The sequence below is a fragment of the Hesperophylax consimilis genome, chromosome 29 (assembly GCF_061612785.1).
Source record: "Hesperophylax consimilis isolate HC1 chromosome 29, BYU_Hcon_1.0, whole genome shotgun sequence".
In the NCBI taxonomy this organism is placed as follows: domain Eukaryota; kingdom Metazoa; phylum Arthropoda; class Insecta; order Trichoptera; family Limnephilidae; genus Hesperophylax; species Hesperophylax consimilis.
In genome coordinates, this window is record NC_142864.1 from 19,624,174 (window position 1) to 19,696,262 (window position 72,089).

Below are 72,089 nucleotides of genomic sequence, written 5' to 3' on the forward strand. Positions count from 1 at the left end.
GAAAGGAATATGAAATCAAAAATTTATACAAAACAAGATTACATAAAACGAAAAAATTAGAAAACAAAACATTTATAGCCATGGAGAGATGTTGTTGATATAAATCAAATCATTATAGAAATATAAACGATAAGAGACTTAACATTATTCACAAACCATCAGAGAAATATTCTTTTATGGACCTCTTGTATTCGGTAAGTTCGCAACTGAAAATATCCACCTTGGATAATACGCTATTGTAATTATTGCATAGTCTGTTCAGGCAAGAATTCTACTTAGAGTTCGTTTTGCACTGATCCACCCTGAAGAGGACAGAAGAGCGTGTTGAACGCGCAGGTACATTGAATTGTATCTTATTTAGCAACTCTGGGCATTAAATATTATCGTTAATTACTTTATACAGGAATAGTGCATCCTTATGAAGCCTCCGTACACTCAGTGAATCAATTTTAAAGTATGAAGCTGCCTCTGCATAATTATCAAATCTTGCAAATGACTTAATGATAATAAGTTACAAATGGTAAAACGGACGTTTATTTATGGTTTATTTGTGAAAAACAGTGATTCCAATAACATTTCACAAAATTCACAACTACAATTAATCATATAGTTATGAGTACATTAATCTATTATAAACATTTATTAAATCCTCACCAGAGGCACGATCATTGATAGGTTGGTCCTCCCTCTTGGATAAATAAAAAGCCTGTGCTGCCTAGCTCTGGTGAAGTTATCGGGGACATAAAACGTAATACGCACCAGAAAATCAGGATTTCAAATGTGTTCGTTGAGCAGCTTATGTGCTACTGCTGCACTGTACAATTTTTCTCATAACGTCTAGTCGATATAGTCCTAGCATTCTAGCGAAGTCAGAGGCATATAACAAGGGTGGTACCCAAACTTTCTGGGCCCGCATAGAATGACAAGAGGTATGGTGCTGCTCAGAGATGTGCTTTATTTCAAATAAATCCATTTCAAATGGAAATGCAAAATGCAAAATGGGTATTTTCCATTTTGCATTTTAAATGCTTTTTTAAAAACCATTTTGCATTTTAAATGCTTTTCTCAATGAATTTTCCATTTTAAATGCTTTTTGCAACATTCTTCCTACTATCTCCACTCATCTGTTTTTCATAAGCCCCAAATATCAGTCGGTCCTCAACCTCGCTATGAGAGATAATTTACATTTGTAAAGTGGCAATTGAGTGATACCATTACAAAAAATACTGATTCAAATACTAAACATGGGGCCATGACGCTATAATATTAAATGTTAGATAGCAGTTTCTATGTTTTTACGTTGGCAACATTAGTCTAGCGCAAATTTTTTGTGGTTTCATAATCTAGTCGTGGTGTTTTTGGATTTACCATCATGTAATATGTTTGTTCTACATTGATGTCCATTATTAAATTACAAAATTGTTTAAAAATTCTATAATTATTTTGATTGTTTGACCTGAGAAACCATTTTGCATTTTCAATGCATTTTGAAAATAAGTATTTTGCATTTTGCATTTGAAATGCTTTTCTAAAAACCATTTTGCATTTTCAAATGGAAAAGTTTTGACCCATTTCCATTTTGCATTTCAAATGGTTTTGGGTACCCATTTTGCACATCTCTGGTGCTGCTAAATGAAGTCTCTAGGTCTCTTGATATTTTCAGCATTAGCCTTGAAGGTTTCAAGAGTCATTTTAGGCAAGGACTCTAAAATTTAAAGTTACGTAAAATGTGTCATGTGAATTGTAATAGGATTATATAAATCTGTCATACACATTATTTTAAAATCTTGGAATAAAACTGTATATTTGTAAAAGCAAAGCCAAACCGCCAAAGACACTTCTCTTTATGTAATACACATAAGTTTTTCGATTATATAATCTTACTAAAATCGTGTTTTTAATGTAATTTATGATTACTAAATTATAAAAATTCATGTTCCTACCATTATACCAAGGTATTATTTACCACGTTTTCAGACTATAATTCTGTTGTAAATAAATTACAGACCATTGGTAACTCTTACGCTATATTGATTGATGTTAATGGCGTGATCGGTGATGATCTCCCCAGGCCGAAGATCGACACACCGTCACACTATGGTCCCCTTTGAAGAAACTAGCTAGACAAAAAGATTTCAACGATGTTTTTATTTATGTACAAAAATATTCTCACAATATTGAAAAATGTTCATAGTATTATGTTCACATCAATAAAAAATTTAAAACAATACGAGCGATACGTAGCAACGTTGTAAACACGACACTTTGGATGTGCCAATCGTTCGCCTAGCGGTCAGTCGCTTTCGGGTGTGCACGCTGTTTGATCGTTGGTGTTGTTATTTGAAATCGGAGAGAAATTATGAAAAATTAGAAATTAAAGTGTTATTATTATGTTCTTTCAAATTGATTTAATTATTTTATAATTTGCCTATTCAACATTACTTTCATTATTAATTAAAACTCGTGAAAAAAGTATCAATATTTACAATTATTTTCCAAAGTTTGATTAAGCTTTCAAAATCGTGTACCGATTTGTACCACCAAAAGAAACTAGTTTCATATAAAACCATTCTTTATGTATAATACCTTATAAAATTTGTTTGCTCAAATTTGCTCTTTTGTCTTTTACAGAGCCTGTCCCTACAATCTATCGTTTGAATATTTTGGAGATTCTAGAAGTAAAGGGCACGTCAAAGTTGAATTGTACTACAATACGGCAGTGTGTTTATGAACATATAAAACATTTATTGAATTTACGTAAGAAAAACATCGCTTCGTTTCTATTAATATTTCATAGAAAATTGTTTGAAGTCAGAAGAAGTACTTTAAAATTGAAGTTTAAACACGCAAAATGGCTTAACGCAGTTTTTATTCTTTCTGTAGTGACGCGTGGTGAGGTAAACAACAAGGTATAGTACAACGTGGTAGACCTGAAAAAGAATTTGGTTTATGCTCGTCAAAAAGCAAAACAAGAAAAATGAAATGTCTTCTAAACTCTCGAAGTCCACAAGAACTATCTCATGCTACTCAAATCAGCTTGAGGTCACATGGAAAACGGGATGCTGCCAAAATATCAACAAAATATTCCGATGTCTTACCTAGTGGTGTCTAAAAATTATTATCGATTCCAGAAGTTCCAGCGAAAAAAATACAGAAGTCTGTTAATAAAGCCACTGTTGGAACATTAGCATTTAATAATAGTGACGATAGCGACTCGGCCAGTAGTTCATAAACAAAAAATATCATTCGGTTTTGTTCTTATATTATGTTAAAAAAATATTTTTAACTAAAAACTTAAAATAAGTACTTCGTTATGACTTAACCGAACCATTATGCTATACGCATTTCATTAGTTATTAATTTTGTTTTGAAAATTATGTAACAATCGCTAAAATAAATGAATATTTTTTTAAGTATTTTTTTATTGCATTGTAATCCTTTTGCATCAAATGCCATGAAAAAATATTTTTGTCTAGCTAGATCGGGATTTGGGACCACTGTGCGTCAGTGGAATAGTCGATGGCAAATCCTCCAGGTTGTTGGTCAACACCATATAAAGTGGAGATGAACAGTGATGGAGTGTTCTTAGCAATAAAGTCAATGACTCTAGATCATTGCTGGCGGAGACCGGACTTACAGGTGATGTTCAGCACTGGTGAAGATCATGGGTCCACCTGAAGCTCCAGCGAGAAGTGAGAAGTAAGTAGTGAACCTGGTCGGCTGATGATCTGAGCATGATGGTCCCGCGGGACGGGCATGTAGATGCATAGATAATGCCAATTATACGTTCCACGCCGATCTAGACAGCCCAGATCGGCACAGCGATGGAAGCGTGGGTTTTCACTGCGTATGACAAGTGTGTTTCTAAACAATCTATTTCCGTAGAAAATGTATAGATTTTAATTAGTCCAGATATCTCAATGCGTTGCTTACGTAGCGTACATCGACCCTGTGTATTTCTACCTTAAAGCTGTACTAATTAAACATTTTAGCAGTGCATATTTTAACGAGGTCACTGCATAACAGGCTTTTTGAAGCTTCTTCATTTATTATTCTTTTGTCTTGTTTCCTTATTTAATTTAATTAACTTTCTTTCCAAATTTATTTATTTCTTTATTCATTCATAAAATGATACATCACAATATAATCTTCAACCGCTCATCTCTCTAAGGAATTTTTGTGTCGAGATATACAGCAACGCAATTATATTTAATCAAATAAGTAAAGAACATAGTAGTAACTAGATTTGAAAAACATCGAATATGGGGTTTCCACGCTTATTTATGACATAGATAACACCATGGGTAATTCTAAATATATAAATAATGTTATCTCAAAGGTCAAATCAAAAATAAACCTTTCAAATACTCCACTGCCCAACATAAATACACAACTAGGGCAAAAAGCGAAAATATCCTGATTACTCCCAGTTTGAACACATCCTTTGGACAGAGAAATAATAAATTCCATGCTATAAAATTGTTCAATGCTCTACCAAATGAAACCAAAAAAATAAACGAAATGAGTATATTTAAAACAAAAGTCAAAACATGGCTTAGAGATCAAAGTAATAATCAACTTACAAACATTATGAAGACAATGTAAAGACAATTCAAAACTAAATACAAAAATTTAAGAAAAACTACAGGCCGCCTCAGAACAGGAAACCCTAGTGAGGAGGACTGTGAAAAAAATACAAAAAATATACTTATATTATACTTTAAACCTACATAATGTACAAATTTTGCTATTGATATTAATAAAAAAAAATAATAAAAAAAATATATAAAGAAAATGTGCGAGGGTAAATAGAATCATATAAATAGTCGTCTAAACGTGGTTAACCATAGTTTGAAAATGATCTTGAACGCCGATAAAGCTGTCGCAATAATGAAATTTAAAAAAACTTGCAGAACTTATTCATCACATTACTTAATTTGGTTCCCATAAAATTTAAAAAAACTAAAAGGAGTTCTACGAATTAAACATAAAAACTATTAATAAATAAATAAAAAGTTTATTTATTCCGTTGTGTTTATGATGTAGATGGAGATCGCCACGTTTGATTTGTAGCGTAACAAATAGTCGATTAAAATTGCTTTTTAATTTAACATTAGCAGGGGGTTAAAATAAACTTATAAAAATACAATCCGGGTCGAAGCATAAAAGTTTGTCCGTATCTGATTCTCCGTGCCCCGAGAAAGTAATAAAAAGTCCGCGCTCTCTCAACAGGATTAGCCCGGTGTTCCGGGTCGCCCGGACGGGACACTAATCCCGGATAAACCTGGATTACGGGATATAATGGGCGGCCCTGTCCCGTTACGAGATCTGGTGAAGTGGAACGTCTTGGAGGAATTATAAGAAGCCATGAAAAATTATAAGAAAACTTGGCGATGCTTTAATAAAGAAAAGAAAAATGTTTCCGCAGAAACGTTGGGAGAAACTCATCTCGGAAAATGTTCATAATAATATACCTTTTTATTAATCTATCTCTGTTTTATTTAAGTCGCCTTAAAATAAATCTCACTTAAAACACCCTTAAAATGGGGCTAAACTTCACTACGTTAGTTATTAATAAATGCAACGCGGATAAAAATGAATATTGCTCATAATTAAATTATTTATTAAGAATCACTTCAAGTTATTCACAATCTAGTTAAAAACGGGATATCAGGCCCCTAACGAATGAATTGCTAGTCTTTTGATAAACTCTTAGTAACATACAAATATATTATTACGATGGCGGAACATGTGTTTCTTAAAATTCCTAATATTTTCACATTTCGTCACTATACATTATCAAATCAAATGCAAGTATACCATTAAACCGTGTTCCGATGTGTCAGGAATTTACTAAAACCTTACCAGGAGACGTCCTGCAATCCCATTTTTAATGGGATTGCCAATAATTTTCAAAGATTTTTTTATTAATTTGCAATACTCATTTATCTTCGGGTAGGTACCTACTTTGGAAAATGTTCAAGGTTTCGAGTGAATTCTTTAACCATAATATTTTAAATATTCAAGTTTCCAGTGGATTCTTAAGCCATAATCTTTTAAATATTCAAGGTTTCCAGTGGATTCTTAAACCGTAATCATTTAAATATTCAAGGTTTTCGGTGGATTTTTAAACCGTAATATTTTAAATATTCAAGGTTTTCAGTGGATTCTTAAACCGTAATATTTTAAATATTCAAGGTTTCCAGTAGATTCTTAAACCGTAATCTTTTAAATATTCAAGGTTTTCAGTGGATTCTTAAACCGTAATATTTTAAATATTCAAGTTTTCCAGTAGATTCTTAAACCGTAATCTTTTAAATATTCAAGGTTTTCAGTGGATTCTTAAACCGTAATATTTTAAATATTCAAGTTTTCCAGTAGATTCTTAAACCGTAATCTTTTAAATATTCAAGGTTTTCAGAGGATTCTTAAACCGTAATATTTTTAATATTCAAGGTTTCCAGTGGATTCTTAAACCGTAATCTTTTAAATATTCAAGGTTTTCAGTGGATTTTTAAACCGTAATATTTTTAATATTAAAGGTTTCCAGTGGATTCTTAAACCGTAATCTTTTAAGTGTTCAAGGTTTCCAGTGGATTCTTAAACCGTAATCTTTGAAATATTCAAGGTTTTCAGTAGATTCTTAAACCGTAATCTTTTAAATAATCAAGGTTTCTTCTAATGAATTCGTAAACAGTGATCTATTAAATTGTATTTTTTTTATTGAAGTGTATATAAATATATATTGTAGGTGTTATATAAAACCAATGAATGAATTAATATAAATTGTGCATTATTTTAATAAAGAAGATTGTCAGTGAGTTTGTTTTTTATACAAATCCGCAGTTATGGTGAGAGATTAACGAAATTATGCATACTTGATCTTCAAAACAAAAGAAAGGTCACTTTTTACATTTAAATTTCGAAAAACCACCCCCACCTCATTTTCCCATACATAAAAGCAGAATAAAGCCCTGGCAGCGCTGGGTACTTCAGATAGTTTCAAATAGAATTTAAAGGTTTTTAAAATTTTCAATACCATACAGTACGGAGTCCTAACTGCTGCCAATAGGCTATAGCATCCCCTATCTGGGTGTTTTATTGATATGGGAAAGATCTATTTCATTATTGAGCTGCGAATTGAAACTTTGTTTGATCTGGCTTTGGCCGTGTTTGGTGGCCAAATCTGAATAGCTAGGTACTTCTCCACCTTTTTATTCCTTTCCTTCCCTACTACCCTCAACATACTCCAATTGGGGATGTTATAGTTTCACTGGCCCCAGACGTTTGTGAGCAGCTGCAATTTTTGTACGGTTTCACATATAAAAAAATACACCATAAGTGTATTTGTTTCCGGTCCACGTTGTATTTCAGACGTAATATCATTTATATTAAAAGAAAGGCGTTTTCAGAGGACGAGATGAGGTTTCAGGATCAATTCAAGAGGCTTACAGGGATAAAGGGGAGAGGGAGGAGGAAGGGCGGATGGATGATGTATTAGTCAGCCTATCGCGATTCTTTCTTTAATTATTATTTCTTGTGCCGTATTGTTGGCGGAATATAAAGCATGGGAAATTATAGGAACTTTTATTGTTCGTAGATCAATGGATACGCCCGCGCAACGCGTCAAGCCGCTACTAGCTTGCAAATAGAAAAAATAGATTAAGCCCCCGCATTCTGACTTTCGATTTATAACATTATTTCTCTTGAACACTTAAGTTTTAAGTTCTTAAAAAAAATGTATGTTGTTTTTGAAAATAATATCTACACATTTGTAAAGCCGAAACCATAATTATATGAAATTTCCACGATAGAAAAAAATCGCAAAGTAAGCTCGAAAATTATTAGAAACACATCTCATTATTTTATTTAACATTTAACAGGTATCAAAAAATCAGTATATCTTTAAATAAAACATAAGAATTTTTCGAGAGATTTTTTCTCTATTTTATCTACTTATTATCTTTTTTTAATATCAGTAGGTACGTTTACATCTCACATTTAAATTTACATATCTCCCGTATGATTTGAGATTTTCACGGCCGAAAGTATTAAAGTGATTTATTTTTGGGGTATTATGCCGTGTTGCGCTACCTCCTTCTTTAGACAACGTTTTGGACAGCATTGCAGTGTCCATCATCAGGGCAGATGTCAGATGTCATCTGATTATGCACAATGCTGTCCGAAACGTTGGCTAAAGAAAAAAGTAGCGCAACACTGCATAATACCCCAAAAACAAATCACTATAATTACATATCTCCCTTTAAAACCATCTTAGCAATTCCATAAGCAATTCTGTGCAAAGGAGGTCGACAATCGACAATCCGTTGAATCTCCATAATTGCCATCTCTAGTGCATAGATGTAATGTAAGCATGCTGAGTCTGTTCTACTAGTATTTCAATGGATTCTGCTCTAAAGAGCTGACAGTATAGATCTCCGGTGCACCGGTGTACGTACGCGAAACTCAACAGACACGAGCTGGACACCCGTTTAAAGTTGATGCTGGCTTCATGAGAATAGGTCGTTTTTTCGGCTCGTTTTTAGTGTAGTCGGCTCGTATGTGAAATCTGATTTTCATCCATCATAAATTGAGGTCCCTTCAAGATCCGCATGAATAAATCACTTTCTGCAGCCCCTACCTTAATCCGCCTCTACATCACCCTCTGGTGAAAGAACATAATTCAGAATCGAAACGGTCGCGGTGCTTTAAATGACCCGCACCTTCTCAGTGATCTCAGAGCACCTGACCGGACATCATAAGGTGCGGGTTCAATTCCCGTCGGCGGCATTTATTTTTACTCGGGAGATATTTTCAATTTGTATGGACATTTCAGGCGACTAATTAATGCTTATAATAATTTGGTTATCCTTTTTTCTATGCATAAAAAACATTGTCTTATAAATATCAGTTTATAATTAAAAAAAAAAGTCAAAACATTTCACCAACAAATGTAGATATAATATGTCTCGACGCCATCTAGCGGGAAATTTAGCACTAACAAAGCCTTTCCTACAAAATAATGTTGGTTGTTTACAGGTGAAAAAATATAATAAGCAGTAATTATTGTTGATTGAAGTACTAGTACATGTTGAATTATTTGGCGGGTTGGAAATAAGCCGACGTAGCTCAGTGATCTCAGAGCACCTGACCTGACATCAGAAGGTGATGGTTCAATTCCCGTTGGCGGCATTTATTTTTACTCGGGAGATATTTTCCATTTGTATGGATATTTCAGGCGAATAATAATTTGTTATCCTTTGTTCTATGCATAAAAAACCTTGTCTTATATTAGTTTATCATTAAAAAATAATAATAATAATGCCACAGCTTTGTTCGGAGACTCCCTTTTATAAATTTTGGGCGCGCGTTTGGCGTGTATCCCGAATTTTTAATTTTATTTAGTTGACCGGATAAATCATCAAAATGATAATTCATCACATTTTTAAAAAGTTTTATAGTCATGGAAAGTGATAAAACAAAAACTTTTTTAACTGGGATAAGTAGGTTAGGTTAAAAAAATAAATTTTTAATCTTTTTTAATGACTTTATATCACTTTTTAAATGTGTATTGAATGATCACTGTGTTGAGTTATCATGGAACCTTTATTTATTTACTACAAAATAATACAAGATTTCAAATTATAACAGTACGCACGGTAAATATTTTTTTCTTATTTTTCTACTACTCCATAAGGTAAGATGTGTTTATGGGAGGATTAAGTATATACAAAAAGAAAAAAATGCGAACAGTATTTAAAGTATTGTTAAAAAAACTATAAACGTACTTCAACATACAAATTAACATAATTCAATCTTTAAATTAGCTACAAACATAATTAAATATTCAAATTAACTACAAACTTCAACTTCAACTTCAATATATACAATGTTAGAGAATTAGTATTATAACAATAGCCAAAGTTTTTTTAAATGCTCGATAGTATAGATTGTTTTAAGGGTACAATACTCGTATATCACTATCCAATTTCAGGGAGTTAATTTTCTTTTGGAATTGTTCACATTTCAAAGTTTCTGCTACCTTAATTTTGTTTTTGGACAATAATGTATTGTACCTACCATTTCACACCTAACGGTCTTAGCATTGGGATGGCTACTAGGCACTTTGTTTTGAATCTATTGCTTATACATTCTAAGGGTTAATTTTATTGATTAAATATTCTTTATAAATTTTATGTAAGGCGTTTCTTTTATACAATTCTGAATTCGAAAAATTTTCTTAAGTTGTGAAGTCGTATGGTTTCCTAAAGATAATTTTAATAATTATTTTTTGTATTGTTATTATGGGCTGTAAGGTAGCTTTAAAGTCCCCGTACCCAATAATGTAAGTTTTCGTATGCTTTCCACTGTGAGGATGATGCACTATGGTGCCGAAAGGATCAATGATCTTCGGAGCATCTTACATTGAAATATCGGTAGAATGAGTACAGCATTCCCACCTGACGCCTGTGGGTTAAAGATTGCAGTCTGTTTGTTGAGACAGGGAAATCTAACAAACAAACCGGCCTTTTCATGGATTTTTTCAAGTACCTTGGGGCTCCAGACCAGAGGTGGCTGCCAAACTCAACAGCGGGATGCTACGTGTTGAGGCAATGCACCACGTCATGTAACATTCGCAATTGGGTCACTAACAATGACTCCTTATGTAGATGGCGATAAGGTTTAATTTCCAGCTTAATCCCCCACATACTTAATTTCTAGCAATTTATGACAAGTTTCTCTTCAAGTCTCAAAGTTTTTAAGTTCCAAAAAAATATATGTTATTTTTTAAGATAATATCTATACATTTGTTTTGCCGAAACGTTAATTATATGAAATTCCCTCGATAGAAAAAATCGCGAAATAAGTTTCGAAAATTATTAAAAACACGTTTTGTTCTGTTATTTAATATGTTATAGGAATGAAAAAAATTACAGTGTATCTTTAAATGTAACTAAAGCATTTATTGAGAGATTTTTGCTCAATTTCAAACGAGTCATGTTTTATTAAATATTTTGCCCATTTTCGATTAATTATTTAATTTTTTTAATATCAGCGCGCTCCCTCTAACATTCGTATTTATATATCTCCGTTTCAAACCATATTTGAACGCTTACTACGGGGCCTTAACACCAGCCGTCAGTTTTGATTATTGCAAAAAAAAATCGCAAAAAGTTTGTTTTATTTTATTTTGCGAAGTTTTGAATACAAAGATGATTTTGAATTACTTCGCCTTAATAATAAATGATTCGCGATTTCTCTCAAAATATTAATAGTAAATTGCTCCACAGGTTGAGAAACACTGCATTCGAGCACTTCAAAATAATTGAATACTTCACAATAACATTCTCTTAAATCGTAAGTCGTTTCAAAATCTGCAACATATATTTAGACTTTGTAAAGCATTACAAAAACCATTTATTTGTAAAGTAGTTAGCTCGCAGTTTAGACGTGATTCTCGAACCAAAGTTTCTCCAGTAATGCTTCGAGCAAGTTTCTCTGATACGAGGTATCAAATTATTACAAAAGTTCCTCAGAAAACTCTCAGGCTGAAGGATGGCGCTAAGTTTTTACGGATGTGGGAAAGTGGATGGCATCACCCATCAGTAAAAATTGAAAAAAAAACCTTGGATGATGGTGACCTTCGAACTGTCGCGGGCTCTAGTCCCGGTTTGCGCAAAGAAGATTAATGAGATAATGTAGGTACTTATATAGCTAAGCTCAATAGTTCTTGGTATCCGGCAATTGACGGCAACAACAAAGCTAAACGCAGAAAAACATTTTAAATTTTACTGTAAAACCAGCTCGTAGAGTTGTGGAGCTGGCGACACGGTATCGCACAGACGTACTTAAGCACACATTTCATCACTATCAATTAATAAGGAGATAGGGAGATAGATAGAGATAGGATAGATATTGATAGATCGTTTTTGTGGTTTGTGACACAACCACACAAGCGTTTTTGTCTGGCTTGTGTACTTAGCCAGGCCCCGCTACTTTTGCCGGCCGGAGGAATCCCGCCGGCCCACTGAGCAGGCGCTCGCGCCCCCCAACTGCCTTTCTCAAGGCAACACTTCTTCACGCAAAGTATTACTCAACATAAAAATCCACGCTGGCCCCTACAAACCGCCCGCAAGTCCCCGAGACGTGCTCTCTTTTTAAGAGGAGTCACCGCTCACAACTAGTGAAGATGTTCCCGACCCGGATGCTCCCCGCTGACCACGAGGACTCCCCGGTCGTGGTACCGCCCGGCGCTCACCAAATTACGCATCGCACCAAGACCGGGACCGTGCGCCTTACGGTCCCCGCACCACAGCCCCGCCCCGAGGACCCAAGGACCCGGAGACCATCCACCACCACGGCTTCCACGACGCCCGACGCCACCGAGATGACGGAGCCCGCAGCAGGCCCCTCTTGGGCAGCAGGACCCAGTTCTGCCCCCACGCGCCCCCCGATAGGCCCAGCGTCGGCCTACGTGGCGCCCCCGAGACCGCAGCAGCCGATGGAGACGGCTGCCCCCCAGGATGGAGGCTGGACGAGGCCGTCCAACCCCGTGAAGAGGCCCATGTCCCCACGGGGACCACAACCGCTCCAGTGTGGCAACCGTTTTGAAGAGTTGCCCGAGGTAAGCGAAGGCGCTGGCGCGCCGCGTATAAAGCGTGCCAACACTAATACATCTTTCTCTCCCGCAGGTACCGGCAGGAGAGACCGCGTTCCCCCGGTTGTGATGACCCTGGGGAACATGACGCACGCGCAGATCACAGCTGCGGTGCAAGGACATCTGGGAGCTGGTAAGCTCTTCACTTTCAGATACAACAGGGGCGGCACGGCTAACATCTTCGTGCGCACGATGGAGGACCACCGCGCCCTTACCAACGGGCTGCGAGCGGAGGCTCGCGGCTTCCACACGTTCACGGCCGAAGCGGAAAAGATGAAAAAGGCAGTCATCAAGGGCCTGCCGCTCGTCGAAGTGGAAGACATCGCGGCGGATCTGGAATCGCAGGGATTCCCAGCAGTGAAGGTGGTCAAGATGACCGCCTCAATTGAATATCCTATATACTTAGCGCACTTCAATAAGGAAGTCAACATGGGACAGCTGCGCGCGGCCGTCAAATACCTGTGCCACTGCCGAATTCGACTCCAGAAGCACAGGAGCAACCATTTACAGCACGGCACCCAGTGCTACAGGTGCCAAGACTTCGGGCATGGGTCCCGAAACTGCTCGCACACAGCAAGGTGCGTAAAATGCTTACTGGAGCATGCTTCGGCAGAATGCCCCAAGAAGACAAGAGATGAGCCCGCCGCATGCTGCAACTGCTCAGGCCCGCATCCCGCCAACTACAGAGGCTGCCCCAAGCGGGTAGCGTACGTCGCCTCAATACAGCAGCGACCTGCCAGAAGGGCCCAACGACCACCGGCAGAACAGAACCCGAGCAGGCCACCTCCTCAGCCGAGGACGGATGGACGCACATGGGCCAACGTAGCCGGAGGCACCGCCCCCGCCCAACAGCAGCGCGAGCCCGTGCCGCCCCCACAGCCCCGACCTCAGCCCCGCCCACAGCAGGAGCACGTGCGCGCGCCCGACTCCTCAGAGGACAACCTGGATTTGATGGCCCTGCTCCAAGGACTCCTGAGGATGCGATCACAGCTCGCCCGCTGCACAACAACAGCAGACAAGCTCGTCATACTGATAGAGCTCCTAGACACCCTCGATGCCTAATACCGAGACGGTGAAAGTCCTCGTATGGAACGCATTTAGCGTGCGCAACAAGATAGACGAACTGCTCGCTTTGGCAAACGAATTACACACCGACATTATTCTCCTATCAGAATCTCACTTGAATCCAAGCGTACCGCTGAGAGTGCAAGGTTTCGAGATTTATCGTGACGATCGACAAGGAAGATCAGGCGGAGGAACCGCAATATTCGTTCGGCAATCTATGACGTCCACAAGAATACCTACTCCGAAGTTGAAGCACGCTGAAGCCACGATTATCGAAGTCACCATAGAGGGTAGAGCGCATACCATCATCTCCGTATACTGCACCCAAAGTAACCTAGTGAGAGAAGATCTCAATAAATTGCTCAATCTGGGACCGATTGTTGTGATGGGAGGCGACTTGAACGCCAAACACAACTATTGGAATAACTACAGAGGAAATGCGAACGGAAATACGCTCTTTACACACATGCAGACAAATACCTATTCGATAATGGCGCCCGACAGACCTACGTACTACTCGCAACGATCTAGATATCCGAGTACACTGGACATAGTACTCGAGAAAAATGTCAAGACAATATCTCCACTGCGCACACTAGACGAACTGTCTTCGGACCACCTGCCCGTGAGCTTTACTATAGGCGGCACAACTTCAAGGACCCCCAGAAAACAGCGCAATTACAAGGATGCGAACTGGGAAGGATTCAAAAAAGAAGTCAACGAACGAATTCATCTCACTTCGGGAACTCTGCGCACGCCACAAGAAATCGACGCAGCTACAAGCACTCTCACAGAGATTCTTCAAACAGCACAAGATACACACATTCCTCTCAAAGAAATACACCCATACACGATCAAGCTTCCCGAGTACGTTCTATCGCTCATCAAGGAGAAAAATCGCCTGCGACGCATGTTTCACCGCACACGCGACGAATATTTCAAGACAGCGTATAACTGCCTGCAGAGGGAAATCAAGACCGAAATCGCAGAACTCAAGCGCGAACTTTGGGACAAAAAAGTCGCATCACTCACGCCGAAGGATAATTCCCTATGGAAAATGGCAAGCGCGCTGCGACATAAAGACTTCACAATCCCCCCGCTACAGAAATTGAACGGCCCCGGGACGGCGCTTTCGCTACAAGAAAAAGCTGAAACACTCGCCGACGGGTTCGAGAGAGCCTACGCCGCTATAGACGGCCTTTCCGACCCGGCTACAGACCGGATCGTAGAAGACTCTCTACGAGACTTGAGGGAAGCAGAGCAAACAAACGCTGAAGATATTCACTTTGCTACGCCAAGCGAGATTGCAGTCACAATCAGGCGATTGAGAACAAACAAGGCGCCGGGAAGCGATCAAATTCATAACATTTTACTCAAACATCTCCCTCAAAAAGCCATCATCTACACAACAAAATTGTTCAATGCCTGCCTCATGACCGGGCATTTCCCCCAGATTTGGAAATCGGCGACCGTGCTGCCTTTCGCAAAGCCGAATAAAGATAGAACGCAGCCGACAAGTTACCGGCCGATTAGCCTATTATCTACGCTGAGCAAGGTATTTGAACAAATTATACTCAACAGGCTTGTACCACACCACGACGACAACAAAACGTTGCCAGACGAGCAGTTCGGCTTCAGAAAGAGGCACTCCACGACCCATCAACTCACCAGAGTAGCGGAATTTATCGCAAGAAAATTTAACGAACATCGCTTCACCGCCGCTGCGCTCATCGACCTAGAGAAGGCATTCGACACAGTATGGATTGACGGGCTCGTGCATAAACTGCACCGCACTAACACGCCCATATACCTAACGAGACTGATACAGGAATACCTAAAGAATAGATCGTTCAGAGTGTTCATAAGGAACGTGCTATCTTCAATGCGTGAGATTCCAAAAGGCGTGCCGCAAGGAAGTTTACTTGGACCATTTCTCTTCATTCTGTTTACCTTCGACATCCCCCGAGACGAGAGATGCAATCTGTCTATCTACGCTGATGACGTCAAACTATACGTTTCCTCGCTGAAAGCGAATATGGCCGCTATTTACCTACAGAGGGCGCTCGACGCGCTCGTAGAATACTACAAAAAATGGCGCCTGAAACTGAACGAGGCGAAAACTGAAGCCATCATGTTCACGAGAAAACGTGTAAACAGAACACCTGACTTTAACATCGAAATGGGAGGACACAGCATAGAATGGAAAGATGAAGTGACATATCTGGGCCTGACCATGGACTCCCGCCTCAACTGGAAATCTCACCAAGCGAAGATACACACGCGCACGCGACAAGCGATCGGCATGATGAAGCCAATTTTCAATAGACGGAGTCCGCTACTTCCCAAAACCAAACTCCTCGTCTACTACTCGCTCATTCGTCCAGTACTCTCGTATGCGATTCCCGTATGGAGCAGCATCTCACACTCAGACCACAAGAATCTACAGACACTTCAAAATCTCTGCATTAAAATCACATACAACACGAGACTCAGAACAAACTTGAAGAGATTACACGAACGAGAACAAATTCCAACTCTATACGAATTCACACACAGACTGACTGAACGCTTTTACAAATCACTCACACTTAGTAAAAATCAACTAATACGAGACATAGGACAATACAATGCTCCGAGCGACCTGACATTCAGATACACACATAGACTACCAAAACACATCCTCATGGACCATGACCACATATGGCACATACCAGAACTAGACGCGGACGAATAGCGAGCAGTAGGTATTTCCTAAACTCCCGACCTTCTTCCCAAATATATAATGTTTATATATCTACTTATATATTTATATAATATTTTATAATTTGTATGTATATGTATGTTTATTTTCTATCTTCCCATAAGTATATATTAACATAAAAACAGACACACACACACACATCTCAAAAATGCAGGACATCATATACCGATGTTACTGAAGGCCGCAAACGTTTCAAGTTGACGTTCGGCCGCTCCTTCCTGGGTAAGGTTTTCTGCGATTTTCCTTACTCCCAACGGCAAATGCGGAAGGACTCCAACAAAAGGGCGCAGCCAAAATTTCCTCCCCATTCCCAACACAACACAAACAGACACGTATGTAGTATATGGCCGCTGTAGGTCGCCGCTGGTGCTGATGCTGGATGATGATACATGCAATTTTAGTAGGGTTTTTAGGTAACAAATTTTTTCCCTACCGAGAAAATACAAGGCCTCTAAGTCTATAAAAGCCAGGTAATATTTGAATAAACCCATATGAGGTAAAAATTGTGAGGCGCATATGACGCCGTTCTATTTGTATAAAGAACATTAACTTTAAATTCAGTAAATTTAAATGATTCACCACTTCATGGAATATAAGAATCTAGAAAATGAAAAAAAAAAAAAATATATCAATTAATCAGTCAATTAAATAAAACCATCAGATGGTAATAGTAATAAGGCCAAATGAGCCGCAGTACTAGTCAGCTAGAAACATCAAAGCTTATTGCTATAAGCCCTTGCTAGTTAGAGGATTACGAAAGAATCCAAATAATCAAAAAAAATCTATCTAATTACACATCTGCCCTCATGATGTACATTGTAACGCTGTCCGAAACGTTGGCTAAAGAAGGAGTTAGCGCAACACGGCATAACACCCCAAAAAAAAAAAAAAATTCAATGATAACACGAATTAAAGATATCAAAGAAAATATTGTTGTTTTTTTTAATGGCTAAGAACCAGTGGCGGTCTGTATCTTTTGTGGAAGGGTTGTTGAACAATTCATATCTATAATTTGTATATGTTTGTCTATTCTAAAACTTCTATAAAAATATTCCATTATCCACGTACTAATATTTGGACTTCACAACATTAAGACATAACCCACGAAAGACTGCAAGACTTTTGGCTTCCTTTACATCTAAGGGGAGTTCATTGATCATTTTGAAACCTTGATCATAAATATTGTTTTGTGTTGCCGATAATTTGTCTTAGGAAGTCTAAAATCGTTGAAGCTTCTCGTAGGATACCCATGGACTGTACTATTAATACTAACACATTTTAACATATAATCTGGTAACACTTTATTTTTTAACTTGTATATATGTGAATACTAGGGTATTATAGAACAAATGTTGCAACACACTTAGAATATTGTTTTTTTTACCTAGCTAACTAACTACTATTATAAACAAATCTATAGGCTAGCAAACAAGATGCAATAACTGACAAAATATTTTCTCTACACGTACTTGTTTGTCTGTTTTTAAATGTGTTTATTTTATTTATTTTTCGGAATAACTTTATTGAGTAAAACCTCAAATTGTAATATTTAATTATTGAAGACAATATTAGCGAGATCTAAACGAAAATCTGAAACAGAAAAATCAGAAAAGGATACGGTCACATCTTGGACTCGAACCCAGGACCCTTGTCTTTCCGGGACGACAAGGTCCCATGTCATGTCTGTCCCGGAAAGAAAAGGGTCCTGGGTTCGGGTCCTAGATGTGACCGTATCCTTTTCTGATTTTTCTGTTTCAGATTTTCGTTTAGATCTCGCTAATATTGTCTTCTATTAAAGTGTTTATTTTAATTACACGTTTATCATGACGAAGAAACCATTGGTTTTGAAATCCATTTTTATTTAATGTTGCGTAAATTATATAGTGGTTCGCAACGTTTGGTGATTTAGTAGGGGTGTCCGGGTTCATCGGGGGAAGTTATCCTCATAAAATATGGGGTATATTGCTCATTGTGGTTGCCGTAGTCTCACTGGCTCCAGGCGATTGGGAACTATATGACCGTTACTTACTTAACTAAAAAAATGCGGATTTATTTCAAGATATTTTTAAGAAGAACAATAGTTCGATAGATTACTTTTTATTTAAAACACACAATATATAATATTACCAGAAGGGGAACACGAGAAAGAACTATGTAAGACACATGACAACTCAACGGCTGCTCAAGTTGGAATGTTTCATCGGTTCGCCGCGCCAGCTGATGGGGGCTACGTGTCGTTTCGGTGTTGCAAGCTGGTAGACCTTGCCAGTAATTAAAAATTAAATACGCGACAGCAGTTCCTACGATTTGTATTTAACTCAAAGTTTATTAAGAAACCTTTCTATTCCAACTAGCAATACTGCGGCTTATCAAAAAGTTTTCTCATACCTGGGACCAAAAATATACAACAAAATCCCCTCTCAATTTAAACTATGTGAATTATCAGCCTTCGGTACTAAAATTAATAAATGGTTATTAGACTTAGGTAGGACAGATTCCGAAAAATTATTAAAAAACGTAGTCTGAGTTGATTTCCTCGATTTTGTATTTTGTATTTACCTAAAAAATATTTTTTTTATTTTTCTTTCTTACATTGATATATTATATTTTTATTTTATATTTTACATGTACCTATCTGGATTTTATTGTTCATTACTGCTAAATTGTATTTTCCTAAAAAAATATTTTCTTTCTATTTTTCTTTCTTACATTTATATGTTATATTTTAATTTTATTTTATATTTTACATGTACCTACCTGGAATTATGTACACGCAACCTGCCAATTTGACTGTCCTAAAACGGGAAACTTCCTAGTTGGACAGTCAAAGCTTCCTTTTATATTTGTATATCTTGTATGTAATAAATGTAATAATAATAAATAAATAAATAAATAAATAAATAAACCTATCCATTTAACCGTTAAGGGCCTGCTATTTTTTTTTCACCTGATTTGAACAATTTGTAATGAAGGAATTCTAAAAAATGCAATATTCAATATTAGGATATTTTCTCAGTGCGATATGTTTATTGGATTATAGTAACCTTAATTTTTTCTCAACTTTCTGTACACGCGATCTCTAAGAAGTAATATCGCAAACTTCGCAAGAAAAACATCATTAATAAAATGGCGTACGTAACAGTTATTATGAAAAAGGTTTGTGAGAGAAAATTCGCTGGTGGATTTGTGAAATAAGGGAAGATTATTTGCGACAGGATTTACAGAGCCATGAAGACTGCTATCTCTCTCTTATTCTTCAGTATAATTGAATATTGTTTTTCGACCTTGGGAATTCAGTAGAGGATGGCTAGAAATGTGACAGTCCCTGTGACAGGTTATATGTAGTACTTTGGCGCAGAGGTCAATGGTTCAAAACCAATCCAAGCAAAATCACATCTTATACAGGGTGTATCGGCACGTACCCGACAAACTTTAATCAGTTATTCCTTAGCACATTTGGAGTAAAAAATGTTATGGGCACTTTGCTGTCCGGTAACATTATTTTTAATAAAAAAAATACTATTCATATTTTCACAACATGTCACCAATGTTTTATCCTTTGTCAAAGTTTGAAAACCCGTCTGGCAATATTTTGTTCGAGTTTCGTTGAATAATGTACGTACGTACCTACGTCGGCGCGCTTTTACAATCACAACGAAATGGCACGGCACCATTCGTCTCATTTTTAACTATTATTATTTAGTGTGTACGAAAGAGCGAGGACACTTTTTGACATACTTGCTAATAACAGCTGTTGAACACGAGAAACAATGCAAATGACAGTGACGGAGTGTGGATTTTTTTTATTTATTTTTTGTTTTTAATGGAAAAAAATGTTACCGGACAGCAAAGCGCCCACTATATTTTTTACTCCAAATGTGCTAAGGAATAGCTGGTTAAAGTATGTCGGGTACTTGCCGATACACCCTGTATAATTGAAGACGTAGTATTATAGTGAAGGTTATTTCATTATATCAGTATGAAAGATTTGGTGTCTGGACGAAATCACACAGGCGTGAATTTCAAATACCACTGCCAGATCTTCACAAGGACAAAATGACACATCGACGAAATTATACCTACTTAGGGAGAATTACATTCTTTAAAATTAGACAAGTGTTTCGCTACGTTTGTTGATTTATCAGGGGTGCCCGGGTTCATCGGGTGTGGTGTGTTTAGGGTACGCCTGCCCACCGACTTCGTGACGGGTCAGATCGGGAGTGACTGGTTTGAGGAGACCATTTCACCTCTCCAACTGTTTTCTCGACCCATCGCCTTGCGCCACGGTGGGAGGGATATGTTCATATGTTCGTCACTCTTAGACACACTAATCTCTAGATTCATACCCAACCCTCATACCTTTTTCCTTCCCAGAACTTCATCTCCATCCTCTCTTAAAAAAATATCACACAGCATCCCAAAATTATTTTCATTAATTCTCAGGGAAATTATTTTCATCAATGTGTGTGATTTATGTAAAAAAAAGTCAAGTCAAAAAATATGTTTTTTTTAATGTTGAAACTTTAGTGCGTGCTAAATAAATTTCATATTAGAAAAAACAATTGAAATTATGTTTGAACAACAATTGAAATTATGTTTGAACAATTTGAAAGTATGTTGCCTGTTGTATGCTGATGATGCGGTGCTGATTGCTAATAGTACAGATGATCTACAGTCTCTCGTGTCTAGGATGAACGAAGTATGTATGAAGAATAAGTTAATGATGAATGTAAGTAAGTCTAAAGTAATGGTGTTTGAAAGAGAGAGTACGAAAACAGTGTGCAATATAACTGTGAATGAGGAATACTTGGAGCAGGTGGATGAGTTTGTGTATTTAGGAAGTCTGTTCTAGAGAGATGGGAAGGCTGACAGAGATATTGAAAGAAGTGTAAATGCAGGTAATTCCGTTAATGGAGGACTGAACGCCGATGGCGCTAACAAAAAAAAGGCAAAAGAAGCGAAGTTAGCAGTCCACAACGGAGTGCTGGTACCTACCTTGATGTATGGAAGTGAGGCATGGAACTGGCAAAGAAAGGATGAAAGTAGATTAAATGCTGTTGAAATGAGATCCCTGAGGCGTATGTGTGGTAAAACCATGTTTGATCGTGTGAGGAATGTGGAGATCCGCAAAGAGTGAAAGGCTAATGTAAGCGTAATGAGTAAGATTGAGAAAGGGACGCTTAGATGGTTTGGGCATGTAGAGCGAATGAGCGAAGATAGGAGTGTAAGGAGGATATATGATGCAAATGCGAATGGTAGCAGAAGTCGGGGACGCCCGAGGAAGACATGGCGCGATCAAGTGAATCAGATACTCGAGTCGGGCTATGTCAAGAGTCAGAATAATATAAGAGTATGTATGAGACGATGTATGAATGTGAATGAGGCAAGAAGTGTGTGCCAAGACCGAGTTGTTTGGTGGTCCGTCCTCTCTGCCTACCCCTGCGGGGAAACGGCGTGATGGTTAGTTATTTAGTTAGGTTTTTTGTGTGTAATTCTAGTAGTCGTGGCATGGATTTGATTTGTGTACAAATCTACAGTTTTATTCCGAGACTTATAAACTTTTGTACACTTGATCTTCAAAAAAATAGGAAGGTCATTGTCTACATTAGATATCAAAAAGCTCTGTGTAAAACCCGGGTGACGCCGGGGACTTCAAGAAAAAGCTAGTCATTTATCCAATAACCTTCCCTAAGTAACTGTGTAGTAAGTACTTAAGGTGACTTTAATTGAATAAGGAACATGAGTGAAAAATATTATTACTTAAAAAGCATATATTCGTATAAATAAACAAACGCAGATTTTGAATAAATGTATTGTTATATATATAATTACATGTAGAATTAATAAAAATACTCAAACGCCCTGTGATTGGTCGGCGGGGTCAGCATTTAAACTTCTACCTCACGTGTACCAAGTTGTGATGCGTATACTAATTATACTCAAATATTTATTTAAAAGATAAATATCAATTTTTAAATGAAAACAGAACGCGACTTAGACATGTTTTTCTATGCCCAAAACTAAATACGTCTTTTGCACAACATCATTATACTTACCAGGGAAGAACTTTTTTCAATCGTCTACCAGAAGAAATCAGAAGCATTAATGATAAAACCCGAATACTGCTCTCTGTCAAGAGACACTTTAAAAATATTCTGAAAAAAAAACTAATTAATCTCACAAATATCCTTAGTTTTCCATAACTTCCTTTCTTTTTAAAATTTATTATATTAATATATTATCCTTCACTACTATCAAAAAAAATACTACAGCAAACATACATTATTTATATACAATGAATTATTTAAGTACTAACTAACAACAACATTTATGTACACTCCCCTTCCATACACAAGCAAATGCTTTCAATGGAAGAGTAGTAAAAAAACCCAAGATGTAAAATGAATTATGTACCATGTAAACATATTATTAAAAAAAAATAATAATTACAAAAAAAAAAAAAAAATTCATTTGTGTTTTTTCTTTTCATACCGACCCGAGGGGGATTGACATTGTTGTTAACCGTCACAATCAAGGCACGTATGACGTCACTTGTACTCCGTCAAAAAAATACTAGTATTTATGTTTAAGGTGAATATTCATATTTAAAAAAAAATACTGGTGTTCCTTAGGTTAATTCAAATAGTTGGTACTCTAATGTAGTGTTTACACAAAAAAAAACCTTTTAGTTTTCACCTCCGGGGTAGTGAAGGCGTACTGAGTGGCAAACGTCAAGTCTTGTTATTTCTTGTAAGGAAGTAAGTAGGTGGTATTTAATTATTCAACGGTCGGGCCGCCCCTAAAGGTTGGACTAGGGCCGGTCATTATTGTATAGTTCTGCATTGTTTCTATAGGGTTAACTAAGGAACTACGCAGAAGGTGGTCAATCAATCCAATTCTGGCTACAGCTCAGAAATTAGGTACTAACATCTTATTAATGATTTTAGCGGATGTAATGACACTCCGAAAATAAGTGCCAAAATAGTTGGTTCTAGTTATATTCCAACATAATATAATTTTCGGGTGAATTGTGAAGCTGTTTCTAGACACAAAATAATATAAATACATTTAATAATTACGATTATAAGGGCTTCTGCCTCTTCTTAGATCAGCAAGTTCATTATCCCAGCTGTGTCTGTGGCTTCCAGGAAGCTTCAACTATCATGCACTCAGAGGGGAGCCGAAATCTCACCCATCAGGAGATCGTGGGAGTTGTCCCAAAGTCCGATTTGGAGGAGATTGGAGACGGTATTGTCTGAAGTATATCCAGGCTGATGAGATGGTGGAGTTCTCATCCATTCTCAAGGAAGTGGTCTTGAATTTGGAGCCTGACAACATGGGAGTGGAAGTGTTTGATAACGATAAGCTGATCAAGGAGGAAGACATCGTACAGTGTACCGGTGCAGTCGTGGATATGCCAGTTGGCGAGGAGCTGCTGGAACACGTGCCAGAAATGCCATCGACGGTAAGGGGGCATCCAGTTCAATCTCATCGTCTCGAATGTTTCTGTCAGTTACCAAACTCTGAAGAAAGACACTGTTTTCATTTACCACGGCAGTCTTAATAATTAGATTTTTAACGTTGGTGTGGTAAAGCCGGCCTTGAGCCAGGTTTAGGATCGTTTTAACCAAACAACCAATGTCTTTATCTAGTTTCGAAAAGCTCTACGTAAAACACGTACTTCGTACGGTACTTCGGCTATTCATATTATTATATAAATAAATCTCCAATAAAATCAAACATAATAAACACTAAACATTATTAAGGTGTTTTCAACCAGAAAGTTTTTATTGAACACCCTTCAACAAGGTTCTATCACAAACCAAGAACAATACTATAAAATCAACACCAAATAACCCATGACAATATCACATAGTATTATTTATAAGACAAACAAATAAACAAGCAAACAACTAACTATGCCAGAGTTGAGAACGTGCAAACTCCGCACAAGTATCTAGCAGTAGTAGCGAGGAGTCGGCGTTTGTGACGTCATGAAGGGTAATAAACTACAAGTTGGCTGACATCTGTGGTCTGCCTTCTCAATTATTCACTGCCTACCTATGCGGGAATGGTAGGCAGGTGGCAGGGGTAAGACGGATGCCATGTTATCTGTTATGTTAGTTAGTTTTGCGGGTAAAGTAATCGACTGTTTTAATTGAAAGACAACTACTTTGGGATAGTTTGGGTTGTACCTGAAAAACACACGGTTACAAATAACCTATAAATATTATTTTCCTTCCTCATATAATCATCATTTAAGTGGGAGAATTTTGTTTGTGGATTGATGACGGACTAATTTGCGATTTACATGAAACTTTTTTCGAACATTTTCCACGATACTTATAACGCCATTTTATCAAAGCTTGTGGCGTTATTTTTAGTAATTTTTATATCAGTTATTTGTACATCTATGTTTACAAATGACAAAGTTATTATAAATTGCATACTCTTGCTTAAAATGTGGCTCCTACAAGCCATCTTGAATTTATCAATTAAAATGTGGCTCCTACAAGCCATCTTGAATTTATCAATTAAAATGTGGCTCCTACAAGCCATCTCGAATCTACCAATTAAAATGTGGCTCTTACAAGCCATCGTGAATCTACCAAATAAAATGTGGCTCCTACAAGCCAACTTGAATCTACCAATTAAAATGTGGCTTCTACAAGCCATTGTGAATCTACCAATTAAAATGTGGCTTGGGTCTTACAAGAAATCTTGAATCTAAAAGTTAAAATGTGCCTCCTACAAGCCATCTTAAATCTAACAATTAAAATGTGGGTCTTACAAGCCATCGTGAATCTACCAATTAAAATGTTTCTCCTAAAAGCCAACTCGAATCTACCAATTAAAATGTGGCTCCTACAAGCCATCGTGAATCTACCAATTAAAATGTGGCTCTTACAAGTTAACTTGAATCTACCAATTAAAATGTGGCTCCCACAAGCCATCTTGAATCTACCAATTACTATACAATATTGTAGTTTCCGGCAGCCCACTAGAATATTTTATCCTTCTATATAATTCTATTTGACCGGTCGGTGGCCGAGTTGACATCGCGCTTGGGTCCCACCCAGGCGTAGTGTGTTCAATTCCTCGGCTGGCTAAGTCCTCCATCACAACACAAGCAACATTTTCCGCTTTCTGTGGTGGTAGTAGGAGATTTTCAAATATTGTCAGGTTATTCGTAACCCGGGAATGTTTGTCTTTCTTTAAAAAAAAAAAAAAAATAGTAAACTGTATTGTGCATTGGCTTTGTCCTTTTTCGGTAGTCTATTTTCATCGCACGTCCTTGTATTATGTCTGTGAACATTCTAGTTGTATATAATTTTGTTTAAAAAATATTCTTGTAATAGGTTGTTTATTATTTTATATGGATGAATATCATCGCTCAGTTCAGCATCATTTTCGTTTGGATTCAGGGTGAGAAAAGGACGTGCTCTATTTTGGTATCGATATTCGTACAGTTTGAGATGGTCGACATTATTTATCTGTCATCTGTCATTGTTTTACTTAACTAGATTGTATGGAAACGTTGCATGCTTATTTTTCGTTTCATAATTAACGTCCTTTTTCGCGCTTATAAGGAAAATTGACGATTTATGTATGCAAGTGTAACAGGATACATGCATACATAACTATATAAAAACAACTCAAATACTAATACTTTGATTAACATCAAAACCAAATATTAACCCCTGATATTGTAAATAAAAGAAAGCTTCAAATATAAAGTAAGTATGTACATTGTACATTTGTATATGCATACAACTATTCATGTTTGTTTCAAACCAGGCAAACTGAAAACGTGAGGTAAAATATAGAATAAATAATGGGGACTGAAATGGTAATCAAATCAAAGTATACTATATTTATTTACTAAGTGATCATGTCCAATTTAAACACATTAAATATTACACAAGGAGAAATTTTACTATACAGGATAATTAAAAAATTACTGCTATTACAAAAATAGGGCACATAAACAATAAAGATAGCATCAGGCCAAGACCAAGGTTGTGATGGAGTTCGCGACTTTTGCTACATCAATATAAAATATTACTTGTGTAATTACAAAAATCATTAAGGCGTATACCAAAAAATTCAAGGTCCTGTCTTGAGTTGACAAGTTTGACCATTTTGGACATTGGTGAATGGTAACCATAATTCGTGGAGCATTGATTAAAGAAAAGAAAATCATTATTTCAGAGTTTGCGGGAAAGCAAGTATGTTCGTACATGAATACAGTCATTAATATGTGTGTTAAAAACAAACAAAACTTAAAAGGAGTAAGCGATGTACTAGTGGGAAGGTATAGAGACAAGATTTAAAAAAAAGACAAGAAATAATAAAATTTAATAACGAGCAAATAGGTCTGAAATTAGTTGCCTTTTGAAATCCACGAAATTATTAACACCAAATTTATCAACAAGTTCACAGCGTTTGTTTGCAAAGTGATGAATTCTTGAAATTTGTGAATGAGTAGTTAGTATTGAGGTTATTGTTACGTTTAAAAGTGTCTTTGCTTCGAGTTTGTCTGGCAGGTACATTCATGTAAATTAATGCCAAATTAATTTACATGAATGTAATTAATGCCAGGACTGTCAACTAGGGATTTAATAATATTGAATAAAAATATTATATCTGTTAAAACTATCTATTATATCTGATAGTTTGACAAGTCTGGTTTCGGTACATATGTTATTATAGTTTATAAATTCTATGGAAATATTCATTTTAAAATGGATGTTTCTTAAAAAAAAAATTTTATATTAACTCCACACAGGAGGCCCTGAAGAAAATAATTTCCCTCAGGGCCTATGTCATCTTTGGGGATGCTGTGTGGAGGGTCTTTTTGTGGAGAGGAAGGAGTGAACATGGGTCTTGAAGAGTCCCATGTTGTAGGAGGGAGGAAACACAGAGGCCGGCAGTTCGTTCCACAGCCGAGCTGTTGAACTTAAGAACGAATCGTAGAAGCGACCCGTTCTCGTGTGACAAATGTCAACCGTGTACAAATGTTGGGCGCGCGTTTGGCGTGTATCCCGACTACGCACCGGTGCCAAAGGGATCAATGACGCTAGTTCCTAAGAGCATCTTCCATTGTAATACCGATAGAACAAAGACAGCATACTTACCTAACGCCTGTGCTCTAAAGATTGCAGTCCGTTTGTTAAGATTGGGGAATCTATCAAACGGACCGCCCCTTTCTGCACAGAGTCAAGGGTTTTTTTCAGGTATTTAGGGGCTCCGGACCAGAGATGGCTGCCAAATTCGACAGTAGGGCGCACTTGCGATTTGTACAGGGTCAGCAGTTGTGTACTATTAAAGTATCTGCGGGCCGAAATGTAATTCGGATGTACCGAAATGGTATTATACTTAGCTTATTTATTAATAATATTGAGGTATGTTACTATATCCTTCTTGTAACTATATTCCGTGCAGTTAAAAACATCTACAATATCTGTAAAAGTGAGTATCTAAATTACTCAGTCCTGATATTGTCTTTGTGATTAAAAATAATTTTTGATCGAGTAGTTCTAGTTGAAGGTGATCAGGCTCAATAAATCAAAGCTGTCTATAATTCCATTATCAATTTAAAAAATAAAAGTCAAGTCGTGAACGTGTCCATCAGAGATTTTTAATAATTTTAATTCTTTCACCAAGTGCTTGTAATTTATAGTATCTATTGGTAGACCAAGTTTAGAGTTAATATATCTTACAAATTTATGCTGAATTTTTTCAATGGAATCAGAGTGGATTTTAAAGTGACGAGACCAGATAGAATAATTGTATTCGACTTGACTTCGAACTAAAGAAGAATACAAGATTTTCAATGTTGATAAGTTTTTGATGTCTTCGTTATCGTATCGTTTTCGTAATGGTATCGTTTTCGTTAGCATATATTAAATATTTTCTCGGGTAAGAAATAAGCCCCCATAGCTCAGTGGTCAGAGCTTTCGACCGGAAATCGAATGGACACGGGTTCGAGTCCCGTTGGCGTCATGTATTTTTTATCAGGAGATTTTTTCAATGTGGATGAGTGTTTCAGGCGAACAATTATTGCTTATAAAAATAATTGTTATCCTTTGTGCTATGCATAAATAAAATCTTGTCTTTAAAAACATTAATTTATCAAAAAAAAATAATAAATAATATTTGACAAGTCCAAGTATTTCACTTAAAAAATGTATACAATTTGTATCAACGCCATCTAGTGAGAGATTTAGCACTTACAATGCCTTTCTCATATAAAAATAAAGTTGGTTGTTCTCAGGTGAAAAAATGTAAAAAGCAGTAATTGTTGAATGAAACACTAGCATATATTGAATATTTTCTCGGGTAAGAAATAAGCCCCCATAGCTCAGTGGTCAGAGCTTTCGACCGGAAATCGAATGGACACGGGTTCGAGTCCCGTTGGCGTCATGTATTTTTTATCAGGAGATTTTTTCAATGTGGATGAGTGTTTCAGGCGAACAATTATTGCTTATAAAAATAATTGTTATCCTTTGTGCTATGCATAAATAAAATCTTGTCTTTAAAAACATTAATTTATCAAAAAAAAAAAAAAAAAAAATGAATGTATTTATTTTTTTTTTTCCTTTCACTAACAAGCTTTTTATTTCCAGAAAAAAAAATTAAAATAACAATTTTCACTTAGTTAACTCGAATTTTAATTCTATTGCATTGTGCTACAGTACGATGTTACTCACTCTCAATGTGTGTTATCGTATATGTATTACTTTTGAATGTGTGTTATCTGTGTGCTATATTGTCTTGTACTTTTGAATGTACGTTATCGTATTGTCATTCAAAGTGTTTGTGTACTTGGGACGCTTTAGTAAGTTCTATGATTGTATGTAAGAGTCTGTTATTTATTTTATATAACGGGAGATATTGAATTTAAGATATAAATATTGTATTATAATTGTATATTGAGATAGAACCTGCAGACAAGCAGCCATGTGGCAGCTTCGTGGGACTATCTACACATTGTCTAAAAAAAATTGCTTTCGTTATCATACATAATTTTCGTTATAACGTTTTAATTTCAAATGGCGGTCTTTTCCTTTCTTCGTTCTTCTGTAACGTGCTGCAAGAATAATAAATATTATTAAAATTAATAAATAACACAAATTGATCAAATACTTGCGCAAGTCGGGATTTGAATCAGCGACCTTCACATTCGTAGTCAAGGATCGTAACCATCCAACCAAATCTGAATAGCCAGATACTTCCCAACCTTTCTCTGGTCTATAGTTTTCCCTTTCCATTCCTTTCAGTCTCACACCCGAATTACAAATGCCGTAGTCCAACTGTTTTTGAATAGTTTGGGGCAGTTGGGACTCTCGTCAAAATACAAGTTTGTGTGACGTTCCATCATATCTGTCCAACCTTTGTGATATAAATTTAATTAACAATTTAAAGTACTAAAGATTCTGTATTCATTTCACCCTTTCATCCGAATTTCTGCAGAGTCTTTCAGACGCAAATCTAATTTTCAGAAACGGAACAAAACAACCCCCCATCGCTCTTGCCCTTTGATCCCCGGCCGTCCCACCCCCTTTTCCTCCCCTAACTCTCGCGAAACAGCTCAACTGAAGTTGATAGTTGAAGAGTCAAGACAAACTAGCTAACACACAAACAAAGTTGGACAAACATGCAGCGCCGACTGGAGTTACTGAAGTCACCGAAATGCTTTTATATTATGGTGTTTTGGACGAAAGAGACATTGTGAAATGTCTTTTATTGAAGTGAAACTTCTTTACGCGCGTCATGCAATTTCGAGGACCGGAGTAAAACCGACTCATGACCGTCACGAAAAACCGTGATTATTTCGCTATAGGAGCCTAGCTAATATTATATACCTAGTTTAGGTCACTCTCCAAACTCAGCTTCGCGGTCTAGAGGCAGAGCGCCCGACTTTCATCGTGAAGAACCGAGGTTCGATCCGCGCTTTAACTAATTTTGTTTTTCTTTTTGTGATTTCTTTAATACGAGGAAAAGTGATAAAATGCTCTCGTGCTGCGACTTTTAGATATTTTTACTTTATGATATTTTGGTCGAAATGTAGCTTACAAATCGAGCCGGTAGAGTCGCTCGGTATTTTGATTAATTAATTTTATTTTGAATCATTAAAATTACAAATCAAGGCCGATAACGCGACTAATTACCCTCGCAGACGTGCGTGACAAGTTTTTTTAGTAAAAACCACAGCCGGACAAGTCAATTGAGGAGTACACGTTGTATACGCGGTTCTCGTCGCGCGAGATCCCTCTCCTCGCGGTCTAGAGGCAGAGCGTTCGACACTCGTTATGCAGGACCCGGGTTCGAATCCCATATTTTTATAACTTTTATTTTTTTTTATCACATGCTACTTATAAATATGTCAATAGACAGAAAAAAAGAGAGAATGAAATGAAAAGAGAGAGAGAAGAATACTAAAAGTTTCACTTCCGTCGTGCGTAGGCTTGCCACACACTGTATTTTTATTTACAAGTGGATCCCTCAATGCTAATGTATTTCTCGGATGCCTCCACCTTCTACCACCATTTACTACTGAATACCACAATGTTACTGTTAAAAACATTACATCGACTCCGTATCTCGTTCCGGTGCAGTGATAGTCTTTCTCGGGCGTCCACGACCTTTCAAACCACTCTTTGAATACTTCTGGCACTAATAAAAACAAGTTTTAAAATTTTCAGCGATATCCGTTGACTACTTTTCGAGTTTTGAGAGCACAAACATAAGCCGACTGAATTTTTATATATTAAGATTTGCTTAGTTATGACGTTTGTCATTTTTTTGGCATTATCATCTTTGTTTTGATCCCACCAACCATAGAGCAGGAATTCAAACTCCGCACTTGATTTTGTACATGAAACAGGCCTGCGACTAAAGACCGGAGAGAAAAACCGCTTTTTTAATCTGATTATTCGTAGCACATTGTGCACATTAGTTCATTCACTGAAAACGGTAACTTGTGATTAATCCAACGTTCTTCCCAAGTGCGGGTACCGCTGAATATCGAACCAAAGAATCGCCAACCTGGTAAGTACAGAAATCTGGCGATTACTTTGTATGTTGGTTGGGGTAGCGCAATCTCCATTTGGAATTAAAAGTCTCCTGGAACAGAGAAGGGATAACGCATTTTTCTGCGGTGACGCAATTCCAGCGTCATCATACAAGATTTTGTACTGTAGAAACAAAAAGTACATCGGTTACAGTCATGAAACCATTAACAGATTTTAAGTATTTCTAGTTGGGTAACGGTGCCATGTTTACTTGTAATGTCTTCTATATGATAGATATTTTCAGTAATTACCAGGTAAAGTGTGTAGTGTAGTGTGTGTGTGTGCATATGTGTGTGTATATGTATGTACATTTAACAGTTTATATTATTGACAAGATGCTGCTTTTAAATTTTGTGCATTGAATCCGGAAAAAATGTCAATGCTAGAGATGCTAGACCAATATTATTGAATGCATGAAGAGCACGGTTATTTGGGGAATTATATGCTGTATTTGTTTTGTAATTAAGCGTGTGGAATAGCCATGTATGTCTTGTAGGTCTCAAAGGTATTTTAAAATTAATTAGGGACAGAAGTTTGGTACAGTCGATGTTATTATTAAAAATTTTGTGTTAAGTTAGCTACTACTCGCCTTTGCTGCAAAGTTTTTAAATATAAATTCATAGTAGTTGTTGAATTTGGAGGTAAGATATTTTATAAATTTGTTTTGAATACGTTCTATGCTATCGTTGTACAGTTTATATTCTGGATTCCAAATTGGCGAAGTACGAGTATATTCCAGCGTGCTTCTGATTGATGCGAAATATGACTTAACAATTTTACGCGGATTACTGAACACTTTACTTACACGTAGGACAAAATCAAGTATTTTATACGACCCATTAACATGTTGGGATGTGAAAAAAAAAATGTTAGTGTTAGCAACATGCTTTTTTCCAACAGGAGTGGGCAATTTTGGCAACCAATTCTGGCCTTGAGTTCTTGATAAAATACTTGTTTTCCTTGAGAAACCACTTTCGTTTGCTTACATATATATTGATACATATATTCTCTTCTGTATCTTGATGGACTGCAGTACTTGTACTTGATTCTGTGCAATCCTTTGTTAACACACTGATTTCAACTCTAATGCGCAGACGCAATGTAGACATGTTGATATTGTTCTATAGGTATTTCAATAGAGCCTGCTCGAAAGAGATAGTATTGGTGATCCCCTGTGCACCGGTGCACATGTGCGAAACTCGATGGACAGGAGCGAAACACCCGTTTACAGTTGATATTGGTTTCACGAGAGCGGGTTGTTTCTTGTGTATGTCATGAAAAATGTTATTTTTGAAGATAATATCTATACATTTGTAATGCCGAAACGTTAATTATATGAAATTCCCACGATAGAAAAAAATCACAAAGTAAGCTCCGAAAATTATTTAAAACACGTTTGGTTCTGATATTATTTATTTATTACACGCCCTAGTGGGCTTTTCTTAAAAAAAATACAAGCATTTTGTATCAGAGTAAACACTTAAAAATTAATACAATAAAGAAGAATGTAAACATAATGGCAAAAATGAATCCTCACGCATATAATTGAATTTAAAAGATTCAACAAAACAAAATAGTAGAAGCGGAGAAGTTATATGGGTACATAGGTCTATTTGTGTCTAGAAGAATAAAAGTGATAGAATATACAACATTTATATTGATTAGTTTTCAAATGAAATATATCACCCAGATCAGAATATTTGTTTCCGAGATTGTGAAGTCTCGGAATCGGAGTTATTAGCTTCTAGTTCTGATGTTATAAGCATGAAAAATTCACAGTGTATCTTTAAATGCAACTTAAGCATTTGTCGAGAGATTTTTTCACTATTTCTAATAAGTCGTGTTTTATCAAATACTTTCACCATTTTTGCTTAATTATTATCGTTTTTTAATATAAGCGCGCTCCCTCTAACATTCGTATTTACATATCTCCCTTTCAAACCGTCTTTGAACGCTTACTGCGATGCCTTAAGATCATTTTTTAAACTGTGAGTATCTACTGGATAACTAATTAAAATATATTTTTTTTATTTTGTTACCGCGTGAAGATATCGTCCCGGAGTAAGAATAAATCCAAAAAGTTTAATATTTTTGACTTATACTCACTGTACCTTTTTTTACATTAACCTGACACAGGAGGCTCTCGGGAAAATAATAGGAGTACTATCTATCAAGTTTAGCGGATGCATAAAAATTAATTGTCGCAATAACACAATTGCAATTAACATTTTGGGACCGTTCCTTCGGTTATATTGCGTGGGGCTTATTCCAACAGCACCTTCCCAACACCAACTATCATAGTGGAGTCGGAGTTTTGCGACATCACCCAGGATTCTGTCTACGTAAATTATATATTTTGCAAACTATGATATATATCTTTAAAAACAAAAATAAATTTGAAATAAATAAAAACAGAATCAACATTAGAAATAAAATTTATTTTGTACTCCCCAAGCGAACACAAAACAATTGCAAACACACTGCACTTTCATTGGACCTCGTACTTTCAATCTTTTACCGAAAAATATTCAAGTGATTACTAAACTTCCTCAATATTTAAAAGAGTTAAAATTATGGCTTTTTGATACAGCAGTTGAAACTTTTTTTATTTAATTTGTATCACTTCATGCTTCTCACAAACTATACACTTAATATTACACTAAACACTTATAACATCACTTTACACTCTTGTAAACACTTTTTATACAAACCGCCTAGACAAATAGTAATATGTATATTTTTTGTTTTATATGCTCACCTTTCTAGGTACAATAATATAATGTATTTAACTATATTACCCACGCAAAGGCTGCGCTTTGGTGGTTTCCCATTTTCCTTATTAATTTGTATAATATTGTATGTACTTAATGTAAAAATTGGGAAAATTTAAGCTATTACAAAAAAAATCCCAGTTCAGACCGTTATATATTTATTTTTCTTTGTCTTGTTTTGATTTATTAGTTTTATCATCTTCTTCAATGATATGTTAAATTGATGGGTATAACCATAGATAGAGAAGGAAGATGTTCATTTTAACTTTTTACTCCTTCGCCATTCGCGTATTGAATTCCACGTCTTTTTAAAACCCCAACAAACAAACCACACAAATTTCAAATCTAGCTCATAGAAGAATGTGCCGCTGAACAAGCATCATACTGTATACATTCTTGCCATAATTCCTAGTTGTAACTATAAAAGATTTAGTTACGATACAACGTACTCGTGTTACAACGTGAACGTGTTTATTCTACGTTCACGTGTCGTCAGGCAGACAGGTTGTCACGCCAGTAAGGCACCGTGTTATTCTGAATTCAAATAAACAATATCGTTTTATAAAGGATGTTTGGGTTTAAAATGCAGTTACTTCAATTTGGAAGACGTTTATGGGTGACTCTGCCCCAGAAACCGTTCATTCCACCATTGGCTCCAACGTTGAAACGAAAACGGAAAGTTAAAAAAAATTACAGACAGACGCAATGCGAAACGGTTGTGTAAAACATGTCATACAGTATGAATGCTGCCACTCCAGGAACCATTTATTAGATAGTTAAAATATGAACCCTTGACTCTGTGCAGAAACGGGCGGTCCGTTTGATAGATTCCCCAATCTTAACAAACGGAATGCAATCTTTAGAGCACAGGCGTCAGGTAAGTATGCTGTCCTTGTTCTATCGGTATTACAATGGAAGATGCTCTGAGGAACTAGCGTCATTAATCCCTTCGGCACCGGTGCGTAGTCGGGATACACGCCAAGCGCGCGCCCAACATTTGTACACGGTTGACATTTGTCACATGAGAACGGGTCGCTTCTACGATTCGTTCTTAAGTTCAACAGCTCGGCTGTGGAACGAACTGCCGGCCTCTGTGTTTCTTCCCTCCTACAACATGGGACTCTTCAAGACCCATGTTCACTCCTTCCTCTCCACAAAAAGACCCTCCACACAGCATCCCCAAAGATGACATAGGCCCTGAGGGAAATTATTTTCTTCAGGGCCTCCTGTGTGGAGTTAATATAAAAAAAATATACATATATATATAAAAGGTCAAAGCAAAAGTTTGGTACATTAGAAAAGGAATGGTTTCATAGGGTGAGGTTTGTCCAGAATTTGGCTGCAAATGATCCTGCCCACCAGCTGCTTGGCGGGCAGAATCGTAAAAAGCCGGTTGAAGCAGACGATGTGTCAAAGTCTCTATCTCATTTGACCTCTCCCAATCTAATCCACCACGCAGCTAGAGGGCAGACGCGTCCGCTGACAAGGCCTGCACAAACCCCTGCCAAGTAAGCGAATAACTGGAATGCCCTATAGCAGAGGTGTTGGTTATCTAATATTTACCTTTAAGACTGCTGTGTCAAGCATTCTGGTATCCACTATGTTGCCTTGGAACATATGAAAAGATATTATTAAGAAATCGCTTGAAAAAACTAATTCGTTTTCGTTTTTCCCACATCGAAGGCCTGATGTAGTGTTTTCCTTTCCAAAATATTATTATTTTTGGTTGGAATTGCCTTTTGAAAAATACGCTCGTATCTCTGCTCCACGTTACCAGGTGTGAAAAATAAAAATATATCAATTCTTTCCTTGGTTTGCCCTTGCTACGCGTTTGCCCTATCCTCCCCTATCTCCCGATTTGCTCTTATAGCCCGATTCGCCCGTTACTCCCGCCTCTCCTCTCTGCTTTACCCCTGAGAGGACACATCCGATAAATCTAACATTTATTCTTCTTTCTATATCTGCAGCGCCTAAAGAAAGCGATTGTTTTTCGGCAATACGAAATTGGTTGAAGTGTTGATGGTTGAAAGGTAGAGAAAACCTAATTACTTTGAAAATAAAAGTTTCGAAAAGTTTGCGTGTTGTTACACGATGTCGATAATTTTGGCGAGGAATCTTTTGACGATTCGCAAATCTGGCAAGAAAAAGATTTGTATTAAACATGGAGAAAAACAAATCATAAAACAAAATAAAATACGGCCAAATAAACATGAAGATGGACAAGTCATAAAAATTATGAAATAGCACCAACACAACCTACATTCAACAAACATGATGATGGAAAAATCAACGAACAAAGTAAGCAAACACGATGATTAAGAAAACAATAAACACGAGTTTGAGGAAATCAAAAAACATAGTGATTAACGTGAAGATGAGGAAATCAACAAACACTGAGAGGAGGAAATCAACAAATATGATGGTTAGGAAATTAACGATCATATTAAACAAACATTTATATTAAGAAAACAATAAACATGTAGATGATGAAATCAACAAAAAAAGTAAACAAATACCTCTAAAGTTGGGGAAATTAACATCGTAGTAAACAACATGAAGAAGAAGAAAAAAACAAACATTAAGATGAGGAAATCAATAAACATGGTAAACAAATATGAAGATGAGGAAATTAACGGTCAAAGTAAACAAACATGAAGACGAAGTAAACAACAAATATGAAGATGAGGAAATTAACGGTCAAAGTAAGCAAACATGAAGATTAAGTAAACAACAAATATGAAGATGAGGAAATCATGACCTAACAACAACACAACAATCTACAATCCGCATATGAGGACTGTGAATAAACTAATAATATATGATGATTTGTATAGCACCGTTTTTGTGCAAAATCATCTCAATGGTGCTGAAGACTACTGTTTTATGTATTTTAGAAGTAATTAATCTGACCCACTTTAACAAATCGCTTGCTATAGTTCCATGTCTTCACACTTGTTAGATGTGACATAAAAAGTTTTAAAATAAGAAGTGATTTATTAATATTAACTACTTCCCAACATCCATCTTCCTCGGCTCCTTGCCTTTCCCATTCCGATCAGTATCACAACACACCCCAATTGGGAATGCGGTAGTCCCCTAGCTTCTATCAGTTGGGAGCTGTTGGGACTCAAGTGCGGATTTCACATAAAAATAACAAATCTTTAATCGGAATATAATCATCAATTGACAAACGAAAATCCCAGATGATCAACACAGCACATTCTTCATAGCTCTTCCATCCATTAGGGAAGATAAAAACGTATAAATATTCGATATGTAATATGATTTGTATGCAGATGTGATTTGATATGGGATAGGACTTTGAATCTATTTTTCAACAAATGGAAAATTTTTTAAAAATGCGTGAAACAGACTTTGCCGTGGTTTTACAAATAAATCAATGAAAAATGGATTATTTGATTACAACGAAATACTTAAGTTAAGGTTCATATTTGTATTGATATAACACCACAAAAAATTTAAAACCACGTGAAATTCGTACCTTATTATATGAAAAAAAGAATTAATTTTTTTTTGACAATTTCTTGAAGTCGGATTTCCAATACTCAAAGCAAATTGATGTGTTTTTGTACTTGGGAATAATTTTTTTCTAGAGTTGGAGAGGTTGATGATATATTGGAATAAAATCGAACGTCTAAAGAACCGAAGCTAGCAGTCCACAATGGAGTACTAATGCCAACCCTGATGTAGGAAGTGAGAATTGGAATTAATAGCATAAAAAAAACATCGCATAACATAATTTTGACGACTTGTCCAAAAAAATGGACAAGATAACCCTGGGAGACGTAATCAACAAAACCGATACTGGTATATTTGCCAAAAACATTGAAAAAAAAAATCCCGAGTGCTGAACACAATGAAGAAACTCAAGAAAATGAACGACATAATAAATCAAAACCAGGAAATCAATAATATAGAACAAACTAAAGTATTTTTTTTAAATAAGAAGAGCGATAAACTATGCAATGTAATTATCGAAACTAGTGGACAAGTAAGAAAAGAACTCATTCTAAAACAACGCATAAATATAGGTTTCGTCAGAGCCCACATTAAAGACTGTAACCCCCTTATGCACTGTTATCACTGTCTTAGTTTTTACGAGTATGCTATTAATTCCAAATGCTGTAGAAATGCCCTGAGGTGTATGAGAAGTTAAACCATGCATAATCGTACTAGAATGCTAGAGCTAACCCATAGATGGCACTTGATATAGTCTAGTGTAGAGACCGAGTGTATAATAAATTAGGTGGTTACTTCTAGATCGGGGTCCATATTATTCCAACCGCCTGCTAAATAAGATGCCAGAGCTCATTGTCAATATATCGCATTAAAAGTCCGAGTGTTTTGCTAAACCGGAGTTTTATTTAATAAGAGAGTTTGTGAGGAAACCCGGAAATACAACAGAGTGTAAGTCAGGGATGTTCGAAGAAGACATGGCACGATCAAGTAAACCAAATAACTGTCAGAATAAAAGATGAGAACATATTTATGAGACGATTCATGAAAGTTAATGAAGTAGGTGTGTGCCAAGACACTATAGTCGTGTGGCGGTCTACCCTCTTTGTCTATCCCTTGCAATAAAGTTCAAATGGTTAGTTAGTTTGTTCATAGAATGGAATGTTATTAGTAGACATCTTCCAATGTAATATGAATAAATAAAAGGAGAGTTACAAAAATGATTGTTTTCTGGTATAATGCCTTGACAAAAAACCCTCACAAGGGAGTTTGACTTCAGTTTTGACAGTATCTAATTCTGGAGGGTTTTATTTATACTCAATGGTTTCGCCGTTTATATCATACCCCCTCTTTTACACATACAAGACAGCTGTCCTTGGGAGATAGTGTTGTTGTATTTTCCGAAATTTCTAAAATATCCTGATCTCCCGCCTCCCCTCTCGCTTCACCACTCACCGATCGTGCGGTCAGTTCACTTGCCGCTTTCTTCAAGATACATCTTTCCGTTGAACCACCGCGAAACCAAATAAACACCTAATTAAGGCGATGCACTACGTCGTGTTATATTTTAAATCAAGCCGCTATCAATAACAACCCTTACGTAGATGGCGATAAGGGTTAAATTCCCGCTTAACACCATCCGCCTATTTTGATTTATGCAAGAAAAAAACATGGACAAAAGTGCCATTTATTTTATTTTGTGGATGTTTAGGCATAAATATTTATTTTTTAAAAATCATAACCGAAAATGGGTTCGTAAGTAGGAGATTTTGAACTTTAAAGTAGTTTTCATAGGCCTATGCATTATTTTTTTCTGGGCTTATAAAAAGACTTATATAAAAAAATACTCGATTATTTCAAAGTTCAAAATGTATTCTACTCGCAGTATTTAATTAAAGCATCTGAAACATTTTTAGGCGACCAAATTTTCAAACCAAAAACACCTGATTTTGCATTACTACGTATGGCATCGCCTTAAGTTCGCAGTCCGCTTTTTTGTGAGTTCCGCGAGTGTCATTCACGTAATCAACCATTACAGATCGAAATACACGTTGAGTCCTATTCCTTGCAACTTATTTTTTACTTTCTGCAGGGGTCATGCGTTCACCAACTTACACAATCAACATACCTTCGATTCCATACGTAAATACACAATTTCATCACCCAACATACATCGGAGGAAATTTTTTTTGGGACCTTTTGTGTTTTCCTATAGCTTTGTATCTGTGAGTACATAAAGAGCTCCGGTGACGACCAATATCATTTGTCAATGGTTACGTCCACTTACGTGGTTTAATTGGCAATTGCTAATCAATCGTCAACAGAGATGATGCGATAGATATTTCGGCATGTTGAAGGGAGAATTTTTTTTTACTGAGCGCATAGACAAGCGTAATTGACGCAGTGAAATGATCGTTTCGCTTTACGATTGACAATTCCTCGTTCAGTTTCTTTATCTATGGAGCCCTTTGAAATTGGTTTCATCGCGGAACTGGATTTGTTCTACTTATAATTGCATTTATCGTCATTGTCCGGAGTAATGAAGAGCAAAATCAACATTTTTTATTGTGTCTTTATATTGTATCTTTTTTTACATTATAATTTTTAACCTCACTAGTACAAGCCTACATTTTTCAATGTATTCGTAAACTGTAGGTATATACTGTTTCTGCAAACATCCATAAAGCAATCGGGAATAATATATTGGTGCGTTGATTGAGGTTCAGTCAAACGCATTTTTATTTATTAAATGAAAAAATACATTTTGTAAAACACCACTTTTATATTGAATTAATATTAACAGCCAACCAGGTTTCGCTTAGCTCAAGCTTCGTCAGGGCTTATTATATCAACTAAAGTTATTTTCATACAGACACACATATATAGAAGAAAATAAAACAATGAGTGAAAGAGATAGAAATAAAAGAGCAGACACCTTATTAGTGCTAGAACGAGAAAGGATGTAGACTGATTACAGGATGGGTAGGAAGGGAGGGGGAAGGGAGGAAACAGTTTTATCAGAGGTTAACGGAATAAATTAAATATTGGACTATCAGTTAAATTGATTTGAATGTTGATTATATTTGATTTATTATTGACGGCTTTTTTTAATTTCGAGGGCTTCTAAATTGTTTAACCTAATTCCAATTCCATTTTTATGTAATATTGTAGTCCCAGAGGTTTTATCAAATGAATGGTTAGTTTCTAGTAGGTGATTCGTGAATTCTGAAAAAGAATTATTATTTAAACACCTCAGGTGTTCTTTTATTCTTATGTTTACGTTCCGGGCCGTTTTTCCGATATAAAAAGCAGGACAATCATTACAATTAAGTTTATATATGCCCGAGTGGCTAAGTTTATCATTAAATCCCTGACGAAGCTTGAGCTAAGCGAAACCTGGTTGGCTGTTAATATTAATTCAAAATAAAAGTTGTGTTTTAAAAAGTGTATTTTTTCATTTAATATATAATGTCACATCACAAAGTGTGTGCTTCCTTCGATAAAAAAAGCATTTTTATTTATTTATGTTCTCCGTAAAACGGTTACGCACCAATATATTACGGAGAATATTTCAAATTTGAGGTGCATGTAAGTATAAAAGGACATGGGGGCAGTTTTACCATTTTGTAACATATCTCAAAAGATAGTTGCTACACTGCTGTGAGTGACTTTAAAAATGTCGATGGTCAATGCAGAATCGTTAAGGCCCCGTAGTAAGCGTTAAAACGTGGTTTGAAAGGGAGATGTGTAAATACGAATATTAGAGAGAGTGCGCTTATATTAAAAAAAATGATTATAATTAAGCGAAAATGAAAAATAGCAAAAATCTCTCGACTAAAAAGCTTTAGTTGCATTTAAAGATAAACTGTATTTTTTCATTCCTATAATATATTAAATAACAGAACAAAAGGTGTTTTTAATAATTTTCGGAGCTTACTTTGCGATTTTTTTTTCTATTGAGGGAATTTCATATAATTAACGTTTATTTTATTCGGCATAACAATATATAGATATTATCTTCAAAAATAACATACATTTTTTCGGAACTTAAAAATTTAAAGAGTTAAAGAGAAAATTGTTACAAGTTAGTAGAAATTGGTCAGTTAAGTCACTCTGTTGATTGACGGTTTTGATAGGCAGAAGTCCTCGTTTTTGGAGTATAAAAAAGTGCACGGGATATCCCTCGAGTATATTTGTTAGGCACAAATAAGTTAACCTCTTTAAATATTGAGTATTGTTCCAGACGTTAGTTTAAAAAAGTATTTGCCTAAAAATATTTTTCGGCGTGCTTCTAAGATGCTGAAATCGAGCATTCGATGTTCGCAAAAAGCAAGCGCGTAAACGTATTGACATTGTGATGGTATTAAAACTTAGATTCTCATAAAAGAAAAAGTCAAGAAAAACTTACGCCATTTTTCCATATTTTATTCGTTTTACTGACATTGAATCAAAAATTTGGAAATTAAATCATATTGACAAATAATACAATGCCGAAATAAAATATCATCACCACAATAATGACAAATGTGCACAGCGCAGATTGCACAAACCGTCAGTCCGACTTATATTGAGGGCCATCATCACAGTCCTTGTTCTGTAGTCTTTGGTTGAGATTGAGAATTGTTGATGTGTATGGCGCGTAACTTGAATGGATCTGCACAAAAACAGATTTATTTCCATAGAGCTGTTTTTCCGCTTAAGGGTTCAATTGTGGTAGGTATACCTTAATCATCAATAGTCCTGATGGTCAGTTAACCGTAGTGATGGTGGCTGTACCGCTGTTGCTATAGCAGCGGCGTCGATGTCCTTTAGGAGCTATAAAGAGAAGTGAGGGGTCGGCATTGGCGATTACGTGCCTTGCCTACCCCTGCAAATCCAATTCTATAGGGCCCAGCCGGGGGCTAAAGGGGGTGGAGTTTGAAAAGGAGGTTGGTTTACAGAGGTCTTAAAGTTTGGATTTTCACATTTTATAATTGAAAAAATTGATGATTCTAAGTCTAACTTGTTAACAATCAGAGAGGATAGATCGTCACACGACAAACTGGTGAAGTGCTGCTTGAAATGATTTGAGACGTATTTATCGACCAGATCTGATGATCCATATGCTTCCTAACCTTTTTCTTAAGCTTCTCCTGTATCATTGACGCACTCATTATAAATCGAAGCGTTCTTAAATGAATTCAGCCGTATTTAGTAAGCTTTTAGGTTCATACAAACTTTCCTCTTCCCCTTCTCCTAAAGATTTTCCCTACCACTCCATTTATCCTCAAAATATATTTCAATTGGGATTACCATAGTTCCACTAACTTTGGGAATTTGGTACTGTTGTGCAAAATTCAATTTTTTTCAAAGATTTCTTATATTCGTTCTGCGATACTAAAACACTTTTTTTGGTTAAAAAAAAATAAATTACAATCCAGTTTTTTCTTGAGTACCCCTGGCTTTCGGTCACACGTCTCAGGGCAGGTAAAATGGGTTTAACAAGATAGCGACAAGCATTTACCCTATTTCAATTGGTCCACGATCCTGCCAGCATTCGTGTCGGAGATGTTCCACTGGTCCACTGAGCAGACAATTTCTAGAAATGCGATATACCTACATCTACAACGATTTGAAAAAAAATATGGCCTATTACTTACATGTAAGATTATACTGTAATATTGGGATGACGGAATAATAATAGTCAATCGACTATAATGAGCTATTTCTCTGGGATGACAGATAATTAATAAACACTAGCGATCCGATTTACTGGATAACTTGTTGAACAGCAAGGTTGGGGTTGTCAAATCAGATGGTGATAGCCAACACTTCTGCCCCAAGTGGATCGATACGTTTGGTTATTTGGCAGGGGTGCTTGGGTTCATTGGGTGAGGTGAGTTCAGGAAGCGCCTGCCCACCAACTGCGTGACTTGCCAGATCGGGAGAGGCTAGTTTGGGAAGACTCTTTGACTTCTCCAACTGGTCTCTCTTGATCCATAGCCTTGCGCCGCCGCGTGATTGATATATCATTCGTCCGGAATTCCTGGACAAACTGATCCCTAGATTTCTACACACCCCACATACATTTTCCCTTCCCTGAACTTCCTTTGCTTATTTTCCTTAAAAAGATCTCCACACAGCATCTTTTGCAGAAATTATTTTCATCAAGTCTTCCTCTGTGCGGTTAAAGAAAGCAACATAATTCCACCACCGAGTGGTTTAGTACAGGACCACTCCCAATTTACTACAATCTACAACACGTTGTAACGTGATTTTGCAAGATTCCAACCGAACACCCAATGTTTCGTTACGAGAGCGTTTTGTGTAGTTTTTAGCGACCTATACTACCGTGGTAACTAAAAACACATTGTTGTACAAAACCCTTGTTAGATGCCAACTAGAGTATAACTCTACGCTATGGTCTCCCTTTTACAATATTCATTCCGATAACATTGAAAAGATTCAACATAATTCCTGAAGTATATAAACTATAAATTGTATATTCCTGTAGAAAACATTGATTATAACTACTAACTAGATAAATTGTCCCTATCAAAACTTTCAGAAGGAAGAATAAACACACATTTAATAGTACTACATAAAATACTTCATTACAAAATTGACTGTCCTGAGTTACTCCAATTAATCAGCATCCACATACCCAAAAGATCTTGCCGAGATTTACTACCCTTTTATTTTTACAACACCAGGACACTGTCTTATCAAAATTCCCCGATTCCAAGACTTCACAGTCTCGGAAATAAATACTCTGATCTGGGAGATATATTTCATCTTAAAAATAATCAATACAAATATTATTATTTCAATTCTTTTATATATCGAGACACAAATAGACATCTATAATTTCCGCTATATATATATTTTTATTTTGAATATCTATTTATGTGAGACTTCTTATCATTTTTACTAACCCTCCGTCGGGCGCAGCCGGCCTCAGAGGCCAGCGGAAGACATTTTTTCCCTCCCCAATTCTCAAAGCCGGCCCCCCGCCTCTTCCCTCATTTTACTCGCCTAACTTTAGGAACCTCACACGGCGCCCGTCTTTAGTCAGTCGTCGGTCTTTGCGCAGCTCACTTACACCTTCCCTGGCTTCACAGGCCGCCTGCTCCCGATTGCGTCACAATTTTGAAGGTTTTGAATTTTGAGTTTTTTAAGGATATTTTTATGTGCAGTTGTTCATTATACTCAATTATACCTGTTCTGTATGAAATTTATCAGTATCTTGAGAAATAGGTGCTGTATCGGATCCTGGCCTTTCAGGCAAGGTGCGCCCGATTAAATTATAATTTCAGTTTTTCTCTTTTCTGGCCTTTTATGGGTGATGCTATGGTGAAGTTTCTTCTCGATGATGATGCTACTGAAGATCCAGCTTTGGTTGAAGATTTAGGCGATGAGAGCGATATCGGACAACTAGCTCGGCGAAGTCTGAATACAAGTGGAATGCCGATTCAGTTGAAAATTCGCTTGAAAAGGTTTTTTCCTTACGAGAAAAAAAAACCCCACATCCCCTACAACACCTTATAAAAAGGCAAAAGTGTGGAATATGCGTGTTTGAATTAGGATTTAGGAGGATGACGAATTACGAATGTTTAGGTTCTCCGATCTGTTTACTCCACGTAAACGCGATGGGCCAAACTTGTTTTTCGGCTGCTGATTTGGGAACCTCATCGTCCGTATCTGGCTACGGCTGCAGTCAGTAGAGACTACCACCTACCTTACCTTTAAATTTTTCTTACTTTAAAACTTTTATTACTTTTATGGAGCTCGGTTTGACCAATTATTTTGAAAACTGTTTTCGAAAAATTATTAAGTTTGATTATTTTAGTTTATGGTTGGTAATGTTTAATAAACTGGTTATTCTGTGTTATATTTGGTTTAATTACTTTCTATAGAACCTAGTAAAGATTACCCGACAAGTATTTTGTATTAGAATTAATATAGTGAAAGATGTGGCCTAAAAATATATGAGTGGCCTCTCAGGCCGGGTGCGCCCGATTTTGGTTCACCCATAGGTGCGCCTGACGGAGGGCTAATGTATCTTATTTTATTATATGCTTATGTTGTAACATTTAATATTTTTCTTTTTTCGTTGTATTGTTTCCTTTATTGTTTTAATTTGGTAGAATTTATAATAACTGTGATACTCTACTATTAAACTTTGTAGTGTGCAAAAGCCCATAAGGGCGTGAAATAGTAAATAAATAAATAAATCAAAAAATATAAATACCGCACAAGATTCCTAACTGCTACCAACCGTCTGGATCCATTGAGACTGCGGCATCCCTAATTGGGATAAGTTGTGAAGCTGAATTTAGGTGGCTGGGGAGGGGAAAGAGATATAGCAGAAGAAAGTGGGAAAGTACCTTTCAATTCGGTTACCAGACATGGCTAAAGCATTTCCAGGGCGATATATAAATCAATAAAATATCCGTACTGAATATTTACTATTTTATTTAAAAAAATATTATAAGATTTTGTTGTGTATTTGGCCTCAAATCTAAATTTAAGTTTTGGTATGAAAAAAGGGTATTTGGTTCCCACTAACACCCTGTATTTTAACCAGTGATTTCTGATGTTATTTAGAGTAAAAAAAAAATACCTGAAAAAAACCCTTGACTCTGTGCAAAAACGGGCGGTCCGTTTGATAGATTCCCCAATCTTAACAAACGGACTGCAATCTTTAGAGCACAGGCGTCAGGTAGGTATGCTGTCCTTGTTCTATCGGTATTACAATGGAAGATGCTCTGAGGAACTAGCGTCATTGATCCCTTCGGCACCGGTGCGTAGTCGGGATACACGCCAAACGCGCGCCCAACATTTGTACACGGTTGACATTTGTCACATGAAAACGGGTCGCTTCTACGATTCGTTCTTAAGTTCAACAGCTCGGCTGTGGAACGAACTGCCGGCCTCTGTGTTTCTTCCCTCCTACAACGTGGGACTCTTCAAGACCCATGTTCACTCCTTCCTCTCCACAAAAAGACCCTCCACACAGCATCCCCAAAGATGACACAGGCCCTGAGGGAAATTATTTTCTTCAGGGCCTCCTGAGTGGAGTTAATATAAAAAAAATCAAAAAAACATTAAATTTTGGTATGCTGTGATTTTTTTTACTAAAACAAACAACATATAGATCTGTTATCAGTTTCAGGCGGTAAAATGACAAACTGAGCACACTTCAGGCCCACAGACACGCCTACAAAACCTTTCTATCAGTTTTTCTATTCAGAGCACTCGACCTAGTGGAAATCTTTAAAAATACTAAGCGACCTGACATTGGGATATATTTCTCGGTGAACGTGGGTATTGTGGGTGATTTCTAGTGTTTTTGAAAATGGTTTAAGTACCTAATTTGTTTTATTCTAAAGGTTAAATCTTTTAAATTTATTTTTTTCTCCTTTATTTATCTTCTTTCAGTCATGGTTGGTTAATTTTTTCACGCTAAGCTTTAAAAAAACAATTGACTTTATTTCACTTCGATTGTTTCTGTTCACCATTCAATTACTTTTGCCATTATTTATGGTCTAGCGCAGACTCGTGAAAAATCTCAGGTTATTTTATTATTGTATTTTATTCATGTTACACAACATTTCATCTTACATCTTCAGGGCAAATGTGTAGATTAAGATCTAGTGCGTGTTTGTAGTAATGATACCGCTTTAAAAGCTTCAATCCTATTAATAAGGTTTTCTGCGTTTAGTTTTGGTGCAGCCATCTAATACGGCACTAAACCAAACCAAATGCAAACAGGAGCCGTACTGGGTGAGCCGTATTCGGTGACTCATACACTCTGAGCTCACTGCTCCCGTTGGATGGAGCCGTCGTTCAAATGAGTCGATTCTTTAAGCTGTACGAAAATATTGAGCAGGTACTTTGGCTCCCCCTCTTAATAAAATGTGTCGTGACCCGTCGCCAGTGCCTATTTCCAGCAGGTAATTCCAGTATAATTCTCTACATGTGTAATTTCGTCCATGTATAATTCCGGCAGAGTAATATTGTACGTAAAATTTACGTCTATGTAATTTCGTCCTGACCCCAGTTGAACATAATATACAGAATACGGTGCATAAAATTCACATTCCCGACTTGTTCCGGAACTATTCTATCTATATGCGTCCTGATTTTATATCGAAGGTGAATTTAACTCCGTCCGATTCTGTCTGCCATAGCTACAAAAGGAATAAACCGATGTATTCTTCAAGTACAATCGTAATTGTGCTTTGTGACGCTGGCAGAGACGTGATAATAGATTGAATCTCTCCTTTGTACGTGCCTGTTGATGTTATAAAAATAATTTTGTTTGCTTATAAGCTTTCTTTGTTTGCGAAAAAATCACATATGATGCAGAAAAGTTTTAAAAACTTTAAGTAATCCATATACAAAGTGGGGCAAAAGTGAAGTCATATTGTGAATGTGCCATAATTTTTCAAATTGCGTCAAATGTCATTGTTCTTTAACATTTATGTTGTAGTCAGATAGAGAATTAATAGACAAGAAGCAATGGACCGATATACATCTGAAGAAAGCGGAATTATTGTTACCGCTTATTTGACCAATTTCCGGTTTGTTGTTATAACGCAGGTGGGGCAGAAGTAATGTCATAATGTGAATTGACTGTCATTTTGTTGGAAATGGAAAAAAAGAGCTCTGTTTTCACGGAATTTTTATTTGAAGGTTTGCGCGAGACGCTCAACCAAAGGTTTAATTGTTCACGCACATCGTAAAGGACGACGATGTAAAAACAATAGACCGGAAATTGGTCGAATAAGCAGTAACAATAATTCCGCTTCTTCAGGTGTGTATCGCTCGGTTGCTTATTGTCAACTATTTTTTTATCTGTCTACAGTATATATGTCAAATCACAATAACATATGACGCCATTTATATAAATATATAAATCAATTTACAACAACATTGTATCAAAAACACGTAAACATCTTTGCTTATGTAGGCTCTCTTGTGTCATATCAAAATGAAAATGTCCTGAAAGAAAGTCAAGTTACAAAGATCAATTCTTGGATTTCAATGCAGGAATCGAAGAGCTCCAGACCAGAGATGGCCACAAAACTTTTTTACAGTGCCACTGTTTACACCACTTTCCTTTATATGACTACTTAAGATGGTAATGTAGGTAAAATATGTTGTTCTTCCATCGATAATATTCGCTCCTCAAATTTACAAAGGTAAGATAAGTAGGAAGGAAACATCTACCTTTCAAACGATTTTCTCTATTCGCTGAAGAACACTTTCGAAGGCTTCCTTTACAATATCGTGTGGTTGTGCAGAACCTACCATTGTAGTTGTGTGTTTTAGTTACCTCCCGAGTATTGGTAGTTATATAGGACTCTAGATTCTAAAACATTATAATGGTCATTTTACACGATCCTTTTTTTCATACCGATCAGCACGTGGAAACTACATGGGGACCCAGATGAAAAATCTTTGATTAACACTACATTATTTTTTTATGCTTATAATTTTATACAGATGCTTGCCATTAGAGAAGAAATAATATTTGCAGCAGATACTAAATTGTTTAAATATGGCAACAACTTGGACATAACCATATACCACATGAAAGCATCAATTTTTAATTTGTATTTCAACAAAACGTTAAAAATATACAATACAATATACAATCGAACAGAAATTTATACACTTTCACAATCCTAGCTAATATAATAAATTCGAAAGGGTGTTTGTTTGTCCCACTTTCACGTCGCAACGAAACGACCGATTGCCGTGATTTTGAATTGAATTTTGCAGGGGAATAGTTGGAAAACTAAGAAGTAACATAAGCTACTTTTCATCCAATGAAACGTGTTTTGGTAATCGTTTCTGATAGTTGGAGACGCTTAGTATGATATTTTTTTGATTCAACACTTCATACAACTAAAAGTGCTTTGAAGTACCAATTTTGTCAATCAAAATTTCAAATCTTCACACTATTTGTCAGTTCGGCCATGTTTTTTCTTGTTCTTGTACTTAGCTAATTATCATATAAGTCCAATTATATCCAATTTTCCAATTATATCCTTAATCCTGTATCTAAATTTCGCTAATAAACAATTAGTTAATGTTAATTAAGTGTTAATCTCAAGTGACCTACCAGGTAAGTAAAGTATGGTATATTATACAGACTGCTACATCACCGAAGAATCTCGCAAAAAAAAATTAAGTTCCTTAGACATAAACAAGTCTGCAGGCCCGGACTCCATCCCGCCAATTTTTCTAAAACAGTGGTCCTCCGTATTGTCTAAACCACTAACCATTTTATTTAACCACCTACTATCCTCTGGATATTTTCCCGTCTACTGGAAATCCAGCTATATTATTCCAATATTTAAAAAAGGTGACGAGACTGACATTTCAAACTATCGACCAATATGCATACAATCTGTATTACCCAAAATCTTTGAATCTTTAGTTTTGGAAGAAATATATCCCACACTAACAAAGTTAATAAATGACAAACAGCATGGCTTCATTAGAGGTAGATCAACTACAACAAATTTACTACTGTTTCAAAACTATATATTGGAGTCTTTTTCTAAAAATAAACAAGTTGACTGTATATATACTGATTTTTCGAAAGCCTTTGATAAAGTGTCTCACAAAGTACTGATCCAAAAACTTCATGCTATAGGAATCAGAGCAAATATGTTAAGCTGGTTAAGTAGCTACATATCTGGTAGAACTTTACTTGTTAAAATAAAATCTTTTTTATCTAAACCATTTTTGGCCACTAGTGGCGTACCGCAAGGTAGTCATCTTGGCCCAATTTTATTTATTGTTTTTATAAATGACATAGTCAACTGCTTTAAAAATGTCAATGTACTGCTATTCGCCAACGATATTAAATTATATAAAGAAATATAGACATGCTAAATAACTGGTGTTCACAAAACAATTTATATTTAAATGTAGAAAAATGCAAAATTTTGACCTTTTCCAGAAAAAAAACATCACAATTTTTTGGCTATTCAATAAATAAAACAAATTTAGAAAGAGTAAAGGAAATGCGAGATCTTGGCATAATAATGGATGAGAAACTAGACTTTACGGCCCACATTCAACAAACTGTGAATAAGGGTATGAAAGCATTAGGTTTTATATTAAGAACAATTAAAAACTTTGAATCTTTACAAATCATAAAACTATTGTACATATCCCTTGTTAGAAGCCTGATAGAACATAACTCCATAGTTTGGTCGCCCTTCTACAATGTACATATTCATAATGTTGAAAGAATTCAAAGAAAATTTCTACGCTTCGTCAATTTTAAACTTAAAATCCCTTTAGAACACATAAATTACCAGTCATTATTGAATCATTTAAATATTCCGACATTAGAAAACAGAAGAAAAATAAACGACCTAACCTTTTTATTAAAATTATTGAACTCTAAATTCGATTGTTGTGAACTCCTGCATTTAATAAATCTACACATACCTACACGAACAACTAGGCAAATATCAACATTTTACATACATACATCTCATTCCAACTATAGTTTTCACTCTCCAATACAACGTTTACACAGTCTTGGTAACAAATACTTAAATAATATAAATGTATTTGACAATAATTTGAACTTGGCCAACTTTAAACGGAGTATGTGCGAACTATTTTTACCTAATTTGTAAACTATTGTTATACTTTCTTATTATCATTATGATTGATTTTGTGGATTTTGGAAGATTTTATATTTTTCGTCTCACTTACTCTATCCATACCTATATTTTTAAAATTCTTATATTTTATGTAACATATTTTGTCAACTCTGATATTTTTTTATGTAACCTGTATTTTGCTAACACTGATTTTTTTTTTTTTTTTTTTAATTTTTTATATGTAATCTGTATAACTAAAAAATAAAGATGTACATTATTATAGGTAAAAGCCCTATGGGCGTTTAAATAAATAAATAAATAAAATAAAATTATCTCCATATATAGGTAGTAATAACATAGATCATCATTGAAATGTATTATATATTTGTACAGCGCCCTTCAGGTGATTTTGCACAAAAATCACGCTATCCAAATATTAATATTATTATTATTAATTGTGTATAAGTTATTCTAAAACTCGATTGTCTTCTTAAATATAAAACGAAATAAACATGCAACATTTCCAAATAATATAGTTACGTAAAACAATGCTGTCAAATAATGTCCGCCATAGCAACATAGTCCATCAAATCAAGTTATACGCCAGGCCCAAATTAACTAGAAACCGTTACATATTTTGGACCGAAATTTTTACCAATAACACTGGTTATTTTAATCCTATGTCTAGAATGTCTCAATCATACAACGATATTGCTAAAACACATGCTTGCATACATATTTTCATAAATAATATAACTTGTTTCAAGAGATATCTCCACGATTTCTATACCTTAATAAAAAATAAAAAAACAAATATTGTTTTTTGATTTTTGATGGTTTGATATTTTCTATTATATACCTAATTTAAACATATTTTAAAAATTATTATGTCTTGTAATTTTAAGCTTTATATTAAAAAATATTGATATTGTTGTGTTTCCTTCAGTGAATGTGCAAATGTAATTGCTGCAGATACATTAGTCTAGGGACATTTATATTTGTATGTAAATTTATTTTATACTAACCACAAGAATGTACTTTAAATGTCCTGTTTGTGTCTCAAATAAAATAAAATAAAAATATAAATAAAATATACTGTACAAAAATCGGTACCCAAATAGGGCCAGTCCCTTTTTAAAATTTAAATCCATACGATAAGATGGCGCATATCCCGGACGGAAACTGGACGAAAAAAAGTTTCGTGTAAAACGGCCATAATACGGTGGTTGTGTGGATGCTACTAGAATCCTTGTGGCTCGAGTCGAAATTGCCCTTTTATTATATTAGAGAACCCATTTTGTAAATTGCCAGCCACGTGAGTTCACAATAGAGATACCCTATACAGGGTACTTCACGTGTTGTTATAGGCAACAAGGTAACGTCACAATAGATACTATAACTATACAGGGTGTATCAGTATTTACCCGACATACTTTAACTAGCGGTTTTGAAAACACAAATTCTCTTGTTACAAATAACTGAATTGATTTATAGTACCATTAATATTATGACGCTCGTGCAATCATGGAAGACCATAAAGGCTGTAATAAAACTTCCCCAACACACTTTTAGATACCAGAGTGGTAGAAAATCGGTACAAATGGTCAGTCAAGTCAAGATAACTTCTCAGAAGCTGGGCGTACTGTACAGGATATTGTTTTGAAGGGCCAGTAGAGGGAAGTAGGGGTAAGAACTTGGGAAGAGTCTCATTATGCCGGGAGGGTCGTGCCGTTTTCAGTCGTTACCATGGTTTGGTTAGGACAACACCGAAGCCGATCGAATTGAATTGATCGAGGAAATCTCCGCTGAGCCAAAGATGTGCCAAAATGCAGTCAAAAACTTCAGCAATGTATAAATGCTGGGGACATCATCTTTCCGATGTCATCTTCGGGACTTGATGCATAAAAGGGGATGATGTAAATAATTAAATAAAAATATACCCCATTTCTGTAAGTTGCGCTTTTTTATAGCCATTCAAAACTGCACTGTCTGTTTTACCGCACCCTATAGTAAACAACTGATGACCCTGTGAGAATCTCATGCGCGCCCGTCTGTTAAATTTAGCAGCCACCTCTGGTATGGAGCCCCGAAATACCCGAAAAAACCTCGACTCTGTGCAGAAACGGGCGGCCCGTTTGATAGATTGCAATTTTTAAAGCACAGGCGTCAGGTAGGTATGCAGTCCTTGTTATTCCGGTATCGCAGATCCCTTTGGTACCGGTGAATAGTTGGAAAACATGCCAAACGCGCGCCCAACATAATAATATGTACATGGTTGACATTTACCACATGAGAACGGGTCGTTTCTACGACGCGTTCTTGAGTTAGATTAGCTGTGGAACGATTTGCCGACATCTGTGTTACCTCCTTCCTCCAAAATTGGTCTGTTCAAGAACCATGTTCACTCCTTCCTCAGCTAAAAAAGATGATAAAGGCATTGAGACAATTCTTAAAAAACTTGTCTGATACAGACCAAATATTCAACATCATTGACCAGATATAAGCCAATTTATTATACGTAAAAAACCCGAATCGACTACATTTTTGACAACAAAAAAAAATTCACAAAAAAAGCACAAAATATCACTAATAGACCAGTTAAACAAGCGTACAAAAAATCATAAAAACTCCGACGGTAAATTCAAGCTTTGGACAAAGACACCACAAATACTAGGCAATGAAAGCATTCAATTATCTTTCAGCCGATATAAAATGTGAGGGAAATAAAAAGCATTTTAGATACGAAATTAAAAATGGGATTAAAGAATAAAAAGTCACTTTTACGAAAATACTGTTTCAGAATAAGACAGATACCTATAATACACACATTATTATATAGAACAGTACCTTTTTTGCCATTTTCTTACATTTAATTACTATTTCTGAAAAGTGGAATACATATTACGTCTATTTTTTAATCCAAAGGTGGAGTATGCTAGTGGTGCGTGGACTCCACACCAAACCAAATATATAAATATTCTGGAACAAATCCAGAAATATTCCTCAGCTTCGTCTATATGCGGACGCATAGAACTTATCCGGAGTTCAAGCACCATATAGACTCACTTGAGGCAGTAAATAGATTTAGCCTTATAAACCAGATAAGCAAATCTTACAATACCTACTCAGTTTTAATATAATGCAAAACTCTATTGATAGCCTATTCCTCTTGGAAAGCTAAAGCTTGTACGGACCTGAAAACTTGTTCAAGATACCACACGGCAGAGCTGATGTTCTAACATAACATAGTAAGATACGAGGAATGAAATTTCTGAAACAGTGGATGTATTTAATTCCTCTTTAAATGGCATTAATTTTATTTTTGTTTAATTATCACAATGAGAAGATTGTACTCTAATTAGATGAATAATCTATATTTATAATGTATATTTTATTGTTTTGTGTTCCCGATGCAGTTTCTCGTTGGATATAAATGAACTGTAGTATTAATGTTAACATTCTTTGACATATAGTCAGGTAACATTTTATTTTTTAACTTATAAATAAACACTAAGGTATTATAAACTAACGATTAGTTAGCCATACGACCTCATGTCTCTGTTCTGGATTATTTCCACTCTCTTAATTTGGGTTTTGTTACTCAGAAAGATTACACTTGTGCAATAATACAGATGAGATGCTACAGTGGTATTGTAGACCAACATCCTTGTTATAATGTCCAATTTTCCCTTAATCCTACTTAAGAAATTAACCTTTTTCGCAATTATTTTATTTAAAATTTCAAAGTTAGTGTTAAATCTTAACTTGTTATCGATTATGATTCCCAAGTCTTTAATTTCTTTCACTTCTTCAATATTTTGATTGTCTATATTTAGGACAGTATGTACGTTTAGTTTTTCTGTCGTGCAATATTAAAAAAATATTACAACGAACCTTTACAAATACAAATTACTAGGCTGACATTGTTTGTAGCACCATTTCAGTGCAAAATCAATTCAAGGACGCAAATGAAAGTAATAAATCTCTAGCAGACCGAATTAATTCCTTGTTTGCCTTCAGACTGAATTAAAAACCTTAAAGCACATTAATTAGTTAACCCATTAACGCCCCCATTCGAAAAACACGAAAAGCATCTTTACATCCTAACACTTTCCGGGCCGGACCACTTCGACCCGCAACACTTACGGCGGTCTGTCGGATCGCCTTTTATGCCTTTCTGGGTTTATGGGACCCCCGAACTCAAAGAGCGGGACCCACAGACCCCTTTGACACATGCCGCGCACTTCTCGTCTCATAAATATATTATCACAAGCCAGAGTGAGTGGTCAACCTTTTTGGACCTCTCCGCAATCAACGGAGACGTTTTTCAGGGGGTTTTTAGGGGGTCTCGAAGGTTTTTAGGGTTGTTTTTGGGTGCGATATATAGATCACTCTTATGGTCGCTTTCAGAATTCACACCAAGGAACCACAATGTTAGAGTAAGGTGCTCTGGTGAAAAATATTATAATCTTATCTCCTCGGGCTAATTTGTTCGGTTTTGGTACCTGCAGAGTAAATTTGTTTGCTTTTCGGAACAGGTCACATGGACTCATAGAAATCGTTGTGTCTTCATTACCATCATAGTAAGAAAGAAAAAAGGACAAGCTTTATTATAAAATATAGAAGTTTACCACAAACTGATCAGAATGATCAGACTGGAATAATATACTAGAAATGAGACGAATCATTAAAACATCCAAGAAAACTAATACATCTCTCGATGACTCCATGTCTTTTTGGGCGTTCCCGAATTTTTTTTCGTTCACTTGTAGAGCACTTGTTTCTGTCACCTCTTTAACATTCTATCTACACTTTACGTCCAGATCATCTAAGCTTCCCCTTCTTGTCTTTACCAAGAGCTTTAACTTTTGAATATTGAACGGTCATTGGAAACAATATCTGAGTCTTAGGACGGTTTGTTTCAGAGAACTTGAACAATTCATCAAATTTCAAATTTGATTTTCTTCAAGGTTCTATTGAAGGTCCGTTATTATTTCAGTTTTTTTAAACAATTGACCAATAATTATATATTAAAAAAACTTGAATTTTCTGTGAAGGTTCTTCACAGAACTTGAAAATCACCTTCGAAATTTGATGAATTGTTCAAATTCTCCGAAGTAGTAGAATAGTATATTTGCGGCACGTTCCAGAGTAGAATATACTCTCAGTATCGCCCTGGTGTGAGACCACCATTCAGAATTGAAATGTTGCTTGAAATGGCTTTAGCCATGTTTAGTGATCAGATCTGAATAGCTAGTTATTTCAACTTCCACATTTCCTTCCTCCCATCCCCACTACCTTAAGCCTCAAACCATACTCCAATTGGGGATGCCAAAGTCTCACTGGATCCGGACGATTGGGAGCAGTTGGGACTCTTGTAAAATAATAATATAACAACCTGTAGACCGGTATACGATAAAAAATATTTGGAAGATATTCTTGTTAATTCTGAATTTGAAATATGATATCGACAAATATGACGCATAATAATAAGGTCCAAATGGTCAAGTGGATAGAAACGTTGTTCTGGAAAGAGATCCTGGGTTCGATTCCCAATTGAGACCGTTAACTAACTAACTAACTAACCATCACGCCGTGTCCCCGAAGGGGCAGACAGAGAGGACGGACTGCCAAACAACTCGGTCTTGGCACACACTTCTTGCCTCATTCACATTCATACATACTCTTCTATTATTCTTACTCTTGAGATAGCCCGACTCAAGTATCTGATTCTGATGTTTAGATTTATTACTATCATCTTCTTCTTCAATGATATATTACATTGATAGATAATATAACCTTTAGGAATTAAAGAAAACTTAAAACCAATAAAAATCAAATTGATGTTCTTAAAAAAACGTTCTTCTGTTGAATTTTAAAAAATCACGTTCAACAGTCCCAATGGTACGTTTTCCACCTCTTCGTTGTATTATTTGTGGCATTTTTGGCCCTGTAATGTAAATAATACCTTGCGAACAAAATATACCCGAGGGAATGGAAATTGAAATTAGACAGGTGTCCAAACCTTTATTTGTTCTGCTGTTATTTACTCATAAAGAAATATAGCTACAAGATATTATATATGGAGCAGGTGTGTATGTGACTTACAACATGGATTACGTTAAACACTTTTTGGTTTTTCTTTTTATGTTAAAGCGAAGCTTAATGCTATATCACTATTTTGATTAATCTTTATAACGAATTGGTGTACATTATGAATACGAAAAAATATGATTAAGATAAATTGAAAGTTTTCCTATCGTTTCGCTTGAGTAGAATACAAATAAAAAAATAAACTACTCAATAAAAATTTAAATGTAAACTACTAAAAAAAATATTTTTCCAATAGAAATGTGTGAACGCGTAAAGGAAACAACTTAAAAAATACAATATTATAGCTATGATTATTATCTGTGACAGTTTCACTCGATTAACTTTTTTGCTTTCTTATAAAATTATTTACAAAATAGATAAAAACCAGTTTTGTGCTTGAAATCGAACGTTTCCAGACTCCGTCTGTCAAGTGATTTTAATACCCATTGCCCACAAAATAAGGCATACCAAGAATATACACATTTTTGGCTTGTAGCTTCCTCTTAAACCCACACAGGATTCCAAATGCTCCCTATTGACCGGAGTTGACAACGGCATCACAAGACTCAATGGCGTGGTGAAAGATAGGAGATGGTTGGGTAGTAGATATACCTGTATATTCATATCTAGTCACATAACAGTTCTAAAGCCATTTAAAGCTACATTTAGAATCTGAATGGTTGTCTTTCGCAACTGCGATACACCATGTACCTACCACGCTGGCATTAAGAAATTTGTGCATCATTTTCCTTACAGAATTTATAGCCAACTCAATTATTCTAATGTAAAAATGTTGTTTCAATCATGAGCTATTTTTTTTTTTACTTTTTTCATTTTTGTGTCCGGGTTAAATCCATAGGAAAAACTAAACCCTTCCACACACTTTTACACAAATGATCATCTAGTCAATCAACATTATGCAAGTGCATTATATGAGCAAAATAAATACAAAACAATACAAAAACAACACGTCAACTCACCAGAGATCAAATGGGAAAATAATTCACCGACTCCAGATATTTTCATATCAGAGGGTTCGGCTCGGTAGAACTTCTAACAGGGCCTATAAATCCTACTGATCCCTCAACATAAATATTTAAAAAATCTTTAGTTATCCTACATGAATTTAAAATGACTGATATTTGCATTTTTATATATAAATTTTTTGATAGATCTAATACGTATAAATTTTTAATGAGAGAGCTAGGTATAATGCCAGTAGCCGAAATAACGAATGGTAATATTTTTATAGTCTGAGAATGCCAAATTCTTTTTATTTCATTTGCTAAATCTGTGTATTTTCTTATTTTTTCATTTTTTAATATTACAGGAATTTGGAATAGCGACATCGATGATATAAGTTATTTTTTTTAATTTTGTCATTTAAAATTATATCGGGTCTTTTATGACTAATCGTTCGGTCTGTTAGTATAGTTTTATCACAATATATTTTATAAAATTCGTTTTCTAAAAATGAATTTGCTTCTATTAAGGTTTAAAAGTTTTTAAAGGTTTTTAAGGTTTTTATTTTTAACATTAATTCTAAACAGGATATTTCATCTTTGGGGAAGCTGTGTGAGGGATTTCTGGGAAGGAAAGGGGTAGTGGGTGTGGGTAGGAATCTGGGGAGTGACGTGTGAATCCATTACTCCCACTGCGGTGCAAGGCGGTGGGTCGAGAGAGTCCGGCTGGAGAGGTCAAAGGGTCACCAGATCCGGTCTTTCACGCATCCGCCGCCAAGACGTGGACAAACGTCACTTCTGCTACGTCAACAAACGTTATGTTACGTGTTCGTAACATAACCAATGAATGGTTCCCGGGGCGGTGCTACCCATACCCCCAAATTTAACAATCTAAACTAGGAAATGACATTTTTATCGCGAAATGTTACTTATAAATCAATATATTTCTTTAACCACTTTGCACGATTTTTGGCCTATTATGGCAAGTTTGCAAAAACGTCTTGAGTGATTATTTGTCATATTTTGTCAAATTTATAGAAAATATAGGATAAGCGGTGAAATCTAGGTGGATTCATTGGCTTTTAACCGCAGTTAGCAGTTTTCTCTGTGAATTCATTGGCTTTAAGCCGCAGTAAGCAGTTTTATAGAGGGATTCATTGGCTCTAAACCGCAGTAAGCAGTTTTAAAGAAGGATTCATTGGCTTTAAACCGCAGTAAGCAGTTTTATAGAGGGATTCATTGGCTTTAAACCGCAGTAAGCAGTTTTATGGGTGGATTCGTTGGCTTTAAGCTGCAGTAAGCAGTTTTAAAGAGGGATTCATTGGCTTTAAACCGCAGTAAGCAGTTTTCTAGGTGGATTCGTTGGCTTTAAGCTGCAGTAAGCAGTTTTAAAGAGGGATTCATTGGCTTTAAACCGCAGTAAGCAGTTTTCTATGTGGATTCGTTGGCTTTAAGCTGCAGTAAGCAGTTTTAAAAAGGAATTCATTGGCTTTAAACCACAGTAAGCAGTTTTCTAGGTGGGTTCGTTGGCTTAATCTGCAGTAAGCAGTTTTAAAGAGGGATTCATTGGCTTTAAACCGCAGTAAGCAGTTTTATAGAGGGATTCGTTGGCTTTAAGCCGCAGTAAGCAGTTTTAAAAAGAGATTCATTGGCTTTAAACTGCAGCAAGGAGTTTTATAGGTGAATTCATTGGATTTAAACCGCAGTAAACAGTGTTCATAAGTTTCCATGTAAAAATTATGATGAATTATATGAATTAAATCGAATGACTAAATGTAAAACCGAACACCAACTTGTACACTAGGTAAAACCCGTTATTTTGTTCCAATAAATGTTTTTATATCAACTCAATAATTCCAATATCAAGATGGCTTTAGAATAAAGATTTAAATTATTTTGATTTATTTTTGTGTTTTTATGCCGTGTTGCGCTACGTCCTTCTGTAGTCAAAGTTTCGGACACCATTACAAATAATTCATACTGCAATGCTGTCCAAAACGTTGACTAAATATAGAGGTAGCACAACATGGCATAATACCCCAAAAATAAACCATAAATATTTTGATAATCGAAAATTAGAAAAATTCATTTTTTTCTATGTAGGAAAGTAGGTTATAACTTTACTAATAACTGCAGGTTCTTGTGTAACATAATTTGCACAGAATTGTTCATTTCCGTACAAAATTTCGAAGCCAGAGTAAAGTTGGCCTCTCAGAAGCTGGGCGTACTGTACAGGGCCCGCAGAACTTTAATAGTACACAACTGCTGACCCTGTACAAATCGCAAGTGCGCCCTACTGTCGAATTTGGCAGCCATCTCTGGTCCGGAGCCCCTAAATACCTGAAAAAAACCCTTGACTCTGTGCAGAAACGGGCGCTCCGTTTGATAGATTCCCCAATCTTAACAATCGGACTGCAATCTTTAGAGCACAGGCGTCAGGTAGGTATGCTGTCCTTGTTCTATCGGTATTACAATGGAAGATGCTCTGAGGAACTAGCGTCATTGATCCCTTCGGCACCGGTGCGTAGTCGGGATACACGCCAAACGCGCGCCCAACATTTGTACACGGTTGACATTTGTCACATGAGAACGGGTCGCTTCTACGATTCGTTCTTAAGTTCAACAGCTCGGCTGTGGAACGAACTGCCGGCCTCTGTGTTTCCTCCTACAACATGGGACTCTTCAAGACCCATGTTCACTCCTTCCTCTCCACAAAAAGACCCTCCACACAGCATCCCCAAAGATGACATAGGCCCTGAGGGAAATTATTTTCTTCAGGGCCTCCTGTGTGGAGTTAATATAAAAAAAGGCCAACCAACCCTTCTCAAAATTAATTTTCAATCAAATATCTGAAAATAGTGCAGTTTTTTTATAGAAATTATTTATTAATGCTTAAAGAAGAGAGAATTGGTTTAGCCTGTCCCTGCGAGGTGGCCTAGTGTAAAGCATATTGTCGCGACGCCTTCACATTATGGCGTCGCGAGATGTTTTTACAAAATCGTAGCATTACAATATTCGAAATAAAAAAACGCGGGAAAAAAATAAAGACCTCTGATGGGGAAATGAATAAAATATGATCCTGGAAGATGAAGGGCATTGAAATGGAAAATACTAGAAGAATTATGTGCCTCTTCGGTATTGTTTTTAGTTATATTTGTATAGTTTTTAAATATAGGGTTTTCCAATATGAGGTGTTATTGGTGAATGGATTGCGCTATCGAGAGATGATTAATCATATTTTATGGCCGGAATTGGATGGTATTGATCTGGACAACGTTTACTTTCAACGAGGCGCTACGTACCACACAAGCAACGAAACCATTGATCTTTTACGGGAAAAGTTTCCGGACCGTGTTATCTCTCGAAGAGGTGATCACAATTGGCCACCGAGATCTTGTGATTTAACACCTTACGACTTCTTCCTGCGACCACGTGAAAGAGAACATATACATATATACCGTGAAAGAGAACATATCTACGCCAACAGCCCAGCGTCAATTCAAGACCTCAAAGATGGAATTCGTGAGGCTATCGAGGACATAAGGTAGCCACTTTGCGATTTGGTTATGGAAAATTTCATGAAATGGATATGGTCCTGTAGGCGTGGTCGTGGTGGTCATTTGACTGATGTTATTTGTCACTATTAACGGCATACCATTTTCTTTAAAATGAAATAAACATTCAATCATTTATATTAAAAAATGGCATTTTTCTTTGAATATAAAAATAACACCTCTTATTGGAAAACCCTGTACAAGGTGGAGACATTTTTGGTTGAAGAAGAATTATAGTGATTTGTTTTTGGGAAAGCATTGTAATCACATATACGCTGATGAAGGACACTGCAATGCTGTCCGAAACGTTGGCTAAAGAAAGAGGTAGCGCGACACGGCATAATACCTCAAAAACTAATCACTATATTACTTTTGACCGTGAAAATCTTAAATCATACAAGGTAGAGAATTAGTCCGCAAAAGCAATAACCACCTGAAGAATGCGGAATTATTGTTACTGTGTATTTGACCAATTTCCGGTCTGCTGTTTTAAACAATATACCGGAAATTGGTCAAATTAGCAGTAACAATAGTTCCGCGTTCTTCAGGTGTGTATCGCTCCATTGCTTGTTGTCAACTAATTCTTTACCTGTCTAATACATAAATGTAAAAAAACAATGACATTTGACGCCATTTACAAAAAATATGCCACATTCGCAAAATGACGTTACTTTTCCGACCCTCCTTATACATCTAGTTAATGTTCACTTTTGTTTTCGATAATTAATCAATGCAAATATTTGAAGTGGAAATTAACCCACTTCTTGAAATTTCATGTACCCACATCATGTATAAATTGTTTTTACGGGTTGATTTCTTTTGTTGACCTCTTCTAGCCAGACTTCTCCAGAATTCTTGACTTATACACTCATTAAACTTTTCTCTTCGTTTTATATCTAGGGTAAGGATGTAAGAACCTATACCCTATAAATGAAAAATAACGTATCGGGACCAATGCAAATTTTTTTGGCTTTAATGATAATAATAATAATTTCAGGATGTTGGGAGGTTACTGCAATCCCACACTTGATCGGGTGTCTGTCTCACCTTCTGTGAACATTGTCGATGCGCTGCTGTATCTTCCGTATCCAAATATGATTTTAAATAGGATTCGGAGTTGTTCCATAGACCAAGTTAGTTATTGACACCATGTCTCACACTTAAACTGGCCGGTACGAAATGCGCTGAACAATGTGTTTTTAACATTATTGCTGCATTTAAAAAATCTGTGGGCACTAATCACATTAGACACTATGCTGAGAGCTTTAACCTTTGATTTATTCTTTCTTCTTTCACTGAGCTTTGCTTCAGTAGGTTGTCTGTAATAAGATGTCTAAAATATGTAGGGTAGATTTTTGAAACCCATCTTGTATTTCTTACCTCAATGGTTCAGTTACATTATTTCTCAGCTTTTAAGGTTGCAAAGCCGATTAGATTCTGTTTTGAAAGATTCATAGGTCTGTTGTGGAATATTACTGAATTTCCTATCCCATACATTCTCGCCCGTGTGTTGTGTCTTGTGATTTCTAAAGTAGTAATCCATAATATTATTTTCGCGAACGTTCACTATTGTTTAGGCGTGACTTGTATATCACGTGAAATCATATAAGATATAAGTAGTGGTGTATGGTGCGAGTTTCCGGAAATCAGTTTTTTTTAATGTTGGAAACCTGTTTTTTTTGCTTCCAACAGATTTACTAGTAGATTTGAGAAACAAACGGCCAAAAGTATAATAATGATTTATTGGTTGGGTATTATGCCGTGTTGCGCTACATATTTTTAACCAAGGTTGCGGACAGCATTACAGTATCCATCGTCAGGGCAGATATATATTTTTTTGACATTAATCCCACACTTTAATAACTACCCTCAGGGCCTATGTCATCTTTTCGGATGCTGTGTGAAGGGTATTTTTTAAAGAAAAGAAGGAGAAGTTCTGGAAAGAAAAAAGGTGGGAGAAGTGGGTATGAATCTAGCGATCGGTGTATCCAGGAGTGACGTACGTATGAATATATCCCTCTGACTGCGGCCAAGGTGATGGACCGAGAGACTAGTTGGAGAAGTCAAAGGGTCTCGGGCCAGTAGGTATCATAATATTATTTGTTCCAATTTCACAGCTTGATGTACGAACCACAATCATCTGGCGTGATAAAAACTTTATATCATTTGTGACCACCATCTCGAAGCAATACCGGAAAATAACAGACATACGAAATAATGCCAAATGGTCGTGTAAATTTGCAAAGACAATACATTATTTTCTAGGGGTGATACGCATGAAACACGAAATAATTTAATGAAATCAGTTTAATCTGTTTAATGCTGAAAACCTATTATTCGGGGGGTTTTTGTTGTTCAAACAGAATTATTAATTTGTAAAGACAATGCATTATTAAGGGGTGACTTGAATAAAACACGAAAGTAAATAAGTAGTGGTTTCATCAAAAGGGTTTTCGAAATCCATAGGGTTTCCGGAAATCAATAGGGTTTCCGGAAATCAATTAACTTTCTGTATACCAAAATGGTTTCCAAAATTTATTGGGTTTCTGGATATCGGTAGGGTTTCCGGAAATCAGTGGGAATTCTCGGAAAAATCATCGGAAGCCTGTTTTTTGTAAAAGTTTTTTGTTGCTCCAAACAGAATTATTTATTTGACAAGACAATGCATTATTATTAAGGGATGACATGTATAAAACACGAAAGTAAATAAGTAGTGGTTTCATAAAAAGGGTTTCCGAAATCAATAGGGTTTTCGGAAATCAATAGGGTGTCCGAAAATCAGTAGGGTTTCTGGCAATCAATAAAGTTTCTGGAAATCAATATGGTTTCTGGAAATCAATAGGGTTTCCAAAATTCAATAGGGTTTCCGGAAGTCGGTAGGGTTTCCGGAAATCAGTATGAATTCTCGGAAAAATCATCGGAAGCCTGTTTTTTGTACAAGTTTTTTTTTTGCTTCAATCTTCATCTTTTTTTATGAAAATACCGCACAAGAATCCCAACTCTCCCAAATGTGTAGAGGCAGTAAGACTATTCAACCCCAATTGAGGATTTTGCGAGGCTATATGTAGTGGGGAGGGGAAAAAGATGGGGTAGAGTAAGCTACGGAAGTACCTGGCTATTGAGATCTCGTTACCAAACACGGCTAAAGCCATTTCAAGCATCGTTTGAAATCTTAACGGTGGTCCTACACCAGTGCGATACTTAGAATATATTTCACTCTCTAACATACTTTACATATTATTTTAAACGATATATTTATAAGACCTTGAACAAACAGGTCAATTGATTATCTGTTCATGAAACCTCCCTCCACACAGCGTCACCAAAGATGACATGTGTGGGAGCTAATGTAAAAAAAGATTTAATTTTAACTTAAAAGCTAAATTTTCACCAGAAGTAAGATAAATTTGAGCTTACTTTGGGCCCACAATTAAATATGAATTAAAATCTATTTTGAAAATACGCAAAAGATAAAAAAAAAAACGTTTAAAAAATATAAACAGGTAGATTCTGTAATTCGATATTCATTCAGATTGAGAAATTTTCTCCAGTGTCACCTTGTTGTATTCCTTCCTAATCAGTAAACTTTTTCTTCGTCTATTGTTTGTTGGATTCGAGTTTCAGCACTCAAGCAAAAACTCCCAACCGAGTGCTTGTATCGAATGACAACAATACTGTGTACATATTGTGGAATTTTTCTTTCCTGGAATTACCTGGTTGTAAAGATTCGGGAGTATTTTTTTAAGAAATCTCTTTGAGTTTCTTTTTCGAATTCTTGATTGAATGAATAAAGGAATCAGCGAATCAAATGGAATCTTGGCATTGTAAATTAACCCACTTCCCGACATTTGATCAAGCTGAAACTCGGTAGATACTATTGTTGTCGATGCCAATGCATTGTATCAAGTTTTGGTGGCACGCGTGCATTCACTCGCGCGCACGCGTTTGTTTCTAAAATTGGGTAACATTATATTAAAAGAATTACATCAGTTGATATTAAATGCATAGAAATGTCGGTACAATCCCATTAGGATCTGATTTAGTTGATTGGGGAGGATGTTTCAATCCTCAGTCAAACCAAAAAATAATAATATTTTTCAATGCAATTTAAAATACGTGTTAAAATTTCATGACAGTTTTAGGTTTTAGTTTTAAACAGGAAGTTTCAATCCTCGATAAACCCAAATAATCTTCAAAATTTGCTTTTGAGAGAGTTGGCTGGGTCTTGAGAAAGAAATGCTTGAATGGTTTGTGGAGTAAATGAACGAATAAATGAGTGTAAAGCGACATGGCACGATGAAGGGAACCAAACATTTGAGTCAGGCCATGTCAAGAGTAAGAATAACAGAAAGGTATGCATGAGACGATGTACGAATGTAAATGAAGAGAGGAGTGTGTGCTACGACTGATTATTTGGCATTTAATCCGCTCAAAAACTGCGTGATGTTAGTTAGTTTTCTATCAAATAATTTAAAGTTTATTTGCAGCTCGTTCCAGAATGGTAGACACTCTCAGTGTTGTAAGATCAACATTCAGAATTGAAATTTTGCTTGAAATTCCTTTTAGTTGTTTAGTTTAGTGTTCGGTGACCAGATTTGCATAGCCAGGTTTTTCCAACCTTCTGCTTCTCATTTTCTTCCCTTCCTCAAATTTTTAAGCCTCACCATTAATGACATATATCAATTTGAGATTCCAAAGTTCCACTGGCTTCGGACAGTCGGGAGCGATATTCACATAAAAAAATAATCATTTATAGGAATAAATTAAGCGCAATATCCTTAATATTAGTATATGATCTCACCCATAGATTAGTGCACTAGATTAGTCTATTAGGTTACTCACAGATGGCGTCAGATATCTACAATAATCGATAATAAATAGTGTGAGAATCTCAGTTCGGGTTTCAGATTATTCCAACCATCTACTAACTAAGATAACAGAACCATTGTCAATCTATCACAATAAAAGAGTTTTATAGGGAGCTACAAGTCAAAATGTGTTTATTCTTGGTATGCCTTATATCCACACAAATATAGGTAATAGGCATTAAAATCGCTTGACAAACGGAGTCTAGAAACGTTCGATTTTAAGCAGAATTTATTTTTTATTTATTTTGTAAAACAATGTTGTAAGAAAGCAAAAAAGTTAATCAAGGGAAAATGTCACAGATAATCTTAGCTATAATACTGTATTTTTTTATGTGTTCATACAGTTCAAGATTTTTTTTAGTAGCTTACATTTATATTTTACATCGAATAAATATTTTTTTTCTTTGAATTCTACTCAAAGGAAACGACAGCAAAACCTTCAATTTGTCTAAAGCATATTTTTGGTATTCATAATTTTAACCAATTCATTATAAAGATTAATCGAAAAAAGTGATTTAGCACTAAGCATCGCCTTTAAACAGAACCCTGGAGATACAACATTGAGTAGAAATAAAATAAAGTCTATATTCCGGTAGCTTTGTAAGCGCTCCCTTTATTTTTGGATGGGAAAGTAGAGAGAATTTTTTTTTTGTAAAAAACATGACATAATATGATAGGATTTGGCCAATCTATCATTTCAGAAAGCCGAAAATAAAATAAAGAAGACAAGGTCTAAGTAAGTAAGGGTACGTAGTCAGGGGTGTGCAAAATCTGATGGATAGATCCATAATTCATAAAGATTCTGAAAATCTTTTTAGTTAAGTTTTGTGAACCCTAGATTCAAACACTGTCTAACAAATTAAAGTGATTTGTTTTTGGGGTATTATGCCGTGTTGCGCTAACTCCTTCTTTAGCCAACGTTTCGGACAGCATTGCAGTGTCCATCATCAGGGCAGATGTGTAACCCAAAAACAAATCACTTTAAGGCGATGCACTCCGTCGTGTAATATTTTAAACTGAGCCGCTATCAATAACAACCCTTACGTAGATGGCGATAAGGTTTAAATTCCCGCTTAACACCATCCGCCTGTTTTGATTTATGCAAGAAAAAAACATGGCCAAAAAGTGCCTTTTATTTTATTTTGTGGATGTTCAGGCATAAATATTTATTTTTTTTTCGATCATTTTATAAATAACTTAATTTTCCACATTATTCAATAAAATCATAACCGAAAATAGGTTCGTAAGTAGGAGACTTTGAACTTTAAAGCAGTTTTCATAGGCCTTTTTCATTATTTTTTCTGGGCTTATAAAAATACTTAAAATAAAAAAAACTCTCGATTTTTTCAAAGGCCAAGATGTATTCTACTCGCAGTATTTAATTAAAGCATCTGAAAAATATCTAGGCGACTAAATTTTCAAACCAAAAACACATGATTTTGCATTACTACGTATGGCATCGCCTTAATACTTTTGGCCGTGAAAATCTGAAATCATACCTGAACGTCTAACAAAGTTGTAATTTTTCGTGATTCGTTTTAGGTTATTATGCTGTGCTTTTCGGCGTTTAGTTTTGGTATGGTCGTCAAGTACCGGATACTAAGAACAATTAACGGGTTTTTATTAATATTAATGGGTATTTTGTGGATTTTAATTGACTATGTAATTAGGTGTGCTCTATGCTCTTTGGGTATTCCCAGGACTTCAGAAACAATATCAACGAAGTGCACAGCAATTACCGATTTTCAGGTATCAGCCCCTTGATACCAGAACATCGGCCAAAACAAAACGCCAAAAACAACATCAATTAATTATTATTACCACAATCTACAAATCTGCCCTGATGATGGATACTGTAACACTGTCAGAAACGTTGGCTAAAGAAGAAGGAAGCGCAACACGGCATAATAACCCAAAAGTAATCACGATAATACTTTTGGCAGTGGAAATCTCATATCATATCTTTTTGGATTTTTTTTTGCTATGCGAATAATTGACTGCTCCCAACTCTCCGTAACCAGTGGTACTATGGCATCACCAGTGTTTTTAAATAAGCTGGGAGGAGTGGGGAAATGAAGGAGATGGGAAGAGAAAGTTTGGGAAGTACAAGGATAAATTCAGATCAGTTAAAGGTTGTAAATGGTTTGGAATAAAGTTTGAGTCTTCCTCGGGCGTCCCGGCTTCTTTTACCTTTCAAACCCCTGTCCAAACACTCCTGGCACTAATAAGAACAAAATTTTAAAATTTCAGCGAAGTCAGTCAAGTAATTTTTGGGCACACACATATGAACGTTGCCTTTATTTATAAAAATAATTTTAATGTAACATTTTACAATGTTTTTGTTTATTCAAAACTCCGTTCAACATTTCAATTGTAGTTTCCTTGTATGTCTTTGACAACTTGTTATTCCTAAAAAGCGCCCAACAAAACACAACATGACACAACCCGACATAATGCAACATTACATAACGCAACAAAACACAACATGACACAACCCGACATAATGCAACATTACATAACGCAACAAAACACAACATGACACAACCCGACATAATGCAACATTACATAACGCAACAAAACACAACATGACACAACCCGACATAATGCAACATTACATAACGCAACAAAACACATGTTTGCAAACGTTGTTATTGCAGCGTTCGCAGGTGTGTAAATTTTCAAAGATAATATTATTTCCCGTACGAACGTGTAAACATTGAAGTGACGGGTGAACAGCATTGCGGGTGGCAAAACTGTGGAACTCTAGAATTATTATTGTGGAATTGTGGCATTTCCACAGAAAATAACAATAGTTTTATTACGTGGCTGGTTTTATTTTTTTATTTTTTTATTTTATAAAATACAGTATAATTATTTAAATTGAAGAGATTTTAGTTTTTTTATACAATAATATATAAAAGAATATAGTGAGATGTCATCGTCATTCTAATTCATCAAAAATATAGTCCTGTTCTAATCTCATCTCTGTCGTTAGTTGATTAAACCACACCACTCCAGTGAACGTGTAATACAGAGATGTTTTTTTGTGAAATAACATCTCAAGAGCAACTATAATAAAATCCTAAGTTTATTTATTAATCCGTTGATTAAACTATCCATACCACCCTGAACAAACTAATTAAAATAATTTAATGAAATTAATCGATTTAACCGATCTTGCCAAAGCTCTATGAGTGATTTGGTACTTTTATAAAAAATAGTTAGAGGCACAATAGATGCACTTGACTTAACTAAGCTAACGATGTCCCGCGTACTAAATCATAACACTAGGCTTCCAGAGTAGTTGTTCTTTGTTTATACGTGGAAAACGGTTACATGATAACACAACACAATGACAATTTAACAAACCTTTAAAAAGTGATATAAAAACATTAACAGCGTTAAAAAAAAACTAACCCACAAACCTAACCTACATAACCAATTAGTTTTTGTTTCATCACTTTTCATAACTTTATACGTGTCTCTTTTGAAAGGTGTGTTGGGTTGTGCGGTAACCAATTTTAATGTAATTTATTAGGAATTGATTTTTAGCGCGTAAATTAATAAATACATTAATGGGATCCGAAGAGATAGATCAACGGCAAATTATTCCGGGGATCTTTTTATTCAAATACCAGTAGAAAAAACGCAGCTTACCCTATTTGTGTTATATTAAAAATTGCGATCTATTGCGGTAATTAAAGTTACTATAAAGATGTTCATAATAACCAAATTGTTCCAACTGTTAATACGGCACAGCTATTTGGGGTATGTATTGAGAATGAAGCGATTGGGGAAGGGAAGAAGATAGGGAGGAGGAAGGTTGTAACTTAACAAGTTAAAAGCCATAAAAAACCACGTTTAAATTCTGAGTGTTCTCTTTCACCAGGGCGATACTGCGAGTAACGACCAATGTAAGGTACCGCATTACTTCATCGTGCCATGTCTAATCTGAACAAATTAATTTAATTAATACAAATTAAAAATAATTAAAAATCATCTGTGTAGGGTAAGTAGCAAATTCACAAGATCAAACTGTGTCATAAAATTTGAAGTCATTAGCTTTTATTAGCCACAGAAAAGATAAACCTATAGATTAGGTCGGTGTGACTGTATTATTTTTTATATAATCACTAATTACAATTTTTTGTCAAAGGATATTTAAAAAAAATTGCATCATTAAAATTATCCAAGTATTAATTGATATTACACACGACGCCGTTCATGAATCTGAACATGAACCGCGTCTGACAGTCCGACATCTGGATTTGGGTATAAGTATAGAGTTTTCCAATAAGAGGTGTTATTTTGATATTCAAAGAAAGATGCCATATTTTAATATAAATGATCGAATGTTTATTTCATTATAAAGAAGAAGATATGCCGTTAATAGTGAAAAATAACATCAGTCAAATGACCACCACGACCACGCCTACGGGACCATATCCTTTTCATGAAATTTTCCATAACCAAATCGCAAAGTGTCTGCCTTATGTTCTCGATAGCCTCACGAATTCCATCTTTGAGGTCTTGAATCGACGCTGGGCTGTTGGCGTAGATCTTCTCTTTCACATGGCCTCAAAGGAAGAAGTCGCAAGGTGTTAAATCACAAGATCTCGATGGCCAATTGTGATCACATCTTCGAGAGATAATACGGTCCGGAAACTTTTCCCGTAAAAGATCAATGGTTTCGTTGCTTGTGAAAGTAAACGTTGTCCAGATCAATACCATCCAATTCCGGCCATAAAAAATCATTTTATGGCCGGAATTAAATACACATAACACCTCTAATTGGAAAACCCTATACTTATACAAGAGTCAGAATAATAGAAGAGTGTGTATGAGACGATGTATGAATGTGAATGAGACAAGAAGTGTGTGCCAAGACCGAGTTGTTTAGCGGTCCGTCCTCTCTGCCTACCCCTGCGGAGAAACGGCGTGATGGTTAGTTACCTAGCTTTTATTGTCGTAGTACAAGGCGGTGTACCGGTTCTAAGATCATTTATACACTTACGCTGGGAGCATATCGAGGGAACCGTATCGAGGGTCCGTATCGAGTGAGTTGTATCGTACGAGCACAGTATTCTCATTTTTCATACGCTCTGAGCTTCAATTGAGCCGTCGTTCAATTAATTCGACTCTTTGAGCCGTACCAAAATATTGAAATGGTACCGCGGCTCGTGCTTA

General features: G+C 35.9%; 1 pseudogene; it reads left to right on the forward strand.

The window, feature by feature from the left end:
• The first annotated feature begins 19,610 nt into the window (after nucleotides 1–19,610).
• Nucleotides 19,611–35,844, forward strand: LOC149409962 (ATP synthase subunit alpha, mitochondrial pseudogene; annotated as a pseudogene).
• Nucleotides 35,845–72,089: the final 36,245 nt, after the last annotated feature.